This window comes from Chenopodium album, chromosome 10, assembly GCF_948465745.1.
Source record: "Chenopodium album chromosome 10, dcCheAlbu1.1, whole genome shotgun sequence".
Taxonomy (NCBI): Eukaryota; Viridiplantae; Streptophyta; class Magnoliopsida; order Caryophyllales; family Amaranthaceae; genus Chenopodium; species Chenopodium album.
The window spans coordinates 25988197-26060285 of record NC_137843.1 but is presented as its reverse complement, the minus strand read 5'-3'; the positions used below and the strand labels follow the sequence as shown (position 1 = coordinate 26060285).

At 36.7% G+C, this 72089-nt stretch overlaps 2 protein-coding genes and 1 long non-coding RNA gene across 6 annotated transcripts; 1 reads left to right on the top strand and 2 right to left on the bottom strand.

Annotated features, from left to right (window-relative positions):
* Positions 1-38996: 38996 nt before the first annotated feature.
* Positions 38997-55891, bottom strand: LOC145562373 (uncharacterized). 4 transcript variants are annotated; one of them, XM_081622626.1, is made up of 20 exons: positions 55708-55891; positions 52095-53390; positions 51570-51936; positions 50732-50916; positions 50393-50644; positions 49675-50067; positions 49159-49536; positions 48716-49021; positions 48218-48595; positions 47672-48079; positions 47096-47512; positions 46622-46972; positions 45962-46384; positions 45383-45799; positions 44751-45092; positions 44411-44641; positions 42701-43930; positions 41037-42125; positions 40094-40270; positions 38997-40007 (listed from the first exon to the last, which is right to left on the bottom strand). In XM_081622626.1, exons 1-20 carry the CDS (start codon positions 55747-55749, stop codon positions 39306-39308), a joined length of 9384 nt encoding a protein of 3127 aa, XP_081478752.1. In that variant the 5' UTR covers positions 55750-55891; the 3' UTR covers positions 38997-39305. The 4 variants fall into 4 exon arrangements, with proteins under 4 accessions (XP_081478752.1, XP_081478753.1, XP_081478755.1 ...); XM_081622627.1 differs by having other exon boundaries at positions 44751-45080; XM_081622629.1 differs by lacking the exon at positions 42701-43930.
* LOC145562375 (uncharacterized) lies at positions 39360-55898 on the top strand. Its single transcript, XR_014094354.1, has 8 exons — positions 39360-39496; positions 39648-39744; positions 40896-41028; positions 44057-44139; positions 44351-44425; positions 53965-54073; positions 55447-55509; positions 55761-55898. It is a non-coding gene; the product is annotated as an uncharacterized LOC145562375 (long non-coding RNA).
* A 6415-nt stretch (positions 55899-62313) lies between these two features.
* LOC145563838 (uncharacterized) lies at positions 62314-64753 on the bottom strand. The gene is made up of 2 exons (XM_081624258.1): positions 64644-64753; positions 62314-63880 (listed from the first exon to the last, which is right to left on the bottom strand). The coding sequence occupies exon 2, from the start codon at positions 63803-63805 to the stop codon at positions 62756-62758; it is 1050 nt and encodes a 349-aa protein (XP_081480384.1). The 5' UTR covers positions 63806-63880; positions 64644-64753; the 3' UTR covers positions 62314-62755.
* Positions 64754-72089: the final 7336 nt, after the last annotated feature.

Below are 72089 nucleotides of genomic sequence, written 5' to 3'. Positions count from 1 at the left end.
CTGAAGAAGTTGGTTGAGGTGGGTTTTGTCTCCCCACCTTAGCCGGGGTCTTCTTCAATTCATCCCAAGCCACTTAAACATCTTGCTGATGGAGCGGGGGATGGGCTTGCAGCCACTCTGTAAAACCAGGCACAGGGGTTACAGACGGCATATGAGAATAATATATGACAGTTACAAGAAAGCATGGCAGGCGGGCCTTACCCCGTCTTGCTTAGCGTCCAAAGCTGCCTCTCTCCTTTGCAACTACTCTTTCCTCAGTTGAGCAGCCGGCTTGGCAGGTGTCTTATTAGCATCCACCATTTCCAAAGCTTCTTCTGCAGACGAAAACCGGCTGGTTAGCTACTTTACAACAAGTTAGTCAAAAACAAACATTAAGAAAAATGGCAGCCGAAATAGATTACATACGTTTCTCAAACATGGTGCTAAGACCACAGGCGGAGATAAACGCCTCATCTTTTAAAAAATCCGGGTGAGGTACCCAATTTTCGGGTACAATTATGTGAGTCCCATTACTAAGGTTCAGTGGTGGTCTCAAAAAATCCCGACTCTATTATTTGCTCCCAAGCCCTAGAAGGAATGCGAGGAAGGGCACACTTTTTACCCAGCAAAGCCGGGTCCTTATTATACCGGCGAAGGAACCGGTTGTGGCCTAAAGAGGGCGAGGAGATCAAGTAAAACTTCTCCTTCCGGCCGGTCCACTTCGAAGGCTTGTCCAACATCATCATATACTGCGGATGTATCATTAAAGTGTACCATGCCCCAAATTCGCCGGAGGCCCGGCTCATGTAATGCATGTGAGCAAAGGCCTCAAAGCTAAGCTCAAGGTTTTAGAACTCACAGGCGGCTATATAACATAAGATTTTAATCCACGAATTTGGGGTGAGCTGCTAGACACCTAACTCATACCCCTTCAAAATTCTTTTAATTCCCCTTTGAAGTGGGAAGCGGAGATCGGCTCTAACCACAGCCTCATAGCAGTCGAAATAGATATCAGTGTTTGCAATATCATCCTCCTAAGCCACCGTAGCCTCTGCAAGCGGTACTACTATGTCCCAGCCGTCGCCTATTGGGTGTTTATCTGTAAAAGCTTTAAAGCTAACCTCCAAGGTAGCAATGTCCTTAAGGGACATACCCGCCTGCGTGGGGTTTGTCACAGATGGCCCCCTGGCCGGCTGCTGATAGTCAAAAGCCACATCTTCTTGGTCAGAGCTGGAAGTCTCTAAGCCAGATCTTTCAGCGGCCTCTTCGCCGCTTGACTCCTCGTTCGCATTATGGACAGAGGCGGACTCTTTACCGCCTTACTCCCTCAAGATCCCATCACTAGGAGTAGTCGGGGTGCCACCCGAAGAGGATCCTTCTTGCTCATCTGACCCCTCAAACTCCCCATTCGAAGTAACTTCGACGGCGGGCACTTCCAGAGCTCGTCGCCTTCTTGGCTTGGTAACCGTCATATTTACTCTAGCCATCGTGTCCTGCATAGACACAGAGACGGAGGGATTCGGGGATGAGCAAGGCAGGTCAAAATGTCCATAAAAGGCACCCCCGGCTCTAGACTTATCCGTACCAAGTGACCGACTGAATGACCTAGGCAGTGCCGTGTGTGCCGATGGAGAGTCCATTTTATTTGAAAATGTATGAATACAAACGAAAAAAATGTAAAAAGCTGGAAAAGAGGAGAGGCGGTTACCTTTTTGTTTAACTCTAAAACTCTGAAAACAACCTCAAGCGGTGACTGGTTGTGTTAATGGAAAGGCAGACGGAAGCTTGAGAAATCAGCTACAGGCAAAATTAGAGTCTTTCTCTCTAGAAAAATACTCTCTTTCTCTCTCTAGACTTGAAGAATGGTCAAAGATGGGGATAAAAGGGGGGTAAAACCCTATTTATAGAGGGTGAAAGCAAGGGCATCCCTGTCACACCTCAGAAGGTGAACAGTCTTTTTACTGTTCACCATCCACGGGGAGATGCGTGTCACAGGCGCCCCGTGGCCCGCCACATCACCCCTGTGAGGGGCAAATGTTTAGGGTAAAAATGCCCTACACACGTGGCCCAATCAGAGAGGGACACATGTCAAGCCTGGACAGGTCCAACTTAGGCCACTCACCAACTGACACGTGTCAGCCTCAGATATCAGCTAGAATTGCGGCCTTCAAGGCTCGATTCCCGAGAAAGCCGCAAAACAGCGCAGCCCATTAGGTTAGAATGACCTAATGAGCACGTATTCCTATGACCCTATAAATAGGGAGATTTCCCCCATTTTGGGGGCATGTTCATTTATTACACTACCCTACATTCTCTCTCATCAGAGAAAACACCTGATCTCGGAATCCGAAAAGATCTCACTTTACTTTTCTGCACTCTTTACATTCTCCAAACTCGTTCTAACTTTATCGTTGGAGGCGGAGCTCCAACCACCCGAAATCTCCGTTGTTTTGCAGGTACAGGTCGCACTGGACCAGCCTTCGAGCTGTAACTCTCCCGAGTGATTAAAAACACCCAAAACAATATTTAATTGTAGGGTGTGTTTAATCAAGGTTCTTGAGTTCTTTTGTGTGGTTTTGCTAAGCAAGGATCGAGGTACGTTCAGGTGGCTAGATACCTTTGAAAGTGATTGAATTAAATAGCATGTTTTATGTGATTTTATTTGTGATTGATTTTAATTAAATTATGGTTTATGAAATAAAGCATGTTTAATTAATTGGTTTTAATAAATAAATTGGAGTGTTGATTTTTATATGTGGTTTTGAAGGAATTGAATTATTTATCATGTTTTAAAGACTCGAGTTTAAAAGTATGTTGAATTTTATTTAAAAAGGAGTTTGAGATATTTATTGGATATTATGAGTTAAAGAGGTTATTGATTATTTAAAAAGCTTTACAAGCATGTTTATTATATTAATCCCACTATGCGGATTCATTGAAGGCTATGGACTTTGTATGACCTAGTCTTTCTCCAAGAATAGCCTTGAAATAGTAGGAGACTAGCTTGGGGGTGTGCACACTTAGAGAGGAGTTTGAGTTAAATTGATTATATAAATCATTCTTTTTATTGAGTTTTTTAATAATTATTCTTATTGAATTATTTAGTTATTGAAATTATATTTGAGTATTGAGAATCGGTTTTAAATCATGAGTATTGGAATTTATTGGATATTGGTTTGGAAAGCATGTTTGCAAATAAATTGAGTTTACATTATCTTGCACTTATCGTACTTATCATATTTTGCTAATTCGTATTAACTATTTGTTTTGATTTGCCCTGTTTACTGCAATGGTAAGCAGTGTTGACTAATTTCAGGTGAAGTCAATATGTGAGCATTTGGAATCCCGGGAATGTCTACATCTAGATTAGGAATGTCGATTCTTGTATTTAATTATGAGTACTCATGACAATGGTTATTATTATTATGGTTTTATTAATAAAAGAGTATTGAAGTTTCCACTACAAAGTATTGGTATTATTTAGTAAGTTTGGTAGCCTTGCGTAATCACGCGGCGGTAATACGCCCACGTCTATCTCTACGGTATAATTATAGGTATTTTTCTAGTATTTCCGTAGTGGGAGATTTGGGGGTGTTACAATAAAAGAACCACTCGTAAGTGGCGGAATTCTTGTGCATAATAAGGAAAATACAGTGTCCTGTACTCCAAGTAGAAGTTATATTAAATATAAAATCCCATTACTCCCCCCATATGTTCATACTCAAGGTATATACGTTCCAAGAGTTTTGGTGCGTAATCTCTTTCTCTTTACGTTATTTACATATTATGAGACTTGGTGAAGACTCTCAAACCATAACACAATTCAATCATTATAATTATTCAAACAATTCAACATACCAATTTAATTCTTAAATAATTAGTGACCACATAATATTTAATGTTGAACCCTTTTAAATACACCTCAGTGTCAAAGACACCTTAAACGCATAATGCGCCAAAATTCATATCCCTCGGTGTTAGAAACACCTTAAGTGCACTAAGGTACCAATATATAATTTATTCCTCGTGTACATGGATACTTAAATAGCTCTTTCCTCATGCTTATAGCATCAATAAAAATTATATGACCAATAATAAAATTACTTTTCAATATTCCAAATTAAATTAAACCTTTGTTTTAATTAAACATGCTCACTATCATGCCAATAATAAAAGTGTGGTTCATATAAAACATGCCAAATTAATTATTTCCAATCACTAATCAATCACAAATAATCCATGCTTCATAATTCAATCACCAACATCAACCAAGCAACAAACTCCAATCAAAATCTATCATGATACTATTTGGAATTAATTATTCAAAGCCTAGTATGTTCCTAAATCATCAAATAAATACCAGGTACGCGAACATACCTTGAATACGATCTTAAAATCGCCACGACTATAAGAAATCACTCACTTGGAAATCTCCTATAAAGGCATTAAAATGTACTCCACACAAATTTCCAGCAATATATACCCTCCTTAAATCACTCATAAATTATTTAAAACAAACTGAAAACTAATTTAAAACCCCTTACATTAATCCTAATTAATGGTTAATAAAAAATTCCTTCAAGAAACTTTATAATGGCTTACTAACAATTCCCAACTTTATTAAATCATCAAAACTTGCTGTAAATATGTTTTAAAACACCTATTTCAATTTAAACCAACCATAATCAAATTCCTTTAATATGCAATAATTTAGAAACCTAGGGTTTTCAATTTAGGGCTTTTTAATTCAAAATCAAATCTGAAAATTTATTTACATTACACTTATCACCAAACATCTTAAAAACCATCACAAAATCCAAAAGTAATTAATTAGATAAAGGATTAAAGCAAAACGAATATTTTTTTTATGATGCACGAAAAAGAGAAGAAGGAGGAGGGTGGTCGGTGCCACCTCCCCCGCGGCTGTTGTTGCTGTCGCGCTGTGCTGGCGGGTGGCAGCGGCCGGCTGTGGTGGTGGTGGTGGCAGTCGGCCACCGGTGATGGTGGTGGTGTATGGTGTTTTGTTTTTTAGAAAAGAAAGGGAAAGGGGAAAATAAGAGAGAAAAAGAGAAAATAAGAGGAGAGAGAGAAAAACTTACCTTTGGTTATTCTCTACTCTAGGCAAGATCAATTTGCCCATGTGTTGAATATTTATACCCCTTTTCTCTACAAACCCTCCTAAACTTAAATTCCCTTTCTACCCTTAATAATCCTTTTCCTATTCAAACTTGTATTTAACTTTGACTTTAAAAATTTCCTTTTACAAAATCACATGCCCCAAACTATATTTTTAAATAGTAAAATAAAGTATTTCCAAAATTATTAAATAAATAATTAAAATGCCATAAATAATTCATTTTGAATTATTTAAATACTTTACAAAATACTTATTTAAATTAAAATACGTATAAAAATACGGGGTATTACAATCTACCCCCCTTAAAAAAAGTTTCATCCCGAAACTTGGGTAATGAAATTCAAACTTTTTCCTCACTTTGTATAATATTGCTGTAATTTTTGTCATACTTTTACCTTTTGGTGATTCTTTGAGATCAAAATTACTCAAAATACTCGTTAAAATTGTGCAAAAAAACAACTAAAAATATAGAGAAAAAGCAAGAAATTCTACCGCATTCTACCCCCTTAAAGAAAACGAGTTACGTCCCCGTAACTTAACATACCTGAAAAAACTCGGGATATTTCTTTTTCATCTCATCTTCAGCTTCCCAAGTTGCTTCCTCATACTCTTGGTTAGACCATAGCACTTTAACAATCTTAACATTCTTATTGCATGTACTACGCACTTTACTGTCAAGGATCTTGATAGGTCTCTCCTCATAGCTAGGTTAAGCTTTGATCTAACTCAATGGTTTCAGGTTGTAGCACATGAGACTTATCAGGGATATACCTCCTTAACTGAGATACATGAAATACATCATGTACTTTACTTAGCTCCATAGGTAAGGCCAACCTATGAGCTACTTTGCCTATCCTTTGTAGTATTTCATATGGATCAATGTACTTTAGGCTAAGCTTTCCTTTCTTTCCAAACCTCATCACTCCTTTCATTGGTGACACTTTCAACAATACTTTATCACCCACCTCAAATTCTTCTTCTATACGCTTCAAATCTGCGTAGCTCTTTTGATGATCCTGTGCTGCTTGAATTTTTGCTTGAATCTCCCTCTCTTGTTTGACTGTATCCTCAATCATTTGAGGCCCTAAGATCATTGTTTCACTTATGTTGTTCTAACAAATTGGACAGCGACACTTTCTTCCATACAAAGCCTCAAATGAAGCCATGCCTATGCTTGCGTGGTAACTATTATTATAGGAAAATTCAATCAAGTCCAAGCTATCTTCCCATCCCCCTTGGAAGTCTATAACACAAGCCCTCAACATATCTTCCAAGGTTTGTATGGTTCTTTCAGTTTGTCCATTGTGTTAGGGTGAAATGTTGTACTCATCTTTAGTATTGTGCCAAAGTTTTCCTGCACACTCTTCCAAAATTTTGAAAGAAACCTAGAATTTCTATCAAACACAATATCTTTTGGAACTCCATGTAATCTCATAACATTCTTGATGTAAGCTTTTACAATTTGCTCTATCTTTCAGGTCTCCTTTATTGGTATGAACACTGCAGATTATGTAAGTCTATCCACCACTACCCAAATGGTGTCATTTCCACTCTTTGACTTTGGGAGGCAAGTTACAAAGTCCATTGATATACAATCCCACTTCCATCCAGGAATTTCCAATGATTGCACAGTTCCCTGTGGTCACTTGTGCTCTATCTTCAGCTTTTGACAAGTCAAACACTTTTCTACAAATTCCGCAACCTCATTCTTCATTCTAGGCCACCAATACACCTTTTTCAAATCCTTGTATAGCTTGTCCCCTCTTGGGTGCACTGAGTATGGTGTATTGTGACCCTCTTCCATTAATTTCCTTTTAACCTCCTCACATTTATGTGGTACACACCAATGACCTTTGTACCTTAAACTCCCATCTTCATGAATTTTGAAATCTGTAGCCTTGCCTTGTTTTATCTTTTCGCGAATCCTATCCAACTTCACATCTCCTACTTGATTTTCCTTTATCTCATTAAATATTGTTGGTTGGATTCTTAGGTTCGCAAGTATGCTTGCTAGCACTCCCCATTCTACAACTTCTAGGTTCATTTTTGTCATTTCTCTGCATAACTCATCGGCCACTATATATCAAAGTATTCAATCCATGACTGGTTTTACGACTTAGAGTATCCGCAACTACATTTGCTTTCCCTTCATGATATTTTATGTCTAAGTCATAATCCATCATATACTCCAACCACCTCCTTTGGCGTGAGTTTAAATCTCTTTGAGTGAAAATATATTTTTAACTCCTATGATCTGTATAAATCCTACATTTCACTCCATACAAGTAATGCCGCCAAATCTTTAGTGCAAAAATGATTGCTGCTAATTCCAAGTCATGAGTTGGGTAATTCACTTCATGAGTCTTTAACTCCCTTGATGCATACGCAGTCATCTTTCCATTTTTTATAAGCACAAATCCCAAGCCATTCTTGGATGCGTCACTATATACATCATAGATCCCACTATCGTCCGGCAGTGTAAGCACTGGTGCTGTAATTAACTTCTGTTTCAAGAGTTGGAATGCTTCCTCACACTTGTCATCCCACTCGAACTTTTTATCCTTCTTCATTAGAGTGGTCATAGGTTTAGAAATCTTCAAAAATTCCTTCACAAAACTCCTATAATACCCTGCTAAACCTAAGAACCTCCTAACGTCAGACGCAGTTTTCGGTGTAGTCCAACCTTTCACTGCTTCAATCTTTTCTGGATCTACTTCTACCCCATTTTTGGAAACAAAATGTCCTAAAATGCTACTTTCTCCAACCAGAATTCACATTTGGAGAATTTTGCATAAAGCTGGTTTTCTCTTAATGTTTGTAGAATTGCCCTTAGGTTCTACATGTTCCTCCTTTCTCTTCGAATACACTAGTATATCATCAATGAATACTACAACAAACTTATCCATAAATGGATGGAACACCCTATTCATCAAATCCATAAAGATTACTAGAGCATTTATCAATCCAAATAGCATCACTGTAAACTCATAATGTCCATATCTTGTTTTAAATGCAGTCTTGGGAATGTCTTCATCTGCAATACTCAATTAATGATAACCAGACCTCAAATCAATCTTAGAAAACGTTGTTGCACCTCTCAGCTGATCAAACAGGTCATCAATCCTTGGCAATGGGTACTTGTTCTTTATTGTTACCTTATTCGGCTCCCTCTAATCATTACATAGCCTCATACATCCATCCTTTTCCTTAACAAACAAAACTGGCGCTCCCCAAGGTGATGCACTTGTTCTAATGTATCCCTTTTCCAATAAGTCCTGCAACTGCTCCTTTAATTATCTCATTTCTACAGGTGCCATTCGATATGGTGCCTTGAAAATTGGTGTTGTCATGGAATAATTCTATTGTGAAATCAATTGCCCTCTTAGGTGGCATTCCAAGGATCTCCTTTGGAAACACATCCAGGAATTCATTCAACCTCTATATCCTCTGGTTTAGTTATCTCCTCATGATCCATGTTTCTCACACTAAAAAAATACACTGGATGTCCTTTCTTAATGTACTTTGCCAACTTTAGCACAGATATTATCCTTGGGCACTTGGTCCCACCATGCGTCCAATATGTTATCGACTCATTTTCACTTATACTCATTTTTACTTTCTGCGATTGACAACTAATTTCTGCACTGTACTTGCTCAACCAATCCATTCCCAGAATGAGATCAAAGTCAATCAATCCAAACTCGATGAGGTTAGAGAGAAATACTTTCCCCTCGATTTATAAAGGCACATACCTAAAGGTTTTGGTACATTTTACTACCCCACCCGTGGAAATGGTTATAGGCAAGTCTACTACCTCTACTGCTTTCAAACAATCTTAAGTTTTGAAACAATGGTCTTTGAAATGAAAGAAAAAGTTACACCAGAATCAAACAAAACTTTAACAGGAATAGAGTTAATAGAAAAAGTACCAGTGATGACATCTTTGGTGGAATCGGCCTCATGCCTACTCATTACATTCAACTTCCCTGCAGCTCCACCTTTTTGTTGGTTATTCCCATTGCTATTGTAGGTGCCCTTTGCTTCATTCGGCTGCACTCCTTTATTCCCAGAATAGTTGTTGTTCCCTTGAATGTTCCTTTGGGACCCTCCTAAATTATTATTTTGCTTGTTTCGATTAGGATCCTTGGAGAAACACTCATACTCCCTATGTCCCAACTTATTGTAAGAACGACAAGTAACTAGATTGCCATCACAATCTTTCCCGGGATGGTTATCCTTGCACCTTTTGCAAACATAACGCCTTCCATCCTTGTTACTCCCTTAGTTAAAGTTCCTAGGTCCTCCATTGAAATTTTGTCCCCCCTTGACGATTGTTACCTTTGGAATTATTGTTGTTGTGGAAGTAAACTGTTCTGGTTACCTTGTTGGTTTCAAGAATTTTGTCCCACCTCTTTTCTCTTCTCCTTCCCTTCTATCTCACCTAATTCTTTCTTCTTCTTCTTCACTTCTAGTGCATAAAGGTGTGTAGCTCTCCCATACACTTCATCTAAGGTTTTGAATACTTGCCCACATAACTTTAGCTGCAAATCTGTAGTCAAGACACTCTCAAATTTCCTAGCCTTTGCTTTTTCTGTAGCAACAGACTCTTCAACAAAACAAGACAACTCGATAAAATAAGTGGTCTTAATTTTTGAAAAAACTGAGACCAAATATTCTAATAAGTGGTCTCACTTTTTAAAACAAGAGACCACTTTTGATGAAATGGTCTCTTAGGCCAAAGAGACCTATGAGCTAGAGACCACCTCAAATGTAGTCTCTTTGACCATTTTGATATGGTCTCTTTGGCTAATTTTGTAGTAGTGATTTTAAGATTTGAACATTCTTCAACCTTTTTCTTCTGTAAGAAGCTAGGGTAAAACTTATCTCTCACCTTTTCCTGGAACTTAGTCCAATTAAATCCAAGTAGTGCGTTAATGGTAGCTTCATTTTGCTGCCACCAAAGGTCAGCTTCACCTCTCAGATAATAAGTAGCACAACCAAATTTAGAATTCTCCGGACACCCAACTGTCACAAACAGTTTCTCAAACTCTCTCAACTAGTTTTCTAGTATGGTTGGGTCAGGCTCTCCCTGATAGGTTGGTGGTTTACTTTATGCCACCTTCTTAATTAGTTCACCCTAAGCATCCCCATAGTTAGTCAAGTTCCTTGCCAGTTGTTGCACAACAGCTGCCAATTTTCTCACCACTTCACTCAACTCTCCTCCATCATTGTTGTTACCACTTCCCCCTACCATCCTTCTTCGCCTCAATTAAAACAAGGTGTAGACATCTAATTTTGGCCTCCTATCCCGACAGGAAGTGCTATGACGATAAATAAAACCATCTTTGTGTTGGATCAACGTGAAGAATGCTTATGGACAACTGATTAAGTCACAAGAATGCAAAATGACTAGCCTAACCCAAAACAAAATGAATTAAGGTCCAAACTAACTAAGCCCGGTCATAATTAAGCTTAAGCTCGAGGTTAAAACCTAATTAAGATATATTTAGATGCGCCTAAGTTAAAAATCAATGCTGCCGCAGAAAAATCCATGCGCATCTCAATGAGTCGCACTAGTCTGGCGCGCGCAACTCACAAGGTTGCGCGTGACACCCAGCGCAACCTCTAGTGATGTGCTTGCGGAAGATTCAGAATTTCATAAAAATATAAAATCGAATCTTACCATAATACTGCGCGCAAGACATTCAGTTGCGCTGCCCATAGCAGCGCATCTAAATCACTTGCGCTAGGCTGTCGCGCGTAACCCACTCTGATGCGCGCGACACCTGCTGCGGCAAAATACTCAAAACTCTAAATTCATCCATTCTGTGTACTCTTAACCCTCTTGTCCTAAATACTCACCCCCTTAATACTTGTTACTACGGTAGAGGTTCCCGAACAAGAAGGAGTCCATAAGTGTTCTAAACGAAAATCTAGCAAGGAGAAGTGGTAAATTCCCGAGCACGTATATCAATCACCGTTTACTTTTCTTGTTTAAATAACTTTTAATCAATTAATTTGTGTTGTTTGATCACTTTAAACGAACTTTTAATTAATTAATTCCACGTAGTATCTTGTGTTAAATAAAGAATGGAATTGAATAATTAATTGTTGATTGATCACCTAAGTCAAGGTGAATCTTGTTTATTTATTGTTCTTTTCACGAATATTAATTAAATAAGAAAAACGATTTTTGCAATGTAATTCCTACATGATTGACGCTTGTAAATAAAATTAACTAACTTAGTTTTTAGGTATCACGTTGCATATATTGTTTGGTGATAAAATTGTAAAAAAGGAAGAGCTAGTAGAGGCCGTACTAGGGCTAGGATAGCAATTCCCCTCTAAAGGGAACGTTATTTTAGTACCCTCGCTCCCGAACTCATTTCTGGTACACGTAGACCAATTTGGGTATGGGTAAACTTATGATTCGTGCCAAATATCCCTTGAACTCTACTTGGGAGAAAGGCATGAACGAGGTTTATGAGTTTTCCTAAAACTCGTTGGCGACTCCTACTTGTTCTTACAAAAAAGCGTAATGATAGGATCAATTCTAATTCAAGGTCCCCCAAACACTCAGGAATTCAAATCCTAATACACCCTAACAAGTGTAAAGTCCTAGGCCGCTAGGGAATTAGAGGTTACAAGATTAATTTTTAGTTATGGTCCAAGGTTTCCAACACTAGGTTGCCTATTGGTTGTAACGGGAATTAACTTGGAAAATCTCTATTTAGAGAGCGAGACTTGAACGCATAATATCTTCCTTTTCACAAAACTAAAAGCCAAACATGCAACATTGCATCATGCATAAATCATAGCACACTATAACCTTTGGGGATTGGCCCATTGACTAGGAGTTTCCAACACTAGGCTTCTATCCCAAAATCAATAACAATCATCCCACCCATATCGCCAACAAAATGTTGGGAAGGCTATGTCATGAGTCAACACATTGAGTGATTGATTTGTGCATCGTTCCTTAAGATATGGTACCTTTGGACACCCAAGCTTTTGAACTTAGAAAGGCATAATGTGAATCTTGGATTATGGTATGCTTATATGATTATATGACTATATGCGACGTGTTTAGGATAGCTTTTTTAGTTTGGTTAGGTTCCCAATTATGAATTTGTCCCTTCATAATTTTGAGTCGCATTCGAAGGGTATCATAAAAAAATCATTAAAAAAAAAAGAAGAAGACACAAACATAAAAAATAAAATAAAAAAATAAAAAAAAAACTTCACGTAAAAAAATTTGCATGAGCAAGTGGCACGCGCAACTCATGAAGTTGCGCGATCACGATCAGCGCAAGAGCCAGTGATGCGCAAGCCTTCCGCGTGCAACCTAGTTACTTGCGAGCGCCTACTATTACGAGGTCCTTTTGATTTCTCGAGAACAATTGACTCGAACAAATAATATCATTATTAATGAATTGTTTAAAGGCTATGTTATCCATTCGAATGCATCTTGCGTCTTTTTCCTTTTTCCCCTTTTTTTCTTCTTTTTCTTCTAAACAAGCGTATCGATTTCCTTAACCTTTCGTACTTCCTTTAGGGCCGATTTCCAAGCTTGGGAACGAAGACTCCTGGGCGCTCGCATTCTACATTTACCATCAAACAATTCACCCCTTTCAAACCATCTTCCCTCAACAACTTACTCTTGTCCAACAACGATGTCAGCCATAGAGCAACTCCAAGAAGAGATTGTTCGCTTGAGAGAGGAAAAGGCTCAAGAGGCCGAGGAGAGAAGAATTAAGAAACTAGAAAAATCTGAAAAGAAAAATGCTGAAGCTTTGGCTTTGCAACAAAAGATGGATGAACTATCCGTAAAAGAGAAATCGTTAGAGAAGCTTGTTCTTCGTTCCACAATGGGCAACAAGTACTTTGATGCAGAAAAGTTTGCTCCTCCTACAGGACTCACTTTATTAGAAAAGTTCGTAGCTACGGACTTGCCAATATTCAAGGTGACCAATAATCCAAAAAATCATTTAATGAGTTTTACTGGCACCATGGCTTTAAAGGGAGTTGATCCTAAGCTTTATGCTTTGACTTTCCCTTTATCTCTAGACCCAGCCGCGAGAGAGTAGTACTATGGGCTAGATGCTAAGTTCAAGACATCATGGGAAGATGTAGTTTCGGCTTTCATCACCCAATATGAGAGTAATGTAGAGTTCAAATCAACTTTGCGTGAACTTGAAATGCTTAAGCAAGGTGGCGATGAAGGTTTCCTTGCTTTCTATGGTAGATGGCGAGAAAAGGTGGCCAACCTTGCCCAAAGGCCACCTGAACTCAAGTTGGTACAAAAGTTCATTGACAATTGTCATGAAAAGTACAACAAACATCTACGCTACCTTGGTTTAGACACTTTTCAAAAGGTCTATTCTGTGGCTACTAGGATTGAAAATGATCTTGTTAAAGAAAAGGAAACAAGCCTCATCATCATCAACCTAAGAACAACTACAAAAAGAAGAATGATCACTTCATCCTCTATTGATGTATTTGCGACTTCCACGCAATATAATAGCACAATGCGATATAATGATCCTCGGAGAATATGGACAAAAGAAAGAAGGTTTACACAATTTCCTCTGAGCTATAAAGAATTACTAGAAAAAACTAAATGAAAAGGGATTTCTCGCACCAACAGGGCCAACTCCACCCACTCCTCCAGAAAAAAGAAACTCTCAATGGGATGGAAATGCCTATTGTTCTTATCATAGAGGTATTTGACATGATACTGAACGTTGCTTTGTCCTAAAACACAAATTACAAGATCTTGTAGACGATGGGAGAATACCCACGCCTAAACCCAACAACAATGTATCCCCATTGGGGACATTTCACATCGATGAGGATCATATGGGAAGCGATACGTTCAATCCTTTGAATTATATCACTCCCATAGGGAAGCCTCTAACCACAACACTCATAGGGGCAACTAATGAAGTGTGTGGGTTATAGGACGGTGAATTCCAAGACTTATATGTCTCTAAGTATGCCGCCGTCCCTCCTCCACCTTGTCTACAGTACGAAACAAGTGGAGTGCTTGATTATGATCTCTCCTTGGATGAAGAATGGAATCAAGCACGACTCATGGAGCATCTTGAAATGGAGGCACATTCAAAGCCTCTAGTAGAAAGTTGGTTCAAGAGTCCTACAACTAACCCAAACGAGATAAATCATGTAACTCGTAAGTGGCGGAATTCCTACGCATAATAAAAAGGAATATACAGCGTCCTATACTCCCAGCAGAAGTTATGGTTAAATACAAAAACTCATAATTCCCCCCATATGTTCATACTCAAGGTATATACGTTCCAAGAGTTTTGGTGCTAATCTCTTTCAATTTATGTTATTTACATATTATTAGACTTGGTGATGACTCTCAAACCATAACACAATTCAATCATTATAATTATTCAAACAATTCAGCATACCAATTTAATTCTTGAATAATTAGTGACCACATAATATTTAATGTTGAACTCTTTTTAATCTACCTCGGTGTCAAAACACCTTAAACGCATAATGCACCAAAATTCATATCCCTCGGTGTTAGAAACACCTTAAGTGCACTAAGGCACCAATATATAATTTATTGCTCGTGTACATGGACACTTAAATAGCTTTTTTCTCATGCTTATAGCATCAATAAAAATTATATGAACCATAATAAAATTACTTTTCTATATTCGAAACCAAATTAAATGTTTCATTTAATTAAACATGCTCACTATCATGCCAATAATAAAAGTGTGGTTCATATACAACATGTCAAATTAATTATTTTCAATCACTAATCCATCACAAATAATCCATGCTTCACAATTTAATCACAAACATCAATCAAGCAACAAATTCCAATCAAAATCTATCATGATACTATTTAAAATTAATTATTCAAAGCCTAGCATGTTCCTATATCATCAAATAAATACCAAGTACGCGAACGTATCTTGAATACGATCTTAAAAGCGCCACGACTATGCGAAATCACTCACTTTGAAATCTCCTACAATCCAAAATTATAAAGAGGCATTAAAATATACTCCACACAAATTTCCAGCAATATATACCCTCCTTAAATCACTCATAAATTATTTAAAACAAACTAAAAATTAATTTAAACCCCTTACTTTAATCCCAATTAATGGGTAATCAAAAATTCATTCAAGAAACTTAATTATGGCTTACTATTAAAATTTTCAACTTTATTAAATCATCAAAACTTGTTGTAAATATGTTTTTTAAAACACCTATTTCAATAATTTAAACCAACCATAATCAAATTCCTTTAATATGCAATAATGTAGAAACCTAGGATTTTCAATTTAGGGCTTTTTAATTCAAAATCAAATCTGAAAATTTATTTACATTACATTTATCATCAAACATCATAAAAACCATCACAAAACCCAAAATAATTAATTAGATGAAGGATTAAAGCAAAAGGAATTTTTTTTTATGATGCACGTAAAAGAGAAGAAGGAGGAGGGTGGTCGGCGCCACCTCCCCTATGGCTGTTGCTGCCGCTGTGCTGTGCTGACAGGTGGTGGCGGCCGGTTTTGGTGGTGGTGGTGGCAGCTGGCCACCGATGATGGTGGTGGTGCGTGGTGTTTTTTTTAGAGAAGAAAGGGAAAGGGGAAAATAAGAGAGAGAAAGAGAAAATAAGAGAAGAGAGAGAAAAACTTACATTTGGGTATTCTCTACTCTGAGCAAAGATCAATTTGCCCATGTGTTGAACATTTATAACCCTTTTCTCTAGAAAACCTCCTAAACATAAATTCCCTTCCTACCCTTAATAATTCCTTTCCTATTCAAACTTTGCCACAATGGTTGCATTTCCATCTTTTTGATCCTCTTGCATTATTCTTTTTCAATCCTTCTTCCACCATTGTAACTTCATCTAACATTGGTTTTTTATTTTTTTGTGAAGGTTTCTGCTCAATTGTAGTTGTATTTTCTGGTTGAATTTCTTCTTCCACATTAATAAAATCTTTATTTGACTGATACTAAGGTTGCTCACAATTTGTAGCTTGTGGTCTTTGTCTTTGATTGACTCCTTTTTCCCCAAACACCATTACTGAAATTTATCTGTAATTATTTTTTTTATTATTTTACTTTTTTTTTGGTTTTATGGTTGTAGACGAAAGTCTTGACTCTTGATATATATTGTGGGTTTAAGAATTTATATATAATTTTAAACAAGTTATAATTTTATTTGTTATTATCATATAAATCTTAGTTTTATCAAATTAAAAAAATAATTATAATTATTCTTAGTGATATTCAAATTTATTAATTACTTTAGTATGATATTAAGGGTTAGGGTTATGGGTTAGGAGTTTAGGGTTTAGAGTAAAGGGTTTAGGATTTAGGGTTAAGGGTTTTGTTTGGGGTATTTTTACCCTAAACACCTGGACCAATGAGGGCCTGCCACGTGTCAGAGGCTGGCAAGTCACCTCTAACCAATCCCCAGCTGACACGTGGCACTCCCAGATCAATTCTCAGAATTGCGGCCTTCAAGGGCTCAATTCCCCAAATCCGCACTTTTGCGGCGCAGCCCACCTGCCCTAGGTCAGAATGACCTAGTGAAGGGCACTTTTCCCCATGACCCTATAAATAGGGAGATATTTCCCCATTTTGGGGGCATTAACAATCATTTATTACATCCATTTTCTCTCACATCAGAGAATATCTGAGCTTGGAATCCAAGCAGATCCCCACCTTAAATTCCGACTTTTTATCCTTTTTCAAGTTTCTAACTTGATCGTCGGAGGCGGAGTTCCACCCAACCGGAGTCTCCGTTGATTTTGCAGGTACAGAGCCAGTCGGACCAGTCTTCGAGTTGTAACTCTCCCGAGGGACAAAAACACCCAAAACATTTGGCGTCGTCTGTGGGGAGAGTACCTCAAGATGGTTCAAGATTCTGTACCGATTCCTAACTCTACTACTCTGCAGCTGGTTACCCAACTGGGTAACCTTGATAATGTTCAACCGGTTATTCAACCGGGTAGCTTTGGAATTCCTCGGCTTTCTTCCCAGCCTCAGCCGGAGGTCTTCACTGAGGAAGAAGAGGATGATGATGATGATGATGATGTGGAGACCTATACAACCAGGGATGGCTTTCTCATCTCCAAGTCCATACGTTCCAAGGACCAGTTAGAACGCAATGAAGACTAGGCGGGTCAGAGCAGGCGGCCCCTTGGGCGGCCTGAAGGGGAAACCCAGAAGGCCAGAGGAGAAGCTCCGGTCACCCGGGATGAGCTCATGAAATTAATGAACTCCTTCAAGGGTGAAATCAAGGAGATGATCAACAAGAGCAAGGCTGGCTCTAGCAAGGGTCAACCGGCTAAAAAGACTCCCTCTGTCGGGAGGAAGAAGCCAGTTAGGGACAGGCAGCCAACTCCTCATCCCAAGGAGAAGGCAGCCGCAAAACTTGACTGGGCTAAAATTCTATTGCCCAAGAGGCAGCCCCGGCAACAACAGCTGGAGGCCAACAAGACGTCTGCCTCCGACGCTCAACATATCATTGAGTGGAGGAGACAGCAGCAGCTATCTGAGTCTGCTTCTAAATCAAGTTTTCCAGACAGCTTCAGAGAAACTTCTGTAAGGAACTCATTGTCCTTGCATGAGAGTCGAACAGGCGGCAAGACCGTCAACACCGAACCTCAACTCATGATAGGGTCTATGCCATACGTACCCCAGGCGCAGTATAGGCAATATGGCCTCCAATTTATGCAGCTACCCCCATTCGGAGGTCAGGCGGCATACAACAATGTCCAGCCACTAGACTGGCAGCTCCGGCTGCTGAAGCTTGGTGAACAGCCTTCTTCGTTCGCCAAGAATATAACCGAGGCGGCCCAACCGGCCAAGGTTAAGAATGTGTTAGTGGGTACATATGATGGTACCACCAACCCTGAACCTGATGGCATACACCAACCTTATGTGTTTACAGGGTTGGGACGATGCCACCTGGTGTCGTTGTTTTCCAGCTACATTGAAGGGCATTGCCCAACAATGGTTTGGCAACTTGCCAGCCGGATCTATTGATTGTTTCAAGAAGCTAGCATTCTTGTTTGCCACCAACTTCTCAATGAACATCCCTGCTAAGAAAACAAGTTTAGACTTGAGCACCATTAAGCAGGGGGAGAGAGAAGGGCTACGCTCATATGTCAGGCGGTTCAACCTGATCAGAATCCAGATCTAGGGGCTGTCTGACGAGGTAGCATTTACAGACTTCTTTAAGGGTCTGAGAGACGGGTCGAACTTCAAGTCCGACCTTGTCAGAAAAGGGGAATTTACGCTGCAGGCGGCCCTAAGGGAGGCGGAAAGCTATATTCAAGCAACCGACTTCTACACGCCTGGCAGCCAGTCGGACTCCAAGAAGTCCGACAAGCAAAAAGAGAGCCGGTCTGCTCAGCCGGCAAAGAAAAAAGAAGAGAGCAAGAAAAGAAAAGAAGTCTGGGCGGTCAGTGATTCTGAGCAGCCGTCCCAGAAGAAGAAAAAAGAGTTTAAACCGTACGTTCCCCGGTACGAGTTTAACAAAGACTGCAACTCCATCCTCATGGAGGTAAAGGACCGGCTGTCTATTGAGAAGCCGAATCCAATGAAGAGTTCCGTCCAGTCACGGAACAAGAACAAATACTGCCATTTCCATAAGGAGGTAGGCCATGACACCAACGACTGTTTCAGTCTTCAGCGGGCGTTGGATCGTCTGGCTGACAAAGGGATGTTGAAGTCCTACATTTCTAAGTCCCCAGCTGGGGCAAAGAAGAAAAATAACTCCAAGACAACCCACCAGCCTACTAGTAGCTCGGATACCGATAAGGATCCGGTCTACACTATAGCAGGCGGATTCTCATGTGGTGGCCCTACCATCCGGGGCACCAAAAGCCATCTTCGAAAGATGGACATGGATGATGAAGAGCAGGCGTCTGCCAGTTCCACCTTCCCAGATGTCCTCATTACTGAGAAGGATAGGGGCAGCGTCCGCCGTCCGCATGACGACCCGGTCGTCATTGAATGTAAGGTTGCCAACCAATTGGTTAGACGCATCCTTATTGACACCGACAGCTCGTCAGACATCATCAGCCTCCGGTGCTTACAGAAGCTGAAATACAACTCCAGCAGCATCCATCCGGTCACCCACCCCTTGGTTGGTTTTGGAGGTGGGATGGTCTACCCAGCCGGAAGAATTGACTTACCCATCCGGCTGGGAGAAAAAGGCCAGGGATGACATATTGTCGTCAGATTCTTGGTCGTTGAGGAGTTGACCGCCTACAACATTATTCTTGGCAGGCCAACCCTCAATGAAGCCAAGGCGGCAATCATCCCGTCTCTCATGCTCATCAAGTATGAGCGGGATGATGGCTCTGTTGGTTCCCTAAACGGGGATCAGAAGACTGCCCGGGAGTGCTACCTCTCAGCCGTCAAAGATACTGTGGCCGCAGACGGCCAAGGGAAGGAACCAATAGACCTTAACAATGTCAAGGATGCCAGTCCACCCCCACCAGCAGCCGGAAAGAAAAGGAAAGCTGCATAGCTGGTGGAGGTGAAAAAAGAAAACAAATAGCAATCACTGACCGGTGAACGGTTAGTAGAGCTCCGTCCCCAACCGGCTGGTGAAAATATTGATCTAGCTCTAGATGACAGTCGTCCAGAGCGAACTGTAAAGGTTAGGACGGTTGCTCATGCTGTTCTGGGTGCAGATTTGCACCTTCTGCTGAAAGAATTCAAAGACATTTTTGCCTTTGAAGTGGAAGAGATGCCTGGCATCAGCCCGGATCTCGCTGTCCACAAACTCGTCGTGGATCTAAGATTGAAGCCCATCCAGCAAAAGAAAAGAAATCACGGCGAGGAAAGAAGTCAGGCGGCAGCTGCCGAAGTAAAAAAGCTGCTGGATGCTAGGTTCATTCGGCCATGTAATTTCCCCGACTGGGTGGCGAATGTTGTGCTTGTAAAGAAGCCGAATGGTACCTGGCGGATGTGTGTAGATTACACAGACCTCAACAAGGCATGTCCGAAGGATAGTTATCCACTTCTAAAGATTGACAGCTTAGTCGATTCTACAGCCGATCATGCCTTGATGAGTTTTATGGATGCCTATTCCGGCTTCCATCAGATACCCCTGTGGAAAAAAGATCAAGAGAAGACGGCCTTCGTCACTGATTAGGGGTTATTCTGTTATATTGTGATGTCGTTTGGCTTAAAGAATGCGCCGGTTACGTTCCAATGGATGATTAATACAGTCTTCATTAATCAAATTGGGAGGAACGTAGAGGCATATATTGATGACATGATAGTCAAATCCAAGCAGCAGGCGGATCACCTTGCTGATCTCCGAGAAACCTTCACCACACTCAGGCGGCATAAGGTTATGTTGAATCCTAAGAAATGCGTCTTTGGTGTTGAGTCTGGGAAGTTTCTCGGATTCCTGATTGATCAAAGGGGGATAGAGGCTAACCCTGAGAAGATACAGGCGGTGATTGACATGAAGTCACCCCGCACTGTCAAGGAAGTTCAGAGGCTCACCGGTTGCCTGGCCACATTGGGGAGGTTCCTCAGCCGGTCAGGTGACAAATGCCTTTACTTCTTCCAAGCAATCAGGAAGAAGATTAGGTTCAAATAGGGGGATGATGCTGAGGCGGCCTTCCAGAAATTGAAAGAACACTTCCACTCTTTGCTAAGGCTTGTTAGTCCTTTGCCTAGAGAAAAGTTGTACATGTACCTAGCCGTCTCAGATCATGCCCTCAGTGCTGTTCTCCTTGCTGAACGAGACGACATTCAGCTCCCGATATATTTCATTAGCCATGTGTTAAAGAATGCTGAACTCCGGTACCCCATGGTTGAAAAATTTGGTCTTGCTCTATATATGGCCTTCAAAAAGCTGAAGCCATACTTTCTGGCACATCCGGTTGTCATTTACACCGACCAGCCCCTCAAGCGACCAATGTCTACCTTGGAGTCATCCGGTAGAATGTTAAAGTGGGCTATTGAAATGCAAAGTCTTGAAATCACCTATGAACCAAAGAAGGCAGTGAAAGGTCAGGAGTTTGCCGATTTCATTGTTGAAATGACTCGTCCGGTTCCTCCGAATAATGTTAATCAGGTTTGGAAGGTGTATGTAGATGGGAGCTCTACAAAGAACGGCTGTGGTGCAGACATTATCTATGAATCTCCATAAGGAGATAAGTTTGAGTATGCACTACGGTTCAAGTTTCAGGCCTCGAACAATGAGGCAGAGTATGAAGCTCTGCTAGCCGGAATCCGCATATTTAAGGCAGCAGCGGCAACAAAGATTGACGCCTTCTCTGATTCTCAGTTGGTCGTTAGCAAGTATGAGGGAAAATATGAAGCAACTCATCCGGCTATGATCAAATATCTTCAGGCTGTCAAAGAAGAGGCTGGGTCACTTGAAGAGTTCCGACTGAGTCAAGTGCGCCGGTCAAATAACAACCAGGCGGATGCATTGTCAAAATTGGAATCCTCCGCCTGCCATGATACGCCTCGGTCAGTCTTTTGGGAAGTTCTGGAACAAAAGAAGTATATATGAAGAGCCCATTGGAATTCTGGACCGAAGTTCTACCTGGATGGATGGCATCCGAGCGTATCTAACAGACGGCACGCTCCCTGATTCACCACAGGAAGCAGCCGTCATGAAGAAGAGAGCAGCTAACTTTGAGATGAGAAGCGGAGAACTCTTCAAGGCTGGATTTCACAAGCCCTTGCTGAAGTGTGTTACCCCAGAAAAGGGGAAAGAGGTTCTCGAAGAGCTGCATGCGGGATTTTGCGCCTCCCACATAGGCGGCAAGTCCCTAGCCATCAGAGCCAGGCGGCATTATTTTTGGCCTACCCTTGAGGCAGACGCCAAGGAATTTGTGAAGAAATGTGACAAATGCCAAAGGTTTGGCAAGCTTATACATCGCCCCGCTACTGATCTGACGGCAATCCACAGCCCAGTCCCGTTTGCTAAATGGGGGATGGACATTTTGGGTCCTTATATGCCTGCTCTAGGCTGAAAGCGCTATATTCTGGTGGCTGTGGATTACTTCACCAAGTGGGTGGAGGCGGAGGCAGTTAAGAATATCAAGATAAAGGATTTCATCTCTTTCATTTGGAAGAACATCATCACCCGGTTTGGGGTACCTATGTCTATGGTATTTGACAACGGCCCTCAGTTTGAGACGCCCCAGCTCAAGACTTGGTTGGGAGATCAAGGGATCTCAAGTTACTTTGCCTCAGTCGGCCGTCCCCAAGCAAATGGCCAGGTTGAGGCTTTCAACAAACTCATCTCAGACGGCATAAAAAAGAAAATTGAAAGAGTTGGTGGTTTATGGGCAGAAGAATTGATTCATGTCCTATGGGCCATCCGGACAACTGCCAAAGGGTCAACCGGGGAAACTGCATTTCTCATGGTGTACGGTGCTAAAGCCGTCTTGCCCATTGAACACTATGAGCCCACGCTCAGAGTGATGCTCTATGATGAAGAGGCAAATTGGGAGGCCGTGCGGCTGGCATTGGACTCCCTCCCGGAACGCAGGGGCAATACTGCCTTGCGTCATGAGATTTACCATCTGAGAATGACCAGAGCCTACAACAAAAGAGTACACAAACGCCTTTGAAAGTGGACAATTTTATGTTACATAAAATGGAGGCAACCGGTAGGTCCAATGAGCTTGGAAAGCTAACTCCAAATTGGGAAGGCCCCTACCGGATCTATGAAGAAGTAAGAGACGACACCTACCGCCTGGAAACCCCCAGACGGTAGACGCCTGCCTAGAACTTGGAATGTGGACAACTTGAAAAAGTACTACTTCTGAGACATGTAAATTTTTGTAACAAAGAGTATTAATGAAAAGTGCTTTTTGTTTTCAATTATGTTTGCTTTTCTTAGTTCCGTCTGGGTTTTTCCCACACGACTCATTTTCTTAAATAAACAATGCCTAAGTTTTAGTATCTCACTTAAACGTCTGAATGACATGAGGCCAATGGCCAGATAACCAACTAAGTTTGAAACTTAGTATTAAATTCAAATGTCCATAGTGACATGCGGCCTATGGCCAGATCCTAAAGCTAGGCACAAAACCGCCTAGTGGTTATGCAGCCGGTCTCCAACTAGACCAGAGGCCAATGGTCGGATGGTTGTCTTTTTCATAAATTCGCCTATCCCAATCTGGATAAAGGCGTCCGGCGACACCCCTTCCGGGTGCAATCGTCGCAGAGAACAGCCTACCTGCTCGTTCTACGTATCCATACAGACGGCAAAGATTGAACGGTTAAATTAGCCAACTCATAGCCGTCTGACTTGAATTGCTCCTAGGACCGTTTAAGACTGTGAACTTCCGGATGCCCTTGACATCAACCGGAGTATTATCATAAGCCAATTCGGGCAAAAATTTTCACGTAATGGCTATGATTGTTACCCAGACGGTCAACTACCGTCTAGGGCAGAGGTTGTGCGCCTGTTATTTGTCCGGCTGTGTACTTGGTTTGGGGCAATCACTATTGTGATTGATTGTCTTACAAACATCTCATACTCTCCAAGTATAAGAAGTTTTCAAGGCAATCAATCAGTTTCAGATGAAACCAACCACACAGCCGTCCAGGGGCAAGGACAGCCGGATTTGTACCTGCCGCATGCTTTTCATAAGTTAGGCAAAATCACAAGTATATATCAAGTGTATATGCAAAAGTGAAAAATTGAAAAAATTGTGCAAGTATAAAAAACCGACTGAGTCGGTATACTTCATAGATATTTAAAATTGGCACAAATGCCAAAATAATTGTTAACCGGAATCACATCCGGTGAAGAAACCAATGTTACCCGACTCCATAATCGGTAAAAATACATAACATACTCGGCACGCAGGCCGGAAAGACAAAGAAATTTGGCATACTGCCGCAGAAATACAAGAAAAAGAGAGCTACTCAATGGGCTGCTCCGGCTGGACCTGGACTGTAGGGGGAATCCCTCCGGATCAGCAGCCTCTTCAGGCTGGACATCCTTGTTGCCCTGTTCCCCCTCTTCCTCCTCCGGCTCCTCGTCATCCGAGACCTCAGCCCCCTACTCAGCTGCCCAAACCTTGAAACGAGGTGGAGCTGGGTCACCAAGGACTTCGGCATCGTACACCGCAGTGGCATAATCATACCGAAATTTGTACACCTCGAAGTCAACATCCGGGTAGAGGAGCCCCCAAGCCATTTTCAGGCGGACTTCATTGTCCCACTCATTCTCATTGATGAGTCGGCTCTGCTCAGCGTCGAGCTCCTCTTTGTGCTTGGCCTTCAGGGTGGCCAACTCGGCAACCAGCCGGGAGTTATCCTTCCGGAGATTTGCATTCTCCTTATCGGCTCCCTCCAAGGCCCTGAGATCCGACCCGGCATTTTTCAGCTGAAGCTCAAGATCATTGATCCGGTTGGTAGTCGCGTCGTTAGCATTCGTCAGGGTCTTGACCAGCTCCTCCTGTTTCAACTCCATTGCTTTAATGGCAAGATCAGACATATAATATGCATATTCAGCAGAGTTGAGGTTTTGTTGATCCCTCTTCTTGGCATCATTTACCTCATCTTGTTTTTTCCTGAAGGGCACCCGGAGCCCATCCACTCGGACCATAACCTACGCAGGGTCAGTCGGAAAATCAAACAAAAAAAAAGAAAAGAAAAAAGAAGAATGAAACGAAAAGAAGTGTCAAGTCCAACTTACCTCCGCCAGCTGACCCAAGATTTGGTCAAAATCTACCTCATGGCGGTTGGGGATGGAGTTCTTCTCCGACTGGGTGAGAGTTCTCACCATTCTCTTTGCAAACCCCGCCATGTCCGGGGGCCCAGAAGTAGCATCTGCACCATAAGAAGTACTTGGTGAGAGACTAGCAGCGTATTTGGCATTCATTCTTTGTCGGCTGCTAACTGACCCCCCGGAAGGGTCGACCATTGTCTTGACTCTCATAAAGTCAAGCGGCCAAGGAATCTCAATCTTACCTTTGGCGCCAGCTCTCGCCGTCTCCTCCCCTACTCCTGCAGCATTGAGTGGCTCGCCACTCTTTGATGTCTCTGGGGCATCCGGCTTTTTCTTGCCTTCTCTCTTTGAGCTTTCACTCAGAGACTTCAGGGCGGCGGGGCTCTTGCTTCCGGTTGTGGGTTGGTCTTTGGCAGTAGAGTCAGAGACCGATGAGCTTTTCCTCTCGGCTTTGGCAGCCAGTGTTCTCAGCTGCTCATCCCCAGGTCTTTTCAAGACCTTTGTAATGGACCGGGGGAGGATGCCAGTAGGAGCCTGCAAAACAAACTGAAAGTTAGTCATCCGGCATCAAAGGAACTTGGATAAATTCAAGACAAAATATATAGATGATCTTACCCCGCCTTTCTTGGCCTCCTTGGCCTCTGCGGCTACCTTTTTGGCCAGCACCGACTCCTTGCGGAGCTGTGCGGCAGACTTAGCCGGTGTTTTTGCAGGGTCCACCATGTTTCTTGCTTCTTCTGCAAAAAACAAAGAAAAAAGGATTAGAACAAGAATAATTAAAATCACTGAAGCATAAAATGCAGACGGCAAATTGTCGGGTGGGTGAGTGAGTCTACCCTTGGGAAACATGGTGCTCAACCCACAGGCGGACAAGAATCTCTCGTCCGAGAAAAAATCCGGATGGGGGATCTAATTTTTTGGTACAACTATATGAGACCCATCCCCCAAGGGCTCAGTTGTAGTCTTGAAAAACTCCGGCTCTATAATTTGCTCCCTGGCCTTGGTAGACAGAGCCGGGCGCACGCATTTCTGGCCCACTAAAGCCAGCTCCTTATTGTTGCACCGAAGAATTTCATTCATCTTCAAGGAAGGGGAGGAGATCAAGTACCATTTGTCTTTCCATCCTCCCCATTTGGACACCTTGTCCAAAGTCATCAAGTATTCCGGGAGTATTCCGGGAGCGTGGAAATAGTGTAACACGCCCCGTATACGCCTGGGGTACTCTTCAGGTAGTGCATATGGGCGAATGCATAAAGCTGGGCTCAATATCCTAGAGCTCGCAGGCGGTAATGTAGCTCAGAATATTGACTCAAGAGTTTGGGGTCAGTTGCCACACTCCCAAATCGTACCCCTTCAAAATTTTCCGGATGCCTCTGTGAAGGGGGGAAGCAGAGGCCGGCTTCTATCACCGCCTCATAGCAAACGAAATAGTTGTTTGCGTTGTCAATATCGTCCCCCCAAGCCATTATAGCATTGGCAGGCGGGACTAAGATATCCCATCCCTCTCCAAAGGGATGTTGCTGCTTGAAGGCCTTGAAGCCACTTTCCAGGAGAGAGATATCTCCCGGCCGCATCCTGGTCTTCGTAGGATCCGGATTTTCTACTACTTTTGCTGAACGGCGATATTCCTCACCAAGGTCCTCTTGGTCAGAGCCGGATGCCTCGGCCTCTGACCTCTCAGCGGCTTCGTCGTCTTATTTTGTTGCTCTGGAAAGGAGGCGGCTTCCTCACCGGCTCCCTCTTCCATTTCGTTACTGGAGGAAGTGGAGGGGGCATCCTCCTGGGAGTCATTTTTCTCATCAGGACCTTCATAGTCCTTTTGTCTCACAACTTCATCAGCGGGCACTTTCCTAGTGCGCCGCCACCTGGGTTTGGTAGCCGTTTGTTTTACTCTAGCCATTGTGTCCTGCACAGACACAGAGAGGGAGGAAGCCAGAGATGAGCAAAGCATTTCTGAAACTCCAGGCAAGGCACCCCCGGTTCTAGACTCAGCCGTACTAGGAGACCAGCTGAATGTCCTAGGCAGTGCCGTGTGTGCGCATGGAGAGTCCATTTTATTTTTTGAAAAACTAATGTATACAGCCGGAAATGAATGTATACAAGCTAAAAGAAGAAAAAACTGAAAGAAGGGAACGGATAGTTACCTTACTTTAAGTTCTGAAAATCTGAAAACAAGCAACAACCGGTGACCGGGTGACTTTGAGAAAGCACACGGAGATCTTGAATTTGCTAGAACGCAACCGGGATCAGAGCACCTCTCTCTAGAATCTCTCTTTCTCTCTCTAAAAAGTCAATGAAAATTAAAAAGTGAAGAGGAGGGAGGGGGGGTAAATCCCTATTAAAAAGTAAAAGAGTCATTTTTACTATTCACCTTTCACGGGTGGACACGTGTCACAGGCACCACGTGGCCTGCCACGTGCCACCTGTGAGGGGCAAATGTTTGGGGTATTTTTACCCTAAACACCTGGACCAATGAGGGCCTGCCACGTGTCAGAGTCTGGCAAGTCACCTCTGACCAATCCCCAGCTGACACGTGGCACTCCCAGATCAATTCTCAGAATTGCGGCCTTCAAGGGCTCAATTCCCCAAATCCGCACTTTTGCGGCGCAGCCCACCTGCCCTAGGTCAGAATGACCTAGTGGAGGGCACTTTTCCCCGTGACCCTATAAATAGGGAGATATTTCCCCATTTTGGGGGCATTCACAATCATTTATTACTTCCATTTTCTCTCACATCAGAGAATATCTGAGCTTGGAATCCAAGCAGATCCCCACCTTAAATTCCGCACTTTTTATCCTTTTTCAAGTTTCTAACTTGATCGTCGGAGGCGGAGTTCCACCCAACCGGAGTCTCCGTTGATTTTGCAGGTATAGAGCCAGTCGGACCAATTTTCGAGTTGTAACTCTCCCGAGGGACAAAAACACCCAAAACAGGTTTATTGATCAATCAATCGTATTGCATGTTATTAAGTTCTAAATGATAATATTTGATTGATTAATCGATAATATACTTATTCACCTATACTTTACTTTTCAACTTATAAAAAATTCACGATACTTTATATAAGTATGTAATTATAGTTTCACAATATAGACTAAGTTTTTCTTTTCTGGATCAATAATATATGTATGTTCTTAAGTTATCATATTTGATTGATAATTAACCAATAATATACATATTCATCATCATTATACTTTACTTATTAGCTTATCGAAAATTCTCGATACTTTACGTAAGTATGTAATTATAGTTTCACAATATAGACTAAATTTTTCTTTTCTGATCATCGATCAATAATATATGTATGTTATTAAGTTATCAAATTTGATTAATAATTTACCAATAATATACATATTCACCATCATTATACTTTACTTATCATCTAATCATAGTTTCACGATACTTTATATAAGTATATAATTATAGTTTCACAATATAGACCAAGTATATTAACGCATATTATAATTTTTTAATTAGAGATCTATCATATACCTATTTTTTCACAATACCCGATAAAAATGTATAGTTATGTACTTTGTACTGTCCATTGCTCCATACTATCATACTTCGTAATTAGTAATTACCATAGTGCTCCTTGTATATCTTATAGGTACATAATATATTATGAGAAAGGTTTGTTAATCAATTTATCTTTTTCTTAAATAATAAAAATTATATCTCCTTAATTTTAGATCTTAACTTTGAATTGTATATACTCCGTAATTTTATTTATTTTTGGTACGCTAATTTATATTATATATAACCTTATCTTTTGTAAGTGTTTTTTAATTTTTACCCTAATAGCTGTCGTTTTTTAATCTAATTATCTATACCATGTACATCGAGCATGGCTTGGACCAAACTATTAATTTATATCTTAGGAACTTCTTGGGTCATGTATTTCATATCAATTAATAGTTTTTTTTTTTTTTTTGAAGAGTCATATCAATTAATATAACCACGCTTATCAAACAAAAATATTGAGTTTGTCATAATATAGGAATTTGTTACCCCTAACTTTGTTTTAAATAAATAATTTAAATACAAAGTTTTTTAAGTCCATTTTGTAATCTTAATATTATTCCTTTATTTTAGTTTGCTAATAAATTTTTTTACAATGTTATTTTTCATTAATACTATAGTAAATGTAACAGTTTTCCTTTTCATTTTTTTTAATTCATATATATATATATATATATATATATATATATATTCAAAATGTATGTTGTATATAGTTTTTTTCCTTTTTTGAAAGAAGTATGCTGGGTATAATTATATACAATTTACAAATTACCAACTAGATTTTTTGTATGACATTATTTTTTGTAAAATAGTTTGATTTATTAATTTTATATTTCTTAAAATATTATATATTATTTTTATTTTTTCCAAAATAATATATTAGACTATTTTAGAAAAAATAAAAATAAATTTATATTTTCTAAAAAAGTTTAATTTAATATTTTATATTTCCCAAAATAATTTTTTTTTTCAACTTTCCCAAAATAATCCTTTTTATATTTTTTTGAATAGCTTCCCAAAATTATCTTATATATAGAAACATGAATTTTTTCCCAAATTAATACGTCATACTATTTTAGAAAATATAAAAATAAAAATAGTCTGATAACATATATATTTTATTTTAAAAATTTAATATTGTTCTTTTTTAGTCAAATAACGTACACTCTTCATTATTTTTCCAAAAAAAAAGTACACTCTTCATTACTTAAAATGTACAATGTACTACTCAGTAATAGTATACTCTACCATTATACCTATATGGCTATATTTACTTTGTATTATCGAAATCACACATAAAAGGGGGAAAGTGTAAAGATTTACATTTTAGAATGAGACAATACAAGAGTAAAATAAGGATTATCTATTAAAAACAAAATAAAAAAAGGCAACCCAAAAGGGACCACTTTACGTCCTTTATTTAAAAAAAATTTATTATCATTTCTGTGGAACCGTCTTCAACCTTCTTCCATCTTCTCTGTGAAAAAACACTTTAATTCTTCAGCATTATCTTCATATTTGAACAATTCATTAACCTAAAATTGCTTAAAAATAAAACAAATCCCTTACATTCATAGATCATACCGAAGAAAACTCAAGTTCCAAGCTACGAAATCGAGTCGTAGAGTCTAGCGACTTGAATCGCGACCATCGACGAACTAAGTCGCGTATATACCGTGTTCCGGTACGAACGAATCAGGTTGCAATTCGCAGCAATGTACCGCAAACCTTGTAACGTTGGTTAAGAGAGACGAGAGAGGTAATACGCTGGTGGACTGGTGGTGATGGCTAAATGAAGAAAGAGAAGAAAAAAGTGGCCATGACGGAGGTGAGAGGTAAGATGTGGCGGAAAACCTGGCAGCCGTTAGGGAGGAGAAAGGAAAGTGGTGGCTATGGGATTTCCTTCAAGAATGGGCGGTGGTTGTGAGGGAGGAGAGAGAATCAAGGTTATGATATTAACAAGTATAAATTGTTATTTAGGGAGTTGGTTATAATAATTAAATATGTTTATAAATTATTTTAATGGTAGGGACCATAGCACAAAATAAAATGGGGCAAATAATATGAGACATCTCAAAATGGCAAATGAGACAATAAAAAAAGGGACAGAGGGAGCATAAGATTTAACAGAGAAGTTATGTGGTGTGATTAGGTAAAAGTAGGAGAGAAAAAATATAAAACCAAAAAGTTGTGGTTAACTATTGAGATACATTAGTTATTAAATGGATATAAGAGTGGTTATAGGTGAGGTGAAAGATGAAAAAATTAAAAAAACTAATAACCACAATGGTTGTAGCCTTGTAGGTAGAGGTGTCAAACCCGAACCGACCCGAAAAAAATTATCCGTTTCGAACTGTAACCGATCCGATTTTATCCGAGAAATTCAAGACCCAAACCCGAACTGTAACCGAACTGAACTCAACCCGAATCCGAACTTGACCCGATCTGAACTTAACCCGACACCGATTTGATCCGACCTGAACTCAACCCGAATTCGATTTGACCCGACCTGAACTCAACCCGAACCGATTTGACCCGACCTGAGCTCAACCCGATCCGAAATTGACCCGACAAATAACCGATCAGATCCGATCTGTTTTGACCCGAACTGATATTAACCCGACCCGATTTTAACTCGATTTGATTTTACCCGATCCAAATTTAACCCGACCATAATTGATTATTGACCTTTTTATTCAAGTTCTTATAAAATATATTTACTAATTATTAATAAGTTAACTTTTTTACTAAAAAAATAGTCTGAAGTCTTAAATTTACTACAAACCCATCACGTGAGACAATCTGACCAAAAAGTAGGTGGGGTTCATATAAAGAGCTCTTTCTTCCTATCTCTCTCCTTTTTCCTCTCTCTACCATGTGTTTTTTAGAACATTTTAATCATTGTTATGTATTTACAAATACACAACATTCCTTCATTACTACTTCCTCTACAACTGTGCATTATCCTAGAATTATAGGCATTATACATCGTACGGTTATATACACACTACATACATATGCAATAATTTATGCTCAAATAAAAAGAATGTACATAGTAACAATTAACTATCAATATGTATAATGTCAAGTTTTTAATATAAAAATTGAATTAGTAATAAAGTAATTCTAACAACTCTAACAAATATCTTATACAAATTGAACTAGTAATAAACTAAACTAATAGTACAGTACTCATAACCTCGTAAGATTGTACAATTGATGAAGAGTTGTAACCTTGTAATAACCTTAAAAAATTGATATTCTTTTTTGTATATATCACCATATGTAACTATTACTCGTTAATAACTTAATATATCACTAGCTTGGTCTCACTTATATAAGTATGATAAGTTATCAATAATTATTCAATCTCAATTTTTCTTTAAGATAAAAATTATACATAACTTGATCAAATGAGAAAACTAAAACTTCGTGCTTCGTAATTAATAATCATATTGAACCAATAATAAGGTAAAAACTCAATAATATCTCTAGATTAAAAATAACCTTATTTGGATATGAATTTGGTCAGCTCGACCAAAATCCAGCCAAACACAAAAAAGAATTGAATTGAAACTGACCATTTAATGAATCAACGGATCAACCTTATCTTAATCAAACCGAACTTGACCGAACCGAAATCATCCGAACCGTAATCAACCCGACCCAAATTCATCCGACCCGAAGTTATCCGGTTAAACCCGTTTTAAACCCGATCCAAATTTATCCGATCCGAAAGTGAACCGATCTGGAGTTGACCCGACCCATATCCGACCCGGACTCGATAGACCATGACCCGAATTTGACCCGACCCAAATTTGATCCGATCCGACCCGACCCGAGTTAAAAGGATAATTTTGATCCGAACATATCCGACCCGAACAGATCCGACCCGAACAGACCCGACCCAAACTCCATCCGGTTATCCGAATTAACACCTCTACTTGTAGGCAATCATTTCTGGCCCACTAAAGCCAGCTCCTTATTGTTGCACCGAAGAATTTCATTCATCTTCAAGGAAGGGGAGGAGATCAAGTACCATTTGTCTTTCCATCCTCCCCATTTGGACACCTTGTCCAAAGTCATCAAGTATTCCGGGAGTATTCCGGGAGCGTGGAAATAGTGTAACACGCCCCGTATACGCCTGGGGTACTCTTCAGGTAGTGCATATGGGCGAATGCATAAAGCTGGGCTCAATATCCTAGAGCTCGCAGGCGGTAATGTAGCTCAGAATATTGACTCAAGAGTTTGGGGTCAGTTGCCACACTCCCAAATCGTACCCCTTCAAAATTTTCCGGATGCCTCTGTGAAGGGGGGAAGCAGAGGCCGGCTTCTATCACCGCCTCATAGCAAACGAAATAGTTGTTTGCGTTGTCAATATCGTCCCCCCAAGCCATTATAGCATTGGCAGGCGGGACTAAGATATCCCATCCCTCTCCAAAGGGATGTTGCTGCTTGAAGGCCTTGAAGCCACTTTCCAGGAGAGAGATATCTCCCGGCCGCATCCTGGTCTTCGTAGGATCCGGATTTTCTACTACTTTTGCTGAACGGCGATATTCCTCACCAAGGTCCTCTTGGTCAGAGCCGGATGCCTCGGCCTCTGACCTCTCAGCGGCTTCGTCGTCTTATTTTGTTGCTCTGGAAAGGAGGCGGCTTCCTCACCGGCTCCCTCTTCCATTTCGTTACTGGAGGAAGTGGAGGGGGCATCCTCCTGGGAGTCATTTTTCTCATCAGGACCTTCATAGTCCTTTTGTCTCACAACTTCATCAGCGGGCACTTTCCTAGTGCGCCGCCACCTGGGTTTGGTAGCCGTTTGTTTTACTCTAGCCATTGTGTCCTGCACAGACACAGAGAGGGAGGAAGCCAGAGATGAGCAAAGCATTTCTGAAACTCCAGGCAAGGCACCCCCGGTTCTAGACTCAGCCGTACTAGGAGACCAGCTGAATGTCCTAGGCAGTGCCGTGTGTGCGCATGGAGAGTCCATTTTATTTTTTGAAAAACTAATGTATACAGCCGGAAATGAATGTATACAAGCTAAAAGAAGAAAAAACTGAAAGAAGGGAACGGATAGTTACCTTACTTTAAGTTCTGAAAATCTGAAAACAAGCAACAACCGGTGACCGGGTGACTTTGAGAAAGCACACGGAGATCTTGAATTTGCTAGAACGCAACCGGGATCAGAGCACCTCTCTCTAGAATCTCTCTTTCTCTCTCTAAAAAGTCAATGAAAATTAAAAAGTGAAGAGGAGGGAGGGGGGGTAAATCCCTATTAAAAAGTAAAAGAGTCATTTTTACTATTCACCTTTCACGGGTGGACACGTGTCACAGGCACCACGTGGCCTGCCACGTGCCACCTGTGAGGGGCAAATGTTTGGGGTATTTTTACCCTAAACACCTGGACCAATGAGGGCCTGCCACGTGTCAGAGTCTGGCAAGTCACCTCTGACCAATCCCCAGCTGACACGTGGCACTCCCAGATCAATTCTCAGAATTGCGGCCTTCAAGGGCTCAATTCCCCAAATCCGCACTTTTGCGGCGCAGCCCACCTGCCCTAGGTCAGAATGACCTAGTGGAGGGCACTTTTCCCCGTGACCCTATAAATAGGGAGATATTTCCCCATTTTGGGGGCATTCACAATCATTTATTACTTCCATTTTCTCTCACATCAGAGAATATCTGAGCTTGGAATCCAAGCAGATCCCCACCTTAAATTCCGCACTTTTTATCCTTTTTCAAGTTTCTAACTTGATCGTCGGAGGCGGAGTTCCACCCAACCGGAGTCTCCGTTGATTTTGCAGGTATAGAGCCAGTCGGACCAATTTTCGAGTTGTAACTCTCCCGAGGGACAAAAACACCCAAAACAGGTTTATTGATCAATCAATCGTATTGCATGTTATTAAGTTCTAAATGATAATATTTGATTGATTAATCGATAATATACTTATTCACCTATACTTTACTTTTCAACTTATAAAAAATTCACGATACTTTATATAAGTATGTAATTATAGTTTCACAATATAGACTAAGTTTTTCTTTTCTGGATCAATAATATATGTATGTTCTTAAGTTATCATATTTGATTGATAATTAACCAATAATATACATATTCATCATCATTATACTTTACTTATTAGCTTATCGAAAATTCTCGATACTTTACGTAAGTATGTAATTATAGTTTCACAATATAGACTAAATTTTTCTTTTCTGATCATCGATCAATAATATATGTATGTTATTAAGTTATCAAATTTGATTAATAATTTACCAATAATATACATATTCACCATCATTATACTTTACTTATCATCTAATCATAGTTTCACGATACTTTATATAAGTATATAATTATAGTTTCACAATATAGACCAAGTATATTAACGCATATTATAATTTTTTAATTAGAGATCTATCATATACCTATTTTTTCACAATACCCGATAAAAATGTATAGTTATGTACTTTGTACTGTCCATTGCTCCATACTATCATACTTCGTAATTAGTAATTACCATAGTGCTCCTTGTATATCTTATAGGTACATAATATATTATGAGAAAGGTTTGTTAATCAATTTATCTTTTTCTTAAATAATAAAAATTATATCTCCTTAATTTTAGATCTTAACTTTGAATTGTATATACTCCGTAATTTTATTTATTTTTGGTACGCTAATTTATATTATATATAACCTTATCTTTTGTAAGTGTTTTTTAATTTTTACCCTAATAGCTGTCGTTTTTTAATCTAATTATCTATACCATGTACATCGAGCATGGCTTGGACCAAACTATTAATTTATATCTTAGGAACTTCTTGGGTCATGTATTTCATATCAATTAATAGTTTTTTTTTTTTTTTTGAAGAGTCATATCAATTAATATAACCACGCTTATCAAACAAAAATATTGAGTTTGTCATAATATAGGAATTTGTTACCCCTAACTTTGTTTTAAATAAATAATTTAAATACAAAGTTTTTTAAGTCCATTTTGTAATCTTAATATTATTCCTTTATTTTAGTTTGCTAATAAATTTTTTTACAATGTTATTTTTCATTAATACTATAGTAAATGTAACAGTTTTCCTTTTCATTTTTTTTAATTCATATATATATATATATATATATATATATATATATATTCAAAATGTATGTTGTATATAGTTTTTTTCCTTTTTTGAAAGAAGTATGCTGGGTATAATTATATACAATTTACAAATTACCAACTAGATTTTTTGTATGACATTATTTTTTGTAAAATAGTTTGATTTATTAATTTTATATTTCTTAAAATATTATATATTATTTTTATTTTTTCCAAAATAATATATTAGACTATTTTAGAAAAAATAAAAATAAATTTATATTTTCTAAAAAAGTTTAATTTAATATTTTATATTTCCCAAAATAATTTTTTTTTTCAACTTTCCCAAAATAATCCTTTTTATATTTTTTTGAATAGCTTCCCAAAATTATCTTATATATAGAAACATGAATTTTTTCCCAAATTAATACGTCATACTATTTTAGAAAATATAAAAATAAAAATAGTCTGATAACATATATATTTTATTTTAAAAATTTAATATTGTTCTTTTTTAGTCAAATAACGTACACTCTTCATTATTTTTCCAAAAAAAAAGTACACTCTTCATTACTTAAAATGTACAATGTACTACTCAGTAATAGTATACTCTACCATTATACCTATATGGCTATATTTACTTTGTATTATCGAAATCACACATAAAAGGGGGAAAGTGTAAAGATTTACATTTTAGAATGAGACAATACAAGAGTAAAATAAGGATTATCTATTAAAAACAAAATAAAAAAAGGCAACCCAAAAGGGACCACTTTACGTCCTTTATTTAAAAAAAATTTATTATCATTTCTGTGGAACCGTCTTCAACCTTCTTCCATCTTCTCTGTGAAAAAACACTTTAATTCTTCAGCATTATCTTCATATTTGAACAATTCATTAACCTAAAATTGCTTAAAAATAAAACAAATCCCTTACATTCATAGATCATACCGAAGAAAACTCAAGTTCCAAGCTACGAAATCGAGTCGTAGAGTCTAGCGACTTGAATCGCGACCATCGACGAACTAAGTCGCGTATATACCGTGTTCCGGTACGAACGAATCAGGTTGCAATTCGCAGCAATGTACCGCAAACCTTGTAACGTTGGTTAAGAGAGACGAGAGAGGTAATACGCTGGTGGACTGGTGGTGATGGCTAAATGAAGAAAGAGAAGAAAAAAGTGGCCATGACGGAGGTGAGAGGTAAGATGTGGCGGAAAACCTGGCAGCCGTTAGGGAGGAGAAAGGAAAGTGGTGGCTATGGGATTTCCTTCAAGAATGGGCGGTGGTTGTGAGGGAGGAGAGAGAATCAAGGTTATGATATTAACAAGTATAAATTGTTATTTAGGGAGTTGGTTATAATAATTAAATATGTTTATAAATTATTTTAATGGTAGGGACCATAGCACAAAATAAAATGGGGCAAATAATATGAGACATCTCAAAATGGCAAATGAGACAATAAAAAAAGGGACAGAGGGAGCATAAGATTTAACAGAGAAGTTATGTGGTGTGATTAGGTAAAAGTAGGAGAGAAAAAATATAAAACCAAAAAGTTGTGGTTAACTATTGAGATACATTAGTTATTAAATGGATATAAGAGTGGTTATAGGTGAGGTGAAAGATGAAAAAATTAAAAAAACTAATAACCACAATGGTTGTAGCCTTGTAGGTAGAGGTGTCAAACCCGAACCGACCCGAAAAAAATTATCCGTTTCGAACTGTAACCGATCCGATTTTATCCGAGAAATTCAAGACCCAAACCCGAACTGTAACCGAACTGAACTCAACCCGAATCCGAACTTGACCCGATCTGAACTTAACCCGACACCGATTTGATCCGACCTGAACTCAACCCGAATTCGATTTGACCCGACCTGAACTCAACCCGAACCGATTTGACCCGACCTGAGCTCAACCCGATCCGAAATTGACCCGACAAATAACCGATCAGATCCGATCTGTTTTGACCCGAACTGATATTAACCCGACCCGATTTTAACTCGATTTGATTTTACCCGATCCAAATTTAACCCGACCATAATTGATTATTGACCTTTTTATTCAAGTTCTTATAAAATATATTTACTAATTATTAATAAGTTAACTTTTTTACTAAAAAAATAGTCTGAAGTCTTAAATTTACTACAAACCCATCACGTGAGACAATCTGACCAAAAAGTAGGTGGGGTTCATATAAAGAGCTCTTTCTTCCTATCTCTCTCCTTTTTCCTCTCTCTACCATGTGTTTTTTAGAACATTTTAATCATTGTTATGTATTTACAAATACACAACATTCCTTCATTACTACTTCCTCTACAACTGTGCATTATCCTAGAATTATAGGCATTATACATCGTACGGTTATATACACACTACATACATATGCAATAATTTATGCTCAAATAAAAAGAATGTACATAGTAACAATTAACTATCAATATGTATAATGTCAAGTTTTTAATATAAAAATTGAATTAGTAATAAAGTAATTCTAACAACTCTAACAAATATCTTATACAAATTGAACTAGTAATAAACTAAACTAATAGTACAGTACTCATAACCTCGTAAGATTGTACAATTGATGAAGAGTTGTAACCTTGTAATAACCTTAAAAAATTGATATTCTTTTTTGTATATATCACCATATGTAACTATTACTCGTTAATAACTTAATATATCACTAGCTTGGTCTCACTTATATAAGTATGATAAGTTATCAATAATTATTCAATCTCAATTTTTCTTTAAGATAAAAATTATACATAACTTGATCAAATGAGAAAACTAAAACTTCGTGCTTCGTAATTAATAATCATATTGAACCAATAATAAGGTAAAAACTCAATAATATCTCTAGATTAAAAATAACCTTATTTGGATATGAATTTGGTCAGCTCGACCAAAATCCAGCCAAACACAAAAAAGAATTGAATTGAAACTGACCATTTAATGAATCAACGGATCAACCTTATCTTAATCAAACCGAACTTGACCGAACCGAAATCATCCGAACCGTAATCAACCCGACCCAAATTCATCCGACCCGAAGTTATCCGGTTAAACCCGTTTTAAACCCGATCCAAATTTATCCGATCCGAAAGTGAACCGATCTGGAGTTGACCCGACCCATATCCGACCCGGACTCGATAGACCATGACCCGAATTTGACCCGACCCAAATTTGATCCGATCCGACCCGACCCGAGTTAAAAGGATAATTTTGATCCGAACATATCCGACCCGAACAGATCCGACCCGAACAGACCCGACCCAAACTCCATCCGGTTATCCGAATTAACACCTCTACTTGTAGGCAATCATTTTGTTCGCTTTCAATAAATGGGAAAAGAGTAACATTGGTGGGAAGATCCTCATTTTCATTTTTTGTCAAATGGGGAGCCTATTTTCCCACTAATGTGATGCTCTAAGAAACGATTTCTATCTTGGCCGTCCATTGATTATGCTCTTAAAAAACCTAGAATTGGGGAATAGGGCAATAAAAAGAGCAACACAATTCAATCACTCACGTTTCAATAACAAAATTTCAACCTCACAATATTAACAAAAGCATTACAAATTTGGATACAATGCAAATGATCACACCACAAAGATCATTTTTTTTTGTTTCAGTGTAAAATTGACATTTTCGTTCAGCTTCGAAATTGGTTTTCTTGGTAATCTCTTAATACAATTCAATCACTCACGTTCAATTACACAAATTCAACCTCACAATAAGCAATATCAATGTTCTGCAAAATTACATATAGTAGCAGCATTATTAAAAATCACTAAAAAATGTTTTTTGAAGAACAATTCAAGCTATGTTTATGGCTTATCTTAGTTTTTCTTATTCTTATTTAGCTTTATTATGACTTCTTCAGGTTCAAATTGAGATGATGAGCATGCTATGGCTTTCTTAACTTTGGAAATTGAATGTTTCACTTTTGACCCAACTCCTGATAATATGTTTTGTGATCTTTTCTGGGTTATTTTTGGGTCTATTTCCCTTAAATCTTCTGATATTAGAGGTAACTTCAGTTCCGATTCTTCGTGTTCATTGTCATTTTCCTCATTTGATTTGGGTTTTTCTGCTGCATCTTCTCTTCTTTCGTGTAGAATGATTTCTTGTTGTTTGTTGGTTGTATCCAATGTGATTGAGTTGATTTGGGTTTTGTTCAGGTTTTCGGGTATTTGTTCTGAATACCCGCTCTTTGCAATGCTGGAATTTTCAACTGTTATTGCACTCTCTGAGTTTTCTTTGACAGGATCATTTGAGGTGACTCCAATTCTTTTCGACTCGATTGTAGATAAGCACTTTTGTGCATATGCTTCAATTTCATTGTGTTCTTCTTTATTATCAGCCTTTAGTTGCTTTATATCATCAATGCTTGCCTCTTTAGGGACATTACTTAGTGATTCTTGAAATTGAGATGAGTCCAGAAGCTTTTCACACTTTTCTTGGTGTTCTTGCTCTTTTTCTTCAATATATAGAAAGTTGAGTTCTCTCATATTCTGGATTTCGTTTACTCCTTCGGAGTCCTGTGGAGCAGAAATTATCATATTCTATTGTTTTTGCTGGTTAAAATAATATTATAAGATCTATATTGATAAGAAGATGAGTATACCTTTTGCTTAAGTAGCCCTTGTCTTGTAGCTTTGGCATCTGTTCCATCATCGACAAATGAATTGCTGAACTCAGTCATCATCACCTGTTCTTCCCCCATTTTCCTCTTTTCTACGTTATCATGTGACACAGTTTCCTGCAGGTTTTGTTGTGCGAGTGTAGGATCCTTCGAAAGTACCTAAGAAACAGACAAAATATGTACTTGATATAGGATCTATATGAAGAAAACTATTGGGAAAAAATATTTTGTCACTAGTATTTTAGTGATTTATGGTCAAAAGAGAGAGAATTTGTAATATGTAATAATATAGTGGCTTCCTGGAATGTGGAGAGGTGGTGGTAGAAGCTCAGAATTGAGATGCTCTATAAGTTTTTTGGTGTGTAGTCAGTTTTGGTGGTTGTGTGTAAACTTTTTTTTGGTTGTAAATATAAATTCAATAGCCAAAAAACTACATAAATGTTGCTTAATTGCTGATTAGTCACCCACTGGCGGTTTTCAAGCAAAGGATCCAGCTTTTCTGATTTAGTAATTAACTGTTTAGTGCTTGTAAAATAATTTATGCTTAATTGAACAAAGTTTTCTACAGCTAGCCACTTAGCATTTAGATCTCTATAAAGAGTACAATTGAAAGAACATTGTCACTGTATATCCTGGAATAGAAATTTAATATAAAAAATTGCAGAATCTATATTACTCAACCCATGTTCCACCCATCTTCATTTTATTTTCCTTTGTAGAAATGAGAAAGTCTTACGTGTAAGGTTTTCTGAAACAATTAATGTTTATAGTATTGCATTACCAGGTCCATAGGTGGAGGAGTGGCTTTATGGCTATGCATTAAATTTGCAGGATGAAAGAAGTAGATGAAATAAACGAAGAGTGGAAAAAAAGAAACAGATACCGTATTTCCAATAACCACAAGATGTCAACAAAAGGTACTTACTGCAGTTTTATCGTAATTCACCACATCTGTCACGGCTTCATGTGCTCCAAAGTTGTTCAAACTTCTGTCTTCTGCTAGGAGCTCTTTGCTTTTTGTTCGGCGATCCTTTTCCTGAAGTGTCTTTTCTGATTTAGCCAGCTCCTCAGTTTTGGGCTCTGGTGTCTGCTGAGAACGTTTTGTCAGCTCATGGTATTCAGTGGATTTTAAATCCTGCACCTTGGTTTTATTTAGTTTTGTTTGTGAGGAAGGCTTAGAATAATTAATTGGTTCTGTGCTTGTCTCGCTCTTTGATGAAGAATTAGTAGTCTCTAACTCCGCTGAATTAGTAGTCTCTGACAGGTCTTCAGGCTCGCGTATTGTTGAATCACCAGTTGTCTGGATTATTTCTACTAGTTCTTGCTTTGACAGTGAGTCGTCTATAGGTTCATCTTTCAAATTTAGGACTTCAAGCTCCTTTTGCTCTTTTTCTGGAACACATATCTCTTTCACTTGTTTATCAGATAAGCTATCATCCGTTTTCCCTTCCATTTCTGTAACTGGTTTAGTAGTTTCGTTTGTCTCCTCAAGGTTCTGATACGCTGGTGCCTGAAGTTTCTCATCTGTATCATTTGCCTGGGAAATGTGCCTTGCTACAACATCTGTTTCTGTGACATCTTGGTAATGCATGTGAATAGCCATCTGATCTTGAAATTTAATTCCTCCTTTTGCATCATCTTGCTCCAGCTTTTCTGAGAACTGATTTGCTTTGGTTTCTTTTGAACTCGCATCACTTGTACCTCTTTCTAACTCAGAAACATCCGTAATTTCTTCGGCATCTCTTGCAGATGATATATCAATCTCTACAACCTTTGGAGGAAACGTTTGCCTGTCGTTTATCTTCTGAGTTTCCACAAATGTGCTGATATCAAAATCATCCCCCATGTCTCTTTGCAGAAGAGCCACTTGTGAATTTGATCCATTCATCTCATTGGATTCTGTGAGTTTTTGTAGAAATTCATTGCTTTGAACTAGGTGATTAACTTGCTCAAAAGCATTTTTCTCACTTGGTTGCTTATAAGCTTCCTTCATAAAGTCATCAATAGAGCGCACCTGGTTCACTTAATGGGTCAGTTCTGGTGAGCATTATAACTTGGCATCTACTACGGATAAAATTCAAGGAAGTTTTTATAATAGTCCATGACTTCGTGAGTGTTTCAATTCACTGTATTTCTACACTTCTATATTTCCCATTACCCCATAACTTGGTTTTTAGGAAATTTCCTAACAGCTCAAGAAGTGTTTATAATCAAGTCAAGGAATGTTTCAACTACTTATATTTTTGTACACCTGTTATGTTTCCTGTAACACAAAAAATTGTCTTGATTTAACAACTTATTTGAATAACATGGGTAATTATTAATAAGTTTTATATCCCTATTAATAAGTTCTATGTTATTGAATGTTTACTTAGTTAATTACTCTACCCTACCCCTTAAAAATCTGAATGAGGTTGTATTATAAGTTTCTATTACAGTACTCTAATCTGCATCTTTTCCTATATTAAATTTAAAGTTGTCAGTGTGGACCACAAATATGTAGAAGTTTTTTTTTTTTTTTTTTTTTTTTTTTTTTTTTTTTTTTCCTTTTTTTCTTTTTCTTTTTTTTTTTTTATGGGTGATTCTTACCTTTGTAATTGTAGTATCACATATTGAATCTTTGCATTCTTCATGGTCCTCCTTGCTTTTATTTTCTCCCATTATGAGCTTAGTATTTGCTGCCTTTTCTTTTTTTTCTTCGTTGCAATCTTCTGAATTTATCAATTCTTGATCATATTGTTTAGCAATATGCTCAATGATTTCAGTTTTTCCTTGAATATCAGAGGCTAGCTCACACATATTTACAACATTTCTTTCGGAAATAAGTTCAGGTGATGATTCATGTTGAAGAGAAATATCATTGGTTTGTTCTGATTTCTCTAAAGACTGGCATTCATTCACCTTTTTGCTCTCTTGTGAGCAACTGTATATTGACATCTCGTGTCCTGAATTTAATTCATATTCTGAGGCAGAAGTTGCACCTTGAAATTCTGATGACTCGTTTTCAGGCTCTGGCTTGTGTGATATATTTGTTGTTGTCACATTTTTCGCTACTGACTCCAGTAAGTTCACACTTGGTATCAAATCGGAGTTTGATACTTCTAGCTCTCTTTGTTCCTCTTCTAACAAGCATGTCCCTTGTGATGTCTTTTCAGACAAGTCATTTGGCTTTTCATCCTTCTGAACTTTCATTGTATAGGTGCTTTCATCTTTATCTTCAGTTTTTATACTTTCAACCGTTTGCTCACATTCTTTAGATGATGGCTCTTGCAGCTGGTCTAGTGGTTCACTAGCTTGCCAAATATGTTTTTGTACAGCCTCATATATTTTTATTTCAGTGACACCTTGAGTGTTTACATCAGATATTGTAGCTTTGGAAAGTTTTGCTTCATGTTTGGCATCATCAAACTCTTGGTCTTCTAAAAATTTCTTTGCATGTAGTTCTGTAGAAGCCTTATTATCTTGGGAGTCATGATCTATTTCAGTTAGCTTAATCAGTTCGACCTCTTCTGCAACTACGATCTCAAAGGCTTCAACCTTTTGAGTAAACTCTTTTATGACACTTAAATGTTGAATTTCATCATTTGAACTGACTTCAAGGGCCTTCATATTGTTTCTTTCCAAAAGAGCCGTGGTTTTAATAGTATCAACCACCTGTTTGTCCTCCTTGTCAATGCTCTCTCTTGAAATGCCAAATTCGGGGGCCAAGACATTTTGCACGCTTGATACCTCACCTGCAATTGATGCACCTAGTTCCTCGACCTTTTCAATGACTGTGTCTATCTCATTAGTCGAGATTGATTTATTAGTATGTTTCACCTGGTTCATCACAATCATTTTACACCATTTTAGTCTTTTTCTAAATAAATGAATATGGTATCACTTGGCATAAATGTTTTTGAGCCTGACTTGGTAACTAATTATTTGTTTTGTGCTTTTTGACAGAACGATTAGATATCATTATCCTCTAGTATAGAGGAAGCTGGTTCTGGATTCTATTCCCCACAGGAAAAAAAAAAAGTTACACTGTAAGTTATCTGTTTCTTGACACTTCCTTCTTCTTTTTATGATTGATAAATTACCAATAACTTTTAAGAATGATGGTTCTGACACTTGTATTTCTGCTCTATAGGATTCTTGTTAGTGAAAAAGGAACTTTCTTCTGTGTGTCAATTGAAATAAATATTCTTGTACTAAATCTTGACTAGATCTAAATAATTTATCCCTTATTGGTAAAAGTGTAGGTATTTCATTGCTGTGTGGTAAATCAAAGATGCATCAAAACAAAGGGGGATCTACCTCTTCTTCGAAGCGGTTGGTCATTTCCCTTGGATCCTCATTTTCATGCTTATGCTCTGATTCCAACCCTGCTGCTTTGTTGAATTCTATTAATTGTGTCTGGTCATTCGACTTTTTAGAAGATTGACTTAGATCCAAACCATCCTTCTTTATATTACCGTTTTGTCCAGATATTTCAGTGCCTACAGGTTGATTAAGTTTGCTCTCACTAACATTATCTATCTTAATTCCCTGATACATGATCATATTTATTTGTCAGCTAATAATTTTTAAGTTATGCATATATCTTGTTGTATTGATATAAAACTATAGAGAAAAGAGAAACCAACTATAGTCTGACCTCATATGAAGACACATCATGTTTTATGTCATTTGTATCTTCATAGTTGCATTGCTGTATCTCAATTGTTTCTTCTTCCTCAACTTTACTGCTAGAGATCATGGTACTTTTATCTATTACAGGATACTCAGCTTCTATATCTGGCTTAGATGCTCTAGCAATTTCTTGATCTTCTTTATCATTACAAAAGTCGCTCTCTTTGGAACTTTGATCCTCAATCTCTACATGCTGCCTAACTGCTTCTGTTTGATCAAAATCATTCAAGCAAGTTTTCTTATGTGTTTGGTCAACCTCCTGCACTTCACTGCTCTCTGATTGAAGAAGTTTTCCCTGTGTATTTCCCTGGTTTAGTACATGGTCAATTAGTTTTGAAAAAAAGTTCTAAATTAACAATCATGAAGCAAACAATTTTTCTTTAAGATTTTTTTTGTCATATAATATAAACACTTTTCCCACTTACTATTATTTACTCTAATATTTCTCTTGGTTTGTTACGGGGTCAATTATTTTAAAAATTAGAACCAATGGAGTATTAACTATGCAGCACATATAATCCTATTACATGTGTGTGATGCAAAAGCTTGAAATGTGACTAGTGGTGCCCTTAGACTACTAACTTTTAATAATGTTACCTGATCCAGATCTTGTTCAATGTTCATGGAACTCTCATATTCTTGTTCAATCTCCAGTCCCTTGACCTCATATGGACAAATACCATTTGTTATCTTATTTACATTGTTAGTCTCTAAGTTACGTTCCAGCTTCTCAACCGCAACTTTTTCCTTTACATCACTGACTTGAATGTCTTCTCCTTTGATTCTAGTGCGTTCGTCTTTTCTTCGAACTTCAGATGCTTCAGCAGTACCCTGATCTTGTTTTTCACTGCAAGTGTTCTCTTCAGAGCTCTGATTGGCCGTCTCCTCTTTGTTGACCACTTTTGTGTCCTGGATCTCATATAAACTTGTTTCTGTATGTGCCTTTTCATCCCTCTGTCCTTCAATGTTGTCTGCTTCAACGAGGAGATTATCTATGTCTTGGAATGTCCCTTTCTTTTGTACATGGACAATTGTTTAGTAAAAGTTAGAAATATACAAGTTAGTAGTTAATAATTTACTTTCTGAATTCTACAGAGAGAACAATCCCAATGCTTATTGGAAGTCTCAATGAATGACCAAACTTAATAGAATGGCAAGGTTAAGGGTAAAAGTTACCTGATCCACGTCTTCCACTATGTTATGATGATTCTCATTGTCTTGTACAATATCTGCTCTCCCAACCTCAATTGGCAAAGCAACATTTTTAATTTTATCAAGATCCCCATTCTCAGCATTACATCGTTGCTCCACGATCACTGCTTCTTCCTCAACTTCCTCAACTTCACCAACTTTAACTTCTTCACTTGGTGGCCTAGTCGACTCATCATTGCTTGAAAGTGGGTCTGTGGTTTCTAGAAGCAGTGTAGATGATGGAAAACTCTTTTGATCTTGCTGTCCACTATACGAGTCGTTCTCTTTGAAGCTTTGATTCACAGTCTCCTGATTGCTGAACCCTTCCATTTCATGAATCTCATTGGAGAAAATTTGTTCATTTGTTTTCTCATCCTTTTGTACAGCATTTGATTGGGAATTCATGTCCTGAAATTTCTCTGGTTAATTTCATGACTAATTCACACTAAAAAGATTAATTTAACCAGTGCATATTGCTTTGGAAAACTAATTGTAATTAGGTACTTTAATGATGACTAAGTTCGTCCCTGAATTGATTAAGTCAAGCATGATTTAAGATTCTTTGTATCCTAGGTCAAGCATAATTAAAGTTACTTGTATGATCATGCAGTTCTCATTTTCTACTGAAGTCTCTACTACTCTAACCTTGTGTGAATAAACACCCTCTCTTGTCTTATTTGGATCATCTGTCGCTGAACTACATTGGTTTTTGTCAATTGTTGATTTTTCCTCCACTTCACTGACTTGAAACTCTTCGCTACAGATCGTAGTGCATTCATCTTGGGTAGGAGCATGATGTATAACTTCTACTTGTGCACATGCATCATAAGTCTCTTGAATTTTCTTTTCACAAAAAGAGTCTTTCTCATCAGATCTTTTATTTATAATCTCCTCGTTGTTGACCAATATTATGTCGTGAATGTTTTTGGTACCAGTTTGTTCATCTGTGTTTTCCACCTGTAGTACTTCAATGTTGTCTGATACAACATTTAATCCCTGAAATTAATTAATTGATCGAGCATTTAAAATATTAGAGGTATTAAATCGTTACCTCTAGGTGGGGAAGCTAAATATGCGACTAAGTAGTGTAAATGGATGATTTGTTGTTGATAAATTTACCTGGTCTACATCACCCACTTTGTTCATGAAAATTTCATTTTCTTGTACAATCTCCATTCTTGTGATGTCATTTGAAGACACATCAATTGTCTTATTTGGATCCTCATCCTGCGAAGTACATTGCTTCTTCTCAACTGCTGCTTTTCCTACTGCTTCAATGACTTGAGTATCCTCACTGCATGTACTAGTACATTCATCATTTCTTTGGACATCATTTTCGGCTTCAAGATGTAGTGTAGATGCATGAGAAAAATCTTGATCTTCTTTTCCGCTGCTAGCTTTACTCTCTTTGCTGCTTTGACTCACAATCTCCTCATTGTGGATCACCTCTATTTCATGAATGTCTTTTGAACCAGCTTGATTGTGTGTATTCTCATCCTGTAGTACATCTATGCTATTTGATTCAGATGTCATGTCCTGAAATTTTCAAGTTAGGTACATGGTCAATTTTCTTGTAAGGATTTGAACTTGAGAATTATGAGGCATGAAATAAGTTCTCCAGCCATGTGGAGAGGCAAAAGGCTTGAAATGGAATAATGAAGTGTGTACGGATGACTTATTGTGAAAAAAAGTTACCTGGTCCATGTCTTTAATTATGTTCATAAAATTCTGATTCCCTTTTACATTCTTCATTCTCAGGACCTCATCTGAAGACATGCCATTCGGATACTCATTCTTTGCACAGCATTGTTGCTCCTGAATTGTTGTTTTTTTGTCATCTTCGCGCGCTTTTAATTCATCACTAGGCATCAATGTGCATTCATTATTGCTTGGATCAAAGGTTCTGGCTTTTAGCTGGGGTGTGTATGCTTTAGCAGTATCCTTGACTATTTCTTCGCTGCAAGAGTTTCTCTCTTTGTAGTTTTGATTCAGAAAATCCTCATGGTTAATTGCTTGTATTTCATTAAAATCCTTTGAAGAAGAGTTTGCATTTGTATCTTCAGTCTTTTGTACTTCAATGCTGCTGCTTTGGGCATTTAAGTCCTGAATTCCCATGATTACTCCCATCGTCAATTGTTGCATATAAAATAGAGAGAAAAATAAAATTACGACACGCGAGTGTTTGTGGATGATTAAGTTCTCCGACAGACAAGGTCATGCATGTTAAATTTAAAAGGTTACCTGAATCACATCTTCCATGATGCTTATGGAATTCTCCTTTTCTAGTAAAACCTCGACACCTGTTTTTTCCCTATTTGTAATCTCTAACATACATTGTTGTTCGTCAATTGTTGCTTCTTCACTGACCTCACTGACTTTAATGCCTTCACTAGTGATACTTGTGAATTCTTCATTGCTTAGAACAAGGTTTTCAACCTTCATAAGATGTGTAAATCCTTGAGAAGCCTCTTGATCTTGATTTGCACCGCAATGATTACTTACTTCACATATTTGAATCGCAGTATTTTCATTGTTCGCCTCACCCATTACGTTATTCTCATTGGAACCAGTTTGCTCATCTTTTTGCGCTTCAGTGATTATTGATCTTGTATTCATGTTCTGAAATTGCACCTAGTTAGTTTCATGATAATTAAAAATTGTTTGAGGCTGATGTTTCCGCTATTGCAATAGAGAAGCTCATAAATGTACTAGGAGGCGTTCATGGATAACTTTTATTACCTGATCCACATCTTTCACTGTATTCATGGAGTTCTCATTTTCAATGATTTGTTGCTCAAGTGCCCCAGTTGCTATTTCTTTTTCAATTTCACTGACTTGAATGTTTTCGGCTCCTAGAGGTGGTGTAGATGCTTGAGTGATCTCTTTATCTCGCGTTTCAGTCCAGGAATTGCTCTCTTCGAAGCTCTGATTCAGAATCTCCTTACTGTTGACCGCTTTTGTTTGATGAATCTCACTAAAACAATTTTCTTCATTTTCTTTTTCATCCTTTTCTATTTCAGTGCTGCTCAATTGAGCATTTTTATCCTGCAATAATGGTTTTGTTTCCAACAGAAACTAAGTATAATGAGGAAGACTATGTTTTTCTTTTTGTGTAATGGAAAAGCAATATACTATATTAAGCCCTTTGATTGACTAGGTCAAGCATGACAAATATACGTTACCTGATTCAAATCTTCCAATACACTCTTGGAACTTGCATTTATCTCTTCTCCAACCTCAGGTATGGTATGAGTCTGTGATGTAAATGGCTGTTTGTCAATAGCTGCTGCTTCTTCAAGTTCAATTACTTGAACTTCTTCACTATAAACCCTAGTGCATTCACCTTTGCTTGAAATGGGAAATTCTGCTTCTATATGTGGTGTAGATGCTTTAGCCTTCTGTTGATCTTGTTTTTCATTGCAAGAGTTTCCCTCTCCAAAGCTTTGATTCATATATTCCACATTATTGTCCACTTCTGTTTTGTGATCAGGATTGTAACCAGTTTGTTCATGAAGCTTGTCTTGTAGTATGTTTAAATTGTCAGATTCAGCATTTGTGACCTGAAAATCAGCAGGCCATGGTCAGTTATTTCGTAAACATATATAGATATCAGGTTTTTCATCTTATGGAGGGAAGAGGCGTGTAATATGACTGGAAGTATGCATGGATGAGTGGATGACTAATAGTTTATAAGTTACCTGATACATATCTTCCACCATGCTTATGAGATTCTCATTTGCTTGTTTAAAATCTAGTCCACTGACCATGTTTGTGAAACCACCATTTGTTGTCTGATCCTCGGTCTCTTTGCTACATTTTTGTTTATCAAAAGCTGCTTCTTCCTCAACTTCACTGACATGAATGTCTTCATAAGCTATCCTTTTCAATTCATCATTCCTTAGAACTGGTGTACTTGCTTCAGTGATCTCTTGACCTTGTTTTTCACCACAAGAGTTGCTCTCTTTGGAGCTTTGATTCACAATCTCCTCCTTGGTGACTTTTTTTTCTTCATGAATCTCGTCGGAACCAATTTGTGCATTAATTTCGTTACCCATTTGTACTTCAGTGATAGCTAATTCTGCTTTTATGTCCTGAAAAATTCCTTGGTAAGTGTCATGGTAAACTGTTTTGAAACGATTTGAATTAAGAATTATGTGGCTCAATATTTTTTGGCCCAAAAATTATTACAATTATCTCGGAGAAAAGCTTCTATTTCTTTTCTCCATAAAATTTTTGAGGCGTTTCCTTTCAAGCTGATCTTATTCTTTCAATACCTTCAAATCAATCAATCAATCAAAGCCTTAATCCCATAAATGGGGCTTAATTACCTTAAATACCTTAGCTCATTCTTTTTAATTATCATTGTTTTCCATTGGGTGGGGTGTAACTAGAATGATAAACAAAACAAGTTCTTACTTTCTCTGTTGGAACACCATTTATTAGATTGTATATATCCTCATCTTCAAGATTTTCATGTTGCTTGTCTGTTGTTGCATCTGCTTCAGCAATCTCTTGGTTTGTTTCTGCTTTTTCAGAATGGTTCTCATCGGATATTTGATTCTGTAGCTCATCTTTTTGAAAGTTGTCATCCATACTTCTATCAATAGAATCTTCCATGATAATATGATATGTATGTTCCTCCTTCAAGAGTGTTGATCCATTTTGATCCTAGTGATGGATGATGGTCAACTTACCACAAATGTATCACAAGATTGATAAAGCTGTCCATTTAAAGTTTCATTATCTCTTTCATACCTGTGCAGTAGTTGGATTTTTACTCTGGAAGTCATCTTGATCAATGCATTGTTCCTTCTCCTCCCTGCTGATTTCTGCTTCTTTTACCTCAAAACTCGATTGCTCATTTCTCTGAGCTGATTGTTCTGGAGAAATATTGACTGATGTAGAGTCATCTTTACAAATTGGTTCCTCCTTTGCATCACCTGCACGTTACATATCTATGCTATCAATGCAGTATCTTAAACTACATCCCAATTAAAAGATAGAGTTGGTGATGTGTGCTATTATTCATACCCAATGACAATGTTGTTGCTTAATGCTTACTTGGTGTAGGGTTGATTAGATTTATGTGATCAGCATACTTTGACTGGCGATATTTTAGACAGAGTGCTAGTTCTAAAAGAATATAAGCATTGCAACTTCTAGAATCTAGTATAACCTGAAACCTCATGTTTTGGTTTTCATAGAGGTAGGTTTTAACTGTCATTGTGATAATAGATGGGTTTATAAAAGGAAGACAATTATAAACAAAGATATTGTCTTCATACAGATATACCATGTGATACAACTGCTTCATTTTGATGTCGACATCTTATTTCCTTATCATGCAATTACTGTCATTGTATATTCTCTGGGAAATTATTTTGCAAACCTTTATATATTATAGAAGGTTAATGAAAGTCACTGATAGTTAGGATGCTGTTTCAACCAATGTTTATGTTCATTTCAATTGTTTCTGCATCTTTCTTTATTGAACAAATAAGAATTTAGTATATATAATAGCATGTATATCTCTACTGTTAATTCTATTAGCACTAAGATCTATCAATAAGAAATGAACTGTTATAACACTTACTGGCTATTTTTCTTTCCTGTAAATGGTTGTTGGAAGCCTTCCCTTTGGTTTCAGCTTCTGTTGATTCCTTTTCATATTGCATCTCTGGTCTCTTTTCTGGATCAGGCTCCATAAATTCTTTCACCATTTCTTCTTTTGCTATGGTTGTTGTAAAGCCAGCACCATTATTTTTCATGTCTTCATCAGATTTCTCTTCTGAATGTGTGAATTCTTTGGTTTTATTTACTTCAGGGGCTTGATCTTTGTGAAAGCTCTCTTCCTTTGAAAGTTCAATCTCTTGATTTTCTTCTTCTTCTTGTTGAAATTCAGTGCATAAATCTTGCTTTTCATCCCCGCTCTCTATAGCTTCTGTGTTATTATCTTCATTCTGAAATATAGCATCCCCTCTAACTTCAGTTGTTTCTTTCATAAAAGCCTCAGCGGTATTTTGAAAGCAATATACATGTGACATAATTGTGTTTTAAGAGTTAAGATGACTAGTAAACTTTAAAACTGAGTTATTAGAAGAAACCAGGGATGGCTTACATCTTGCGAAATTCTAGATGTGTGACAGTTTCCTGCTCCCACTGCGTGATTTTCATTTCTTTGATCCTCTGAAGAAACAATGTCCAATTTTTTTTCTCCTTGCTCAGAGTACGTGACATCGTCTGTTGTCTCACCTGCCTCAATGTATTCTAAGCTCAATTTCAAAACTTCCTCCTGGTTTTCTGTCTCTCTTCCCTCCTGCCTAATCGTTGTCTTTACTGTGCATTCTTCAACATCTGCCATGGCAGTGTCTGGAGGCCCATTGACAGAATTTCCTGAGTCAGTCTCACATATGAAAGTATCTTGTTCATTGTGATCCCCTTCATCTCGGTGAATTTTGTCTCTGTGGCTGTTGGTATTACTTTCAAAGTTCTTGCCGTCTGTGTCTGTTACTTCAGTCAACATTATATTTGATCTACTTGTATCTTCAACCTCTTCTAGATTATTATCATTGCCAACTTCATGTACACCTTTCTTTTCTCCAACTGTATTGATGTTCTCCCAAGTGCTGACACCTAGCTCCTTCATATCCTTTACGGTTTCTGAGATTGACTCTTTATTACTGTCAGTTGGGGAACTAAATGTATGTGACTTAATAATATCTGCAAGGCCAGTGGAATCCACCTTCTCTTCTTCATCTTTCTGTGCCATGGTCCTTGGTCCTTCGACTGCTGCTGGGAATGTTTTCTCCAAGTCTTCGGATTTCAAATCGATTTTTAAGCCCTCCAATTGCTCAAGGACACAAACTGGAAGTTCCACTGTCTTAATTTCATGTAAATTGAAATTATCCTGATTTTCATTATAAGCATCATTGTCAGTTTTGATATCGCTTTCCTTTTCTTCATAATGATGTCCACTTTCAGTTTCTTGATTAGCAATTTTCATGCTATCTGAAGTCTCTCTGCCTTTTTCATCTAGACCTGATCTTCCAGTTGGCAACTCATCTGTCTCTTCTGCAGTTGCAACCTTCTTACTGTCCTGCTGGATTTTGGTCTTTGATATCGTGGTTGTTGCATCATCTAATATTGCTTCTGGGAAATATTTAGACTGTTTAACCGTGTCTTCATAAGCAACCTTTTCAACAGCTGGTGGGTACAAAAAAGATTCACCTTCTGTGTATTCACTGTTTCCATTTCCTACATTGATGTTTGTTTTTCTTTCCTCATCATTTGTCTCTGTTGTTTGCTTATAATGTGCCTGCAACACATTTTTTATGGCAGCGTTCTCCTTTGGATGGTTGTCTGTGTTTAAGACGCATTGTCTGTCTGTCTTATCTATATCTTCCTCGTCTCTTGCCTGTGCAAAGATAGCATAAGCTTTCTGAAGCATCAAAATTTTAAGATGCTCAATATAAATGCCAGTTCAGAGCAAAATGAGTCCCATCAGGGCTGAACAGATTTCTTGTTCTTTACTGATTTACTCATTTGTGTTATCGCTAGATAGAAATTTCTTTTTCTTAAAAGGAAAACTGATTAATTTAACGTTATTGTTATTCCACTAAAATAAAAAATCATTGATTTATTCTCTTAAGAAAATTGTTGATTGCAGTAGAAGTTTGAACCTTAATTTTTGTTGCAACTCTATTTGTTACAAGATGACTCCTCAAGTTGAATGCCACTTTGTAATATACTCCTCATAAATCATGCCTCTCTTTGTTAATGCTGTATTTTCCTAAGCAGTGACATGTGTACTATTTCTAAAAATTACCTGGTCACTGCAGTTCTTTGGTTTCACAAAAAAAAAAAAAAAAAAAAAAAAAAAAAAAAAAAAAAAAAAAAAAAAAAAAAAAAAAAAAACTTCAGATCTTTTGATGCAGTAACAAAAATTTGACTTGAAATTGATACTTTTTTTTTTTTTTTGTGGATGTTAGGAATGAAGAGTCTTTATCAACCGAACCATTAAACAATAGCAAGGGTACTGAACTTTACAGTTCAGACTAGTCATGGTCTCAGAATCATGAGAACCTGTTCCAGTTTCAGGTATCCAAACACTATATTTTACTTGTACAGTCACTACTATAACTTAAAAAGATAAATTAGTTTTACTATTTTGTATTGACACTCTATGGCTAGCTTTCATTTTACACATTTAGGTTGTTTTACACAACAATAGTTGCAAATTATAAATTATACTATCAAGTTGGATTCAGTACCATAAAAGTGCTAGTTACACATGGAACAAGTCTCTACTGGTATCTAATTTATGGTTCTGAAAGAACCGGATGCTAGCAGACATTTTATGTATAGTAAATTTTATTTCGATTGATTAGTTGTCATTAGCTGTTGCACTTGATATAATTTCATGATTACTTATGATAGCTTAGTTTCTACAATATAATGGAATGTCTTTTATCAGGATACTAAACTAATAAAATTAATTTGTTTCAAAAAAATAATAAAAAAACTAATAAAATTAATGGTAATGGACAGTCTGAATACATGATGCTCTAGTTCAGCTTACCATCAATCCAATATGCTTTTCTAGTTTTTTAGATGCCAAAAAGAGACATTTTGAGATTATGATTCTAAAAGTTATTGTATAGGTCTCAACGTGCTAGGAAAAGCTACATCTTTACCTCATTAAACTCCATCGATCTATACTGGATTATTTATTTATTTTAATTATGATTACTATCCCTGCATAGGTCTCAATGTTTGTGGTAAAAGGCTACCTCACTAAAACTCCATCGATTTATAAAACAAGTACGCCCAATAGAAACAGATATATCATGGCATCAAGATCGGCAGGCATCTCCAGCTATGACTTGTCTACCTTTTTAAGAACCATGAGAGTCCTTTATTTAATCTACTCAAATGACTGTCATAGCTTTATCTATTCATGCATAAACTTAAAATTTCATCACTTACTCATACTTTGCAATTTTGAAGATGGTTCATAAACTATAAATTTTAGTAAACTTGCTTGTGATTCAGATGCAAATTGGGATTTTGATTTATCATTGGTTTTTCATTTCTTTTTAGTTGCAATGAAAATCAAACTATTTTCAAGAAACTTTCATTTAAGAATGAATTATTGATAAACGGGTCTAGGCCACACTCGCCACGAGTGTCCACTTTATACGACCAAGGAGGTTCCACCTCAAAACATATGGCACTAAGGGGAGTAGCCCCTTAGCTTTATAAAGTGGACATAACTTTCTTATTTTTTCAATGTGGAATACACTTCCCAACACTTTCTACACTTTTCAATGTGGGATAACACTTTCACTCATGTGGATTTGCTCATGGGCTCAACAATTATTAACCACGCTGCTATGCTGGAACTTCTATATTTATTAGATTCTTTTACTTTTTTTCCAACATACAAGTAACGATAATGTTTTGTTTTACAGACGATGAAACAAAGCACAGAATTTGAGAAGTGGATTCAGAACTTGTGCACAAAATGGCTTAAGGTTCAATGCTTTTGTTATAGTGCATATTTAAGTCAGTTCTAAACATGATCAGAAGGTTATCATCCAAAATCGATTCCTCACAAACACAGAATATATTTCGATAAAGCAGAAATAAACCTTATTTTTGGGCATACTAAAAGCATCAGCATAGCAGAAAACAAGTTTACCATTTAGTGAGAGTGCATAGTTCCTACTTACTTGCATATTTATGGATTCTGGTATATCAGCTTCTGATGTCATTCTTCATGCAGGAACTTTTCGAGGCACGACAGAATCGCTTTGAATTCCTTTCTTACTTCACAAGCAATGGAGCTTTGGCAAAGTAATCTTACTGCATACTCTTGCTGATTAAGTATATAACTGCTAATAAGTTTTGCTCTAAAATAACTAGAATTAGTAGGTACTTATAATTGTAGATGATATAATTGCTGATTTATATAAAGTATTTGTAGAATTGACAATATTCTTGCCACTTGTTAAAGGTGTTATCTTGATGAGTTGGCTGGTCCTACTGATTGATTAGTCACATGCCTAATTGGACAAGCTTGAGTGACACAAGCAAGATTAATCAAGTATTTTTGTTCCTAACAAATCTCATGTTTCTATTCTTATTAATTAAAATACCAAACTTCATTATTGTTTGCTGTTGCATTTGTTTCTGTTGAGTAGGTTACTTATCATCCTCATATGACTGCAGTTTATGATGATGTTGGCCACTTTTATATCGGAAGGTAACATACTCATAGGAGTCATAGCCTATGTTATTTGGATTCAGGATCTCATATTCAACATGGGTATGCGTTTAAGTGTTACACTAGGTCATTTTTTAAAAAAATGGTTTCCATACAAAAATAAGAGATACTACTCATGATCCGGCACGAGTAGCAAAATAAAGAGCCTGAGTAATATAGTCATCACATACAATCTTCTTTCTATCCAAAATTGTTTTATGACACTATGTAATACCTCGTATTTTTTATACGTATTTTATTTTAAATAAGTATTCTGTGAGGTATTTAAATAATTTGAAATGGATTATTTATGGCATTTTAATTATTTATTTTAAATAAGTTTGGAAATATTTTATAAAAGGAAAGTTTTATTTAATTAATTATTTTATTAAGTTGGGATTTAATTTAGGAAAGTTTTATTTTAGTATTATTTTTTTAGGAAAGGAATTAGGAAATATTAAAAAGGGAAAGTTTAGGTAAGAAGGGTTTCTAAAGAAAGGTGTATAAATATTCAACACTTGGGCAAATTAAACTTTGCCCGGAGTGGAGAATACCCAAGGTAAACTTTATCTCCCTTCTCCTTTATTTCTTTTTCTTTTTCTTTCTTTTCCCCTTCCCCTTGTTCGGCACTCACCACCGCCGGCCACCACCAGCAGCAGCCGGCAGCAGCGGCGGCGCCACCAGCAGCCGGCTATGGTGCCGTGGCTGCTGTGCGGCCACCCCCCTTCGAAAAAATAAAATAAAATTTTTATTATTATATTTCTTTTGTTTAATCCTACATCTAATTATAAATTATGAGTTTTGTGATGATTTTATGATGATTGATTTTAAGTGTGATGTGAATAATTTTCAGATTTTAATTTTAATTAAAAAGCCCCAAATTTGAAACCTTGGATTTATAAATAATTGATTATTGAAGGAATATGATTTAGGGTGGTTTAAACCTTTAATTTGAGGGTTTTAAAGTATAATTACAACATGTTTTCATGAATTAATATTGCTGGAATTTTTGTTAGTAAGCTAAAAATTAAGTTTCTTGAAGTAATTTTGACTACCCATTAATTGGGATTAAAGCATGAAGTTCAAATTAATTTTCAGCTTGTTTTAATTAAATTATGAGTGGTTTAATAAGAGTATATATTGCTGGAAATTTGTATGGAGTAGATTTTAATGCCATATTATGATTTTGGTTTATAGGAGACTTTAAAGTAAGCGATTTTTATTAGTTGTGGCGATTTTAAGATCGTATATGAGGTACATTCGCGTATTTAGCATGTTTTTGATGATATAGTAACATGCTAGACTTGATTATTTAATCCTAAATAGTATCATGCTAAATTATGATTGGAAATTGTGAATGGGTTGATATTGGTGATTGAATTATGAAGCATGATTTATTTGTGATGGATTATTGAATGGAAATAATTATTTTGGGCATGTTATATATGAACCACACTTTTATTATTGGCATGATAGAGAGCATGTTTAATTAAACCAATTGTTTAATTTTGTTTGGAATATTAAAAAGGAATTTTAATATGGCTCATATAATTTTTATTGATGTTATAAGCATGAGAAAGGAGCTATGTAAGTGTCTATGTACACGAGGAATAAATTATATGTTGATGCCTTAGTGCACTTAAGGTGTTTCTAATACCGAGGGATAAGAATTTTGGCTCATTATGCGTTTAAGGTGTCTTTAACACCGAGGTAGATTTAAAAAGGGTTCAACATTAAATATTATGTGGTCACTAATTATTCCATAATTAAATTGGAATGTTTAGTTATTTAGATAATTATAATGTTTGATTATGTCATGGTTTGAGAGTCATCACCAAGTTTAATAATATGTAAATAACGTAAAGTGAAAGATATTACGCACCAAAACTCTTGTAACGTATACACCTTGAGTATGAACCTATGGGGGGAGTTATGGGGTTTTATATTTAACCATACCTTCTACTGGGATTACAAGACGCTGTATTTTCCTTTTATTATTATGCGCAGTAATTCTGCCACTTACGAGTGGTTATTTTATACTGGCACGGTTAGCTCCTGTGTTAGTACCCCTTTATTGGAGCATGTTAGGGGGAAAACCCGTTTAATGCGTAATCAAAACTAAATAAATTATTTAATTACTTAGTTGAGAAGTCTTGTTGTATATGTGTACTTGTAAACAGGTGCAACGAGGTAAGTTGTGTGTTGATAGGTGAAAGCATGTTAGTGTGTTTAATTACGCTTATGTACTCAGCTTTGCTGATTGTGTGTTTGTTGGCCTTGTCTTTACCTTGGTCCTATGATGACCTATTTTTAATGGAAAGTATTGGAAACAAGTAGAGAGAAGTTTTTCAAGTTATGAAGCATATCCCTGATGGGCATGAGTGAAGAACGAATCATACTAGTTTCCATAAGTCTATGATGTCTTTATTGCTTTTATTATTTTATTATATTATGTTTGTGAGACTAACGCAAAGGTTTTGAATTGGTACAGTTTTGTTAAGGGCCTACAATGGTTCCAAGTTGTAAGTTGACTTTATTTTATTTTGGTTTGACTTATATTTTCGTTGGTTGACTTTTAAGTTGAGTCGTTTTGAATGTTTTTAAAGATAGTCTTCCACAGTGTGTCTTTGATAATTGCCTTAGCCGTTTTCACGGTGGCGGTAATGTCTTAAATTTTCCTATTTTGAGTTTTAAACAGAGTAAAACAGATATTTTTTAAAAAAAAGGAATTTCTAGGGTGTTACACACTAGGCATCCTAGCTAGAAGAGTAGAAGTTCCATGGTTAGAGTAATACATAAACAAATAAAAGGGTTAGAGTAAATTAAAATGTGATACTTATTCTTCCTAAATTACGAGAAAATAAAAGTTTATCACCTTGATAAACAAACGCTAGCTGACTGAACAATTTTGTTGATTTATTTTACGATTTTGTCATTTGATAAAACGTATTTTGTTTATAAAGGTAATAAATTGTGGCTCCTTACGCAATTATACAATATGAGAAATTAGTCATATAAGAAGATCATTAATTAAGCTGAGTCGATATTAGATTTTAGTGCTGGTATCTGTCACCAATTAGATTGAAGCAAAAAAATGTAATGCAAAACAACAAAAAGAGCCTAATCAAACCGACCAAATTGAGCATCTTTTTTGCCGCCCTTTTGTTGGGTGGCCTTACGTTGCCAACGTAGGGAAAAAGGAACTTGGCAATATGATCTAATTAAATTTTCGACAATTGAAAAAAAAAAAAAAAAAAAAACACTACTTTCGTTATAAATTATTTGCAACTGCAACGTTTTAACATAAAATTTGATTAGAAAATAGCTAATCGTTACAAATAATTTAAAACGGAGATGGTAATTTTGGTCAAGAATTTTATTCGTACATTTTTTCGATTGAATTTTTTAATTTCTTTTGGTGTACAATATTGCTTTATAATTATTGCTTAATTTTTTTAATTTCTTTTGGTGAATATTGCTTCATGGTTGTGCTAAGAGCCATGTGTTTTTTATGTTCTCTTGGACATCGAAACGCCACAAATTAACTATAATTATATGTATTAGTTTTGTGTGAGGCGATGTTCGGATTGTTGGTAAAATTTTTGGATAAATTTTTTGACTTTTGATAATGAACGACATTTAAATTAAACATACGATATTCTATCGCTTATTTTTTTATTTATAGAACAAAAACTTTTGTATACATTCAATAAACAGTAATATATTACTGTATCGAGGTAACTTTTATTGAATTAAGGATAACTTTTGGACTTTATCGGGTAACTTTTATCAATATAGCATAAATACTTTTATTTATATAAGGGTAACTTAAGGGTAACTTTTAATCATTTTAAGATAACTTTATAACGGATGTTATTTTATTATACATCTGATTTTTTCATATTTTTTTTTTAATAGGATAGGGTACTTTTTGTAGTTTTGTTTGTAAATAGATATGTATGCTATTATTGACTTGAAATTATTTTTATTGAAATTAAATTATTTTTAATGAAATAAAATTATTTTTACCAAACCAAAATTATTTTTACTGATTCTCTATTTTTTTTTTTAACTAAATTAAATATATTATAATTGGATCTCATTTTAAAGAACTTTTTTAAACGAATTTTATGATTAAAATAAAACCGAGTTATATGTATGATATTTATTAAAAGTTATGATTAATTTTCTACCTATAAAATATTAGAAGTATAGTGATAATAAAACTCTATACAACATTTTTATCTTAAAAAATCTATCCAAAACCGCTAACTTTATCATCATATATGTCACAATAATATCTATTTGTCGCCTACTTGGCGCGACACTTGGCGAAAAATTGGTTTGCCAAGTGTCGCTGTCTTGTGGCTTGACTGTAAGACCGGCTTTATTTATTAGGAATATGATATGATATGATATGATATGATATATCGTGACAACAACAACAAAGTTTTAGTCCCAAAACAACAAAGCTCATTTGTTACTTGTTAGTACTGCTTTAAGGAAGAGCAATAAGCTTAGTGATATAGGGTGTATGTCCCATGCATGTGTGATTAATGACGACAAGGGAAGAAGATGTCAAAACAGAAAACAACTTGTTTGATTAAGGGCTTTCTATGTCATGGCAACTTTCAGCATAGCATGTAAGCATCAAAGAGGCATTAGGCATGGCGGCCGCCCACCGGTGCATGCTGATACATGCCCTTTTGTTATATTCCATGGATACATTATTTCTGGTACTTCCCACAGCTGTATTAAATTGTGCACTGAAAGAATTATAGCATCATTGACTCATTGTCAATGTCTATTGTAGGTTCGAAGCGAGAGGAATGCCATGGCATGATACTCTCTCTGTTTACAAATAATCTTCTTGTATTCTTTATTAATCTTTATGTATTCGTTGTAGACACATAATCGTGTTATTTATTTATTTAGAAAATTCTATATGGTGGCCTCAAGGTTTCAATTTTTCTACGTGGAAGACGAACTTTTTTCCAACTCTCTTAAGTGGCACCCAAGTTTTGAAAAATCAAGTATAGTGGCCTTTTCTAGGTTAATGGCTAACTTTTTAAATTTTTGGTTAACCATAATTGATTTTTTTTTTACACTCAACCACCCACCTAGCCACCAGTGAACCCCACTGCTGCCTGCTGTCGCCGACGCTCCAAGATCTCTTCCCCCGGCGCCACACCTCGACCTCCCTCTCTTCCCCTTCCCCAACCACCGTAACCCGACCCTAACTAGGCCAATCTCGTAACCCAAAGTCCCAACCTCCACCCTTCGAAAACCCCAAAAATTCGTTGGAAAAATCCGGCTGCCCCTCTCCCACACCTCGATAAGGTCGACGCTATGGTTTCGTGTGTGTGGGGAAGGGCAGCCGGAATTTTCCAGCTTCTTTTAGGGGTTTTCGATTGATGGGGATTAGGATTACGAAATTGGTCAGGGAAAGGGAAAGGAGGGAGGTCGGGGTTGCGCCGACGCCGACACCGAGGGAGAGGGTTCTGGGTGCGCCGGCGCTGGTGGAGGTACGGCAGGTGCCGGCTACCGTGGGTGGCTTGGCTAGTGGTTTTCTTTATTTTTTTTTAATTTTTAATTTTTTAATTTTTAATTTTTATTTTTTACTTATGGTTAACCAAAAACTATAAAAGTTAGCCAAAAAATCAAAAAATGGGCACTATGCTTAATTTTAAAAACCTTGGTGTCACTTAAGAGAGTTGGAAAAAAGTTCTTCCACGTAGAAAAATGGAATCCTTGGGGCCACCATGTAGAATTTCCCATTTTCTTATAAAGACCATAATGTGCCTTGTTCTGAAAAACTACCAAACGATAGCTGCAGAACTAATCACAGGAACTGTCCCAAGGAACATTGAGAGAATGAGATTGTTATAAACATGAGATCAAAAGCTCAATCAAACAACACCCATTTTTTCTAAACTATCCCAAAATACAATTAGTTTATAAGCTTGATCAAATTCTAATTGAAACTAAAAATCTTGAAATAAGAAAATCATTCCCAGAAAGAGTACATCTGTTATCCAAATGAAGCGATAGATCATTTTAGCTGTATAACTCAGGCTCTAATTGGACCTTGGCAAGCTTATTTCTCTCCTTAGTAAGATAAGATGAAGCTGCTACATTGTACACATGAGACTTTCATAATTATCAGCAATAATGCATTAAGTCCATACCCAATGCCTCTAGATAAGCTCCTGCCCTTGGATCAATAAGGAGGTGCAATATAAAAAACCTTGCCTCTGCGACAAAGTGGTTTCAAATCGACAATTACTTCAACCCAACAAACCAACTATTGTCTATTACTTCACTTCATAATAAAAGAAACACATACGGTTGAATCAATCATGTTAATATAGTTCACTATAGCCCAAAAGCCAAAAGATACCGCGTCACTCAATTTTCTAGTCAGTCATGATCTCATATGTAGGTACAGAGCTTCTAAACGAAAGTTTGAACAAAGAAAGAAAATAAAATGTAAGATGTTAAATCATGACTAGAATCTAAAGGTGGGTTTTAAGCCATTCAAAGATTTGATCTGACTGCAAGCTTGTCATTTCATGATATGCATAAGCTAGATTCAGCTCTTCTTCAATGTGATGCATAAATTTAGATCCGTATGGCAAAACAATGTTGCTTTGCTTCAGGGCTTCTCTCCAAGGAGTCACACGTCCATCATTTTTCATATACCCTTTGGCATCAATAAAACCTCTGCTGCGGAACAGTTCAAATAACCTGGATGATGTGGTCTGGTTTAAGCCCTCAACTCTATCACCTAACCAATGTGATGTTACCGGAAATTCCATGCACGTGATCTCCCGAGTTTCAACACCCTTCTTTCTTAACATCTCAATGTGTCTGTTAATCTTCCTTCCCCTTTTGACATCCTTAGGCATGTGCACAAACAGTGTAGGAGGGTAGTTTTCTGGGATGCTATCCATCTTATCAAACAGTCCGGAAGCAATCATAAGAACAATTCCCCTAAATCTTACCTCCGTTGCAAGCACAGATAGAAAATAACCACCAGAAGAAGCCCCTAAACCAACTAACGGAAATTTCACTAAGTCATACTTTTCTAGCCACCATTTTATGATTTCTTTCACCCTTAACCCATCTTTTCCGTATGACCAACAAACATCAGTGCTTGTAATGACAATAACAGCAAAATTTTGAGCAAGAGCATCAAGAACGATTTGCTTTTCTTCAGGCAACCCTACACAATTTGGACACCCAGGGCATCTGTCCCAAAAGTTAAGGGCACTGCCACCACACCCATGAGCTATAAAAAGAATGGCTTTAGGATCAGATGGTATTTGCCAAATGACTTGTGTTTCCTTTACAATTTCAACAGTCGGGCTGGGAAGCACTTGATATTCAACCCTTTTTGTTGCATGATCATAAATGCTTTTATCTGAGGCCGAATTTTCCCCAATGCATAGAGTATATAGCAAAGCAACAAAGATGACTAACCCCAGAAGTGCAACAACACCAGGTACCTGACAGTTCTGAACTGATCGCCATAGAAAAAGTGATTTATTTCCTCTTTTAAACATAGTTTATTTGCTTCTCTTCTAAGCAGATCGCGTTAGATTGAGTGGAACCAACATCGCTCCTAAGTAGTGAAGTTGCTACAAACATTGCATCTAACATTAGGTATGTATCAAAACTTTACTATATCAGGCTATCAGCTATGATTAAGCAAATTACTTGTGTAACTTTTTATGCAAGAATCAAGTCCCATGTACTAAAATATAACAAATCTCAAGCAATAGATAAACAAGGTTTTCACAATGTCGAATCGATAACTTAACAAACCAGCCCATGAATAAACAAAATGTTCATATCTTCTAAAACTATTCACAAATCTGGAAAACAAACTGATTCATCAAAAAAAAAAAAAAAAACGGAGAAAAATAAATGAAATTAAGTTGCTAAACTACTAATAAAAATTGATTCAGAAACTAATTAATAATTAATAATTAATAATAAATCATAAAATTCAAATACATTTAAATAACCAGACATAATAGAAATCAAAAGATCAAAGCTTCCATAGTCTATATCCAAAACTAATAAACACGAAATTTTACAGCAAAATAAAAAATTTATCTAAAAATTCAGACATTAATCCAACATTATGGTTTTTACACCTAAATATTCAACCTACAGTATCAAATTAGGCTAATTACATAATTCAAGATTGCTTCACTAATTTCAGTCTGCATTAAACGAACATAAATGAGGTATAATCCAAAAATTAATTGAAATGGTAATAAAATCAACTAATATAATCAAGATCAATTATATGGTTGCGTCAGTCGATCAAAAATTAAGAACAATGAAAAATTGAAATTATGACAGTAAATTTGGTATGGGAAAAAGAAAATTAACCTTGAACAATTGACTTTCTTCTTAATCTCCCAGTTGGATAGCTGCCCCAGAAAAATGAAAACTTCAAATAGCTTAAAACCGTTGATAAGGTGTTGATAATAAAAGACCAACCGTTTGTCAATAGCTAATCACTTTCATAATGTACTTATTCATTTTAATTAAACCGTTTTATAATAATTGCAATATTGTTCTTTTTACGCCTATTTTATACTCCGTATTTTAATATATAACTAGTTTTTGGCTCGGATGATGCTCAGGGCCCGGGTCATTGCTTATATTTTATTATATTGTAGTTATTTTTTTAATAATTCAATATTAATTGTTTAATTAGTCACTTTGATTAGACATTAAAGGGAGTAAACTAAAAAGTATAAGGTGGAAATATTTGATCCCATCAACGGTTGCGAATTTCAATATTGAATTGAAGTTGAAATTAAAAAAGAAATTTAGATATGCTTATTAATTAATTGAATAATAAATAATAAAACAATAATATACTATTGAGTAGTTAATACAAAGTTGCGAAATAAGGAGCATTACAGTAAAATTAGAAAGTTACATCGCGTAGTTTAAATCATTTTATTAAGAAAAATAAGTATTAAGTGGCATTGATAGTTTGATGGTAAATGTTGTTTTTATGTTTAGTGGTTCAAATTATATTTCAATCATAATTTTGCATTGAATTTGATATTTAGTGTAAAAGAATAGGTCTTGACATGTCATTGTTCATGTGGCGCCAAATTTATTAAATGAAGGATGACACATGGCAATACCATGTTATTCCATTGAGTTTTAATAATATTATAGATACTAGTTCGGAATCCATGTCAAGCACGATTTTTCAATATAGTGGAGTATTTCATTATTCGTTTATTAGAAAATGTACAAAACGAAATTATTGCAAGTAAATTTTATTTTTTTTTTTGCGTAAAAATACAATAAAAATATTAACGTGATATATCATAAAATGTATCTCAATGTCTAATTTTATTATACAAGTAATGTGGATGTAAGGAGTAATATATTAAAGTACTCGTAACATGAAGTACTTTGTATTATTCATACTTCATTCTCAATTAAAAAGTACTCACTAATCACTATTCAGATTTACATTAAGAATTCCCATTGTGAAGAGGGCTTCCTAATATTTAATTTTTCTTACCTTTAAAATAAATAAATAAATAACTAATCACTATTCAAGTTTTTCTTGTAGATAACAATAAAAAAATGATAACAATTTAAAAAAACAATAATACTTTTTGATAATATCCTACATAGTAATACTTTAAAGTACTATGTACATATTGATAACTTATTAAATGATGATTAGTTTTTATTTTATTTTATTTATTCCACTACTATGTACATTAACAAAATATTTTTATTGTCGACTATTATGTACAATAACAAACTATTTTTTTTATTATCGACTACTATGTACAATAACAAAATAAAATAGTAGTCGATAACAAAAATATTTTGTTATCGACTACTATGTACATTGTCACTATGTACAATAACAAAATATCCATGAAAGTGGAGGTACGTATTATGTGCAATAATACTTTATGATAATAATATCCTACATAGTAATATTTATAAATGGATCTTATAAGCGAGGTAAGAATCGATTACTATTTTATTAATTCTCCCTCCGACTACCTTCACTTTCATAAATATTTTGTTATTTCTCTTTTATACTAACCTCGCTTATAAGATCCATTTATAATATATCTTATTTATTTACAAAAAAATAGAGAAACAATGAAAATAAGTTTTAATCAAGAAAAATAAATTTAGTTTTGGTAAAAAATACTTTCAGTTTAGTAAAAATAATTTAAGTTCAGTAAAATATATTTTCAGCTCAGTATATCTAAATATCCTGCATTACCAAAAAGGATTATACGATCATATTTAACATTCAACCCAAAATGTTTATCCTGAACTTTTATCAACCATTTGGGCATCGCCCGGACACAAAACTAGTTTATAATTAAAGATATTGCAATGGCATACGTGCACTCAAAATGGAAATACCTTTTACTATTTTATTACATCTGTCACCTCACATGGTCCTCATTTTTACCTCACTCGCACTTTTTAATACTGTTCTTATCTTACATCCAAACTTTTACATATACTATTCCCTAATTATCGCATTTTAAGGTGCGTGTTTTTTTTTTAATTTTTTTTTTATTATCAATTTTTAGTTTCTCAACCAACCCCAATCACAATACTCTCAATATATTTTTACTCCTTCCGTGTTTTTTTTAAAGTGTTACACTTTAATCAACACATAGTTTTAGGCATGATTAAAATAAAATACCACCTTTGTTTCATATTTTGTGAAACATTTATTAAAAAGAAAAAATACACTTTAATAATCCCAAATTTGCCTGATTTACTTTGAATAGTTCCAAAACTTTTAATTATTTTGTAATAATCTCAAATTTAATGTGTGTTTTATCCCAAACCAATTAACAAAAGACAACAACCCTTTATTCTAGGTTACCTAACATGTGTCAAAACGTTATTGGTCCAAAAAATTAAAAAAATCCAAACCACCAACCACCATCGGTAGCCCTCCTCCCCATCCTATCCCCTCATAGCCCCCTGCCACCGAACCAACCTTAACACCTGAAATCGCCCCTTCCACTCCAACCTTACCTCGAAAACCGCTATCGTCCCTCATAATGCCACCATGAAACCATTCCCCTCCCCAACCTAACCCCCTAAGTAGTAGACCCTCTCCCTTCCTCTAGTGCTAAAACCGACGCCCCCACCCATCCCACACCGTCAAAACCGCCACCCCCTTCACCTGGCTTAGGTATTTTTAGGGTGGTGGGGGGGGGGGGGAGGTTTTGTAGATGTTTGGAGGGGTGGGGAAGGGGTTTTGAGGGGAGGGAGGGGGTTAACGGGGAAGGGTGGTGGTTTAAGGGGAAAATGGAGGGGCGCGAGGAAGGGTGAGTGGGGTTTGGGGTTTTGGTGTAAAAGGGTGGGGGCTAGGTGATTTTCAATTTTTATATTTAAATTTTTTTTTAACTTTTTTTTAATTTTTTGAACCAATTAACCGCAACACGTGGCAATCAAATAATTTGTTTAAAACTTTTTTAATTTTTTCTGCGAGTAACAGGCAATCAAGATTTCAGAAAGAAAATGCAAGTCAAAGTTAGGATTATTGCAGATCAAAAGTTGGGATTATTGAAAGTAAATCGGGCAAAGTTAGGATTATTGAAGAGTATTTTTCCTACTAAAAATGGTTTATACACATTATTTGCAACAAATATTTTCTTTCCTTTCTAAATTGTTAATTCTCTCTATCTCTCTCCTCATCATACATTACTATCTTTCTTTATCCATTCAACACTCAAACACAAATTTTATCTAGGAATTCGTACAAGTTCATTTGCTACACATATTATGAAACAAAGGTAATAAGAGATAAGTGAGGTAGCCGGAGTATTTAAATAATTTAACAGAAAGACATATAGTGGGGGTTAATACTTTATTGAAAAGTAATGAATGTGAGAATAAAGAAATAATAAATAAAAAATAGTGTAATTGGGTAGGGATCATGAGAACAAAAAGATATAATCTTAAAGCTAGTGTGTGCCTAAAGAGCATCATTTTTCTATATTTCTTTCTTTATTGTCCTCTCTTTTTCTTTAATTTCCTATGATTTTCCATTTTATAATAACTTGATTAGGATTTTTATTAGTTTTTAATAGTTGTTCATGTTATTAATTCTTAATTTTGTATTTTAGTTGCCTTTTCTTTTATTCCATGTTTTTAATGCTAGTTTTGATTTTATTTTAAGGATTTTTGACTTTTACCACCAATAAAAATCCAAAAATTATTTTTTACCAAAAAAACTTCTAAAACTTTTATTTTACCACCAAATAAAAAATTAAAAAATTGTTTTTTACCACCTTTCGTCAAAACCTAACGGAATTTTTTAAATTCATCGATTTTCATGTCAAACACATGGTCTTTTGGGGTTTTGGGGGCCTTTTGGGACCTATGGATCCAATTTGAGGTTAGAATTAACAAAAAATGATCGAAAATGCCTCATTTTGCATGTTTAAAAATATCTCGATTAGCGTAAAACACGCAAAACGAGACACTTTCGATAATTTTTTGTCAATTTTGACCTCAAATTGAACCCAAAGGGCCAAAATACCCCCTAAACTTTTGAATAACATGTTTTGCTCACGAAATTCAAAGAATTTTTTTTTAAAACCGTCAAATTTAACAGTTTTCTTGACGTTAGGTGGCCAAAAACAATTTTTAGAATTTTTTTTTTGGTGGTAAAATAAAAGTTTTAGAAGTTTTGGTGGTAAAAAATAATTTTTTGATTTTTTTTTTTGTGGTAAGAGTCAAAATTTCCTTATTTTAATTTCTTTTTAATTTCATTTCATTTTTACTTTAGTTCCTTTATTTTGAATCTTTATATTAGTTTAGTAGCATTTTAATTTTGATTATTTTGTTTTTTTACCTCTTATTAATTTAATTTTCTTTTAGCTTTTATTTTTTAAATTCTTTTCTCGATTGGTGTCTTGTGTAGGTTTAGTGTAGGGAATATTTCAAGCATTACCCCAAACTTGAACCCCACTGTGATCATACACTTAAGCATGGTGGCGTCCAAAGGAAAGGAAGCTAGAGTAAAAGAGTCGCCAACAAGTTTTAGGAACTTGTAAACCGTTCACAGGGTGAAGGTTACACCCCTTAAAGATCCATGAGATCGTCAACTCCAATAGGTCTGGAATCAAGACTGTTGTTCGGGGATGAAGGTACAAATCCAACCTAAAAGAGATTGAACCTGCTCTAAATAGGCCTCTACTTCATTCTTCTCGTATTCATGTGCGCTTTCTGACTAACATGCTAACATGAGATTAACCTTAAACCTGTTTATCTATGTTGGTTGAATATTAATGCACAAATAAAACTATTATTGGCGATCACTTGAATTATAATCATATTATCCCTAAACAAGGTTATTAATTATCTTATTAAGCGTGATTACAAGTACAAATTCCCTTTAAACATGCATAAAAGGTGTGATCAAGCAATAACAATAAATAAGCATCAAGCAAATAATAATCATCATAATAATCATAACAATAATCATGATTAAAATAATCATGTTAATAATAAAGCTTAAATATAATAGCAAGATCCTAGGCATGATACTAACAAGATTAATAACAAATCCTAGCATGTCACTAAACATTAAAAAATCAAAAATTTAGCCCTAACATGGTACTAACATGATATTAGAAAAGAGTAAAAGGCACCCTAAACATGATACTAGAAAGCAATAATAACATCCTAACATGATACTAGAAATTAAACAAATTTAAACATGCTTTCTACAAGAATAGAGCCATTAGATCACATACTTTGATGCCTCATACCTCTTTCTAATAACAAAATACACGTGTTAGTAACTTCAAGGAAAATAATAAAATCAAACAATTAAATTAAATAATTAAAAATTTTAGACTGGATTTGGGACCAAACCCTCAGAAATTATAACCTTTCACATCTAGGGCGAAGGCAACTTCGAACTTGGCTAGGTGTTTCTAGATCTCGTGTATGCGGAATTGTGTTTGTGAAAAGCTAGAGAGATGAGAGCTTAGAGAGAATTTAGAGAATACACTAACTGTTGATGAGAATTGATGATTGTAGCTGAATAAAAATGGAGGTTCAGGACCCTATTTATAAGAAAACAGTCCGAAAATAGGTAGAATTTGATAAGGAATAAAACTCCACACTGTCGCCGCAAAACCGAACTTGTCGCGTAGCGACAGGCCTGTCGTTTGGCGACAGTCTGGATTCCTACGCGCTTTCAAACACGGAGTCCACTTATCAATCAAAATTGACTTGTAAAGTCCGTATGAAAACTGAAATCGAATTTTTTATAAAATAATATTTTATTCCAAGTAAAACTTATCAAAATATAATTATTAATTCTAATTTTATTAGGACTTAAGAGAACCTTCTAGAGAATTCTAGAAGACTATAATTAACTCTAATAACTTTAGGAATAATAATTAACTTTGGGCCCTCCCCTAAATTATTGGGCCGCATGTAAAGATCAAACCGGGCCCAGTTTAGTATTTTGGCCATAACTTCCTCATTATTCATCGGAATTGGGCATATAATATATCGTTGGAAAGCTCTTTGCAAGCCTCATCCAAATCCACTATTATTGGACCCTTGTAGTGGACCAAACTAAATTGGAGTGGCTATTTTCATAAAATAGAGTTGTTTTTCGAAAACAGAAAGAAAGAATTTTTAATAAAAACTAACCGCAATACCTGACCTTTCACACTTTCACTTTGTTCGATTATCATTTGACGCAAAAGGTATTCATCACTGTGTTTGGTTTTGGGGAGACACAAATGGGTGTCTACAGAAGCCCCCACTTTGACTGAGTTTGGAGAAACGCATGTTTCGAAAACGAAAGTCAAAGTAGCGACCGGGACGGAGAATGATTCAGAACGTTCTGCGATCCTAAATCATTCTTGTAACGCCGATACCTGCAAACTAGCGTTACTTAAACAGATAAAAGAGTTAAGAAACGCGTATCTTGCACCGTCGAGCACACGTCTCTAGGAGTAACCGATTTGTTGTTGCATTGTTGTTGTGACAACCTTCCACAAGGTAGGGAACGCCATCTTGCCGTTGTTGATGTTGTGGTCGTGCTTTGTCGCCGTTGATGTTCACTCGTCTCTGGAAAAAAGAGCTTCTTTTTCAGGAATGTTCACTCATCTCTGAACGAAGGAGCTTCTTTTTGAGGAATGTTCACTCGTCTCTGAACAATGGAGCTTTTTTTTTTTTCAAGAATGTTCACTCGTATCTGAACGAAGGAGCTTCTTTTTGAGGAATGTTCACTCGTCTCCGAATAGTGGAGCTTTTTAGAGGGATGTTCACTCGTCTCTGAACAAAAGAGCTTTTTAGAGGGATGCCCACGTGTCTTTGAGCAAAAGAACTTCTTTGATATGTCCACGCGTCTCTAAAGAAAGAGCTTTGAATGATATGCCCACGCATCTCTGAGCAAAAGAGCTTCTTTGATATGCCCACGCGTCTCTGAACAAAGAGCTTTGAATGATATGTCCACGCGTCTCTGAGCAAAAGAGCTTTGATGATATGTCCACGCGTCTCTGAACAAAGAGCTTTGAATGATATGCCCACACATCTCTGAGCAAAAGAGCTTTGATGATATGTCCACACGTCTTTGAACAAAGAGCTTTGAATGATATGCCCACGCGTCTCTGAGCAAAAGAGCTTTGATGATACTTGAATGTTTGTTGCGATAATATTCCGAAGAAAACTCCCGAAGACCAACGCTTGTCGATCTTTAAAGCTCGCTTGAACTTTGCTTCCGCTATGCCAGTACGTCGGCGCTTTTGCTGCTTGTGAACCATTATATCGGTACCTCTG

Bases quoted from the DNA above. Each gene is read 5' to 3' on its own strand.
- LOC145562373 (XM_081622626.1), bottom strand. From the start codon at position 55,749: ATGACATCAGAAGCTGATATACCAGAATCCATAAATATGCAA. The intron at 42,126-42,700 runs GTAAGAATCACC...TAAGTGAACCAG, and splicing joins GTGATACTACAATTACAAAG to GTGCGCTCTATTGATGACTT. The intron at 40,271-41,036 runs GTAAGTACCTTT...TCTGTTTCTTAG, and splicing joins TGAATTACGATAAAACTGCA to GTACTTTCGAAGGATCCTAC.
- LOC145563838 (XM_081624258.1), bottom strand. From the start codon at position 63,805: ATGTTTAAAAGAGGAAATAAATCACTTTTTCTATGGCGATCAGTTCAG.